This window comes from Prunus avium, chromosome 4, assembly GCF_965620075.1.
Source record: "Prunus avium chromosome 4, drPruAviu1.hap1.1, whole genome shotgun sequence".
Taxonomy (NCBI): Eukaryota; Viridiplantae; Streptophyta; class Magnoliopsida; order Rosales; family Rosaceae; genus Prunus; species Prunus avium.
The window spans coordinates 11,676,851-11,748,939 of record NC_142287.1 but is presented as its reverse complement, the minus strand read 5'-3'; the positions used below and the strand labels follow the sequence as shown (position 1 = coordinate 11,748,939).

At 37.5% G+C, this 72,089-nt stretch overlaps 1 protein-coding gene and 1 pseudogene across 2 annotated transcripts; one reads left to right on the top strand and one right to left on the bottom strand.

Annotated features, from left to right (window-relative positions):
- The first annotated feature begins 15,722 nt into the window (after positions 1-15,722).
- On the top strand, positions 15,723-24,462 carry HDA14 (histone deacetylase 14). Its single transcript, XM_021951626.2, has 10 exons — positions 15,723-15,862; positions 16,364-16,523; positions 17,107-17,363; positions 17,986-18,060; positions 19,873-19,974; positions 20,826-20,897; positions 20,981-21,037; positions 21,220-21,471; positions 23,609-23,790; positions 23,873-24,462. Exons 2-10 carry the CDS (start codon positions 16,484-16,486, stop codon positions 24,171-24,173), a joined length of 1,338 nt encoding a protein of 445 aa, XP_021807318.2. The 5' UTR covers positions 15,723-15,862; positions 16,364-16,483; the 3' UTR covers positions 24,174-24,462.
- A 20,499-nt stretch (positions 24,463-44,961) lies between these two features.
- On the bottom strand, positions 44,962-52,216 carry LOC110751176 (putative pentatricopeptide repeat-containing protein At3g08820 pseudogene; annotated as a pseudogene). The gene is made up of 8 exons (XR_015835258.1): positions 52,064-52,216; positions 51,377-51,967; positions 47,673-50,336; positions 47,405-47,537; positions 45,869-46,278; positions 45,742-45,786; positions 45,604-45,660; positions 44,962-45,440 (listed from the first exon to the last, which is right to left on the bottom strand). The product of XR_015835258.1 is annotated as a putative pentatricopeptide repeat-containing protein At3g08820 pseudogene (transcript).
- Positions 52,217-72,089: the final 19,873 nt, after the last annotated feature.

Here is a 72,089-nt window from a genome sequence, read left to right as displayed (position 1 = left end):
ATGGTACAAACAAACATAATCAGACTAACTCAACTATCGGTCAAGACTCGTTTACATAGTCGTTCTATTACTTCTCGAAGGGTAAAACTACCTCAGGAGACTCACGGTCAACTAAAGGTCAAACATTTCAATTTTGGTCATGCTCAGGACGACATGAGGATTATTTTAGGACTCAACGACGGGCCAAAAAGTGGCCTACGCGTCGCCATAAGCGCCGGCATCATGTGAGTGTCCAAAGCGATTCTGGCGATCAGAAAATCTTCAAACCGCTGGTCAATACTTATACCTACATGATCACCACATAGAGTGGAACATTTTTTGTTCGACCTACCCCAAAAAGTCGACGGAGGTGGCCAGAATCGGAGGCCGAAAACCGGCCAAACTTCCATTGCTTATTTACGTCTCAAAACTCAAAAAATTTTACTAAATACCACAACTAGCAACTAGAACACCTCGAGAGGATGAGAAAGCATACCTGGATCGCAAGATTTGGTGCCCGAAATCATTCGAACGAAGCTTGAGAAAATATGTAAAAAAACTAGCTGTTTTTGTGGCGGTTTCCGGCAATCTCCGGCGGTTTCAGGGGCTGAGATTGGTCAAGAAGGGAAGAGGGGGGGGGGGTGGTGGCCGTTCGTTTGGGTCCGATCTCGTGGCCAGTGGCGGCTTGTAGTGGTGACGATGGCTCAAAGAGCCAACCGGCTATAGCAGAACCGTCGGGGGATGGGGTTGTGCGACTCGAAGAGAGAGAGAGAGAGAGAGAGAGAGAGAGAGAGAGAGAAATTCTGATTTATTTAAAAATCAACTTCGAGAAAATTACGGTTATGCCATTGAGTTTTTTTAATCATAATTTCTTCGTTACAACTCCGATTTGAGCCCACTACATGTCTATGGACTCATCTCGACATGCTCTACGCAATGATACAATTGAAATCCCCAGATTCCTTCCCAAACAAAAAGTCAACTTTTAAACCATTAAAATATTTCCAAGGTAAAATTATCTTTTACTTGAATAAATTAATAATTAAATATTATTTTAGAATCGGGTTATTACACAAGTATTCATGAAACACGTTAAACCCTTTTGTTAGTTAAAATAGGTTGGATTAGAGTTTTATCGGCCTCGGAAATTAAAACAAAAACTTTCAAAATAAACGTTTACATTATACCAACCTCGAGTTTACAAAACTTATAATACATTAACCTCTTAGATAGTTTGCAAGCAAAATAAAAGTTCAAAACCACAACCCTAGAGAAGGAACACAAGTGAGCAATACAAAAGAGTTTACAAAATAGATTTCCAATCGTTCAGAACAGTACAAAAGAAAAGTTGTCTTGACATGCAAGGAAGGTTCATCAAATACTCTCTTAACAAGATATTGTCCACACTTTGGGCCCTGCCCACACGGATTTGTTCTTGGGCCCTCAAGCCCAAAATGCGTCTTGTTAGGGGGGATGAAATCTACCAATATAAGGAATTTCATTGTTCCTCTCCCAAGCGATGTGGGGTTGTGGCACCATTCATGGTCTCACAATCCACCACACTTTAGAACTGATGTCTATGTCAGCATTGGCGGACCCAATGAAGGACAACTGTGGGCACTTGCCCACACTTACAAAAAAGTTGCAGCTGTATAATCCCACCCAAACTCATATTTTTTTAATTTTTTTTAGGTCTTTCTTAGGTGGAGCCCCCCACATGGCCCATCCAATACATACACTTTAAACTTAAAGTTTATATTAAAAAAGAAAAACCTTATGTTATAAAAGAAGAATAAAGATCCCACCAAGTACACATCATTATCCACATGATTGCTGATTTTTTTTGGAATAATATGCATGTGGTTAATATAAGAATAATATCGGTGGCTGATTTTTTAAAAGTCCTCTTTTATGGTTCACTGTATTTGAATAATCCACACGATTGTGACCATAGACGATTGAATGTCTTTGTAGTAATAGAAAGAAAAGGAGAGACCCTTCCCGTCCGTCAACCACGTTACATATCCAACCAAACTATATCGATGTACACATCATTATCTAAGAAAGTTCTCTTTATTTGAATAATCCACACAATTGTGACCACAGACGACTGAAAGTCTTTGAAGTAATACTCGTCCATCAACCACGTCACATTTTTTTTATTTTTGCAAAATTGAATATTTGAGCATGTATAAAAACAATTGTGTTAACCACATTTTTAATAGAGATGAGCCCTACATATGTAAGTCCTATCTCTATGCATTGGCAGACCCAATGAAGGACAACTGTGGGCACTTGCCCACACTTACAAAAAAGTTGCAGTTGTATAATCCCACCCATACTCATATTTTTTTTAATCTTTTTTAGGTCTTTCTTAGGTGGAGCCCTCACATGGCCTATCCAATACATACACTTTAAACTTAAAGTTTATATTAAAAAAGAAAAACCCTATGTTATAAAAGAAGAATAAAGATCTCACCAAGTACACTCATTCTGTAATTTTGTGGAGAACTTAGTCATCAAGTTCACTTTAAACCCAAATATTTTTTGTTTGACTATATATCGGTTGGATTTTTTTTTAAGCCCCCAGATGAACGGAAGTCTAGGTCCGCCGCTGTATGTCAGCACACTTTTGACTGGGTCCACCTCTAATATCAAATTGTTATAGCCAACTCTCTTAGCAACATAAGGTTCAAGCATTTGAAATTTTTTCTAAAATAGGAATATATATTGTAATGGTATTTATTTAAGTTTCAATTCAGTTTTCAACTTCGATTTTTCTTTATGCCTCTAAGAGCACCTCCACCCCAAAGGGCAAGGGCAAGGGCAAGACAAAGGCAAGGCAAAGTTTGTCACTATTCACATGAATAGTGGCAGCCTTGCCTTTTTTGGTTCCACCCCAAAAGGCAAGGGCAATTACTATTCACTTTAATTTATTTTCTATTTTTAATAATTAAACCATTAATTTTGATAAGCTTTTCGGATAAGATTTTCGGTTGCCACGTGTCAATATTTCTTATAAAATTCTCACCTAAAATTTAGAGAACATTTTCGGATAAAATTTTCAAATTAATTTTTCAAATAAGATTTTCGGTTGCCACATGTCCATATTTATTATAAAATTCACATCTCACTCATCATACAATTGAAATACCTACTCACTCATCATACAATTGAAATACTCTCGGTCCTCATAGTCCAACACAATCGAGTACAAGGACGACTGAATTATTGGTGGAGGCGGTTCCATCGGATCACAACATGGGGGAGTATTTTCCTTCGGATAACGTAATAGTGCCATTATTTCCGACACGAAACGCATCACTGGAACCGACTGCGGGCATTGTTCACTTGAGGAGCCATGTGTAATGGTTTTCCTCTTTTCTGTTTTGCCTTGAATAATCTATTAAAAAAAATGAAATGGGAAATGCAAGAAATATATATATATATAACGGCAATTAATTTTTTTTACCTCGTCACCAAGATTTTGACCTCTTCGAACATTTGCCCATGACCCTCCGGCTTCAATGGAAGATGCCATTTGTATTTTTTGCACAAATTGAATTTTGTAGTAGAAAATTTGGTGTGGAAAGTGAAAAATATTGGAAGGAGATAAATTTGTATGAAGATTTGGTGTGAAAAGTGAATAATATTGGTAGGTATTTATAGAAAAATTTCCATATTTTTTTGATTTTTTTTGTTGATATTTTTAAATATTTTTTAAAGCCAAAAATTGGACAGCCGTTGGATTTTGCAAGAAATTCGGTATTTGAAAAATAATGTTCATTTAAAACAACAAATGTCCACTTACAACAAGTCCAATGTTGCTCAACCCTGAAAGGGCTCTTCCTCTAGAGTACGCGAAGCGTGGGTACCTAGATCGAGGGAATAAGTGGATTTAATTCATAACCAAACCCAACAACGAACTTAACTCAACACCAGAGTTCCCTAGTCTTAGTGTGTTCATGACCTTTAAGAAGTTCCTAGGGCCGTTAGAGTACTTTTCTAAAGATGAGACGGCCTCGGAAGACTCGTGGTCAACTGAGCGGTCAAACCTCCCACATTGGTCAATCTAGCCCGCAGGGCCCATGACCTCTGATTTCCAATCCGAATGTTCCTGTAGATCCAACAAAGTCTACTAAACATGTCCCGAGGGTTCGGTCTCATTCAAGCGGTTGGATATAAGCCAATCACATGATCGAACCTATTAAACTCGGATATCGCTTAATAGGCGCAATATTCGTTCGATAGTCAAATAGTAACCAAATTCAAATCCAAGTATATCGTTGGGCTCAGAACAACGTGGGGAACATTTTAGGACGAAATGGGCCGACACCCACCGCCGGCAGTGGTGGGTGTCTTGAGAAATTTTCAGCGACAAAAATCTCCAAATCACCAGCCAACCTCCATACCAATAGAACAAGCACAACAAGGGAGTGCTTTTGGTTCTTGGACCTCGACCAAAAAGTGGCAGAAGCAACCCCGAACACGGCCAAAACTGTCAGCCAAACTTGAGTGTTTTGATTGACTTCTAAAACTTCAAAATCGATCCAAACCACTCACATAAACAGCTAGAGCACAGAAAAAAGGATGAAGAACCATACCTCACTCGATGCAAATGGTGGCTGGAGTCGCAGCAGAAAGCTCCAAAGCCGCCGACTGTAATTTGTTGAAAATTGGAGAATCTCTGAGTTGTTGACATCGGAGAAGGGCTAGGTTAGGACGAGGAGGAAGAGAGGAACATTTTTCGTGAAGGTGGCGCAGCCAACCGGTGCATGACGGTGTCGATTGGTGGCCGGGAAGTCAAACAGTCACTGTCAAAAGGTCTTAGAGCATCTACAATCTTGCTCTCTATTTTTGAGTTAAAATTTTGCTAAAAATATACAAAAGCTATTTTAGGAGCTCTCTATAAAATTTTAACTTCAATCATACTCTCTAGTTTAGGGACTCAGAAATGCTATAACTCTTTTTTAATTGGTCGGCTATATAAAAAATAGTTAGCATTAATTAAAGGATTGAAATACTCATAAAATAAAGTAGCATTAAATAATAGGGAGCTACTAAGAGTCATTTCTCTCTCCTCAAATTTAGAAGCTCCTAAAGGTCTCTCTATTTTAGGAGGTGGATATGGAGTATAGTTGGAGTTGTATTTTTCCAAATCCTCCCTAAAATTTGTTTAAGAGGTAGTTTAGGGAGCCCATTATGGATGCTCTCAGAGGAAGAAGAAGAAGAAGAAATCGGGGGAAAAATAAATAGAAGAAGAAGAAGAAGGCCCGGGTATTGTAGCATTGTTACTGTAGCAGTACTGTAGTGGTTTTGTAGTACATAAGATATTTTGTTTCGAAAATTACCAATGTGTCAATTTGGTTTTCAGACCTTTACGTGTTCGTTACATCTTGGAATTGAGCGTGTCACCCGTCTATGGACTCGTATTGAGGAGCTCTAAGCAACAGTGCCGCTCCTTTCCCCAAATTCCTTTTCGAACAAAAAGTGACTAAAGTGCCCCTACCCCCAAGGGCAAAAATGTAATTTCACAATTCAATAATTAAATAATTAAATAAATTACTTAATTGGGTCGAGGTGTTACAATGAGGTCTTGTGAGCAACTCTTTAATAAAGGCCCTTCGATTAATCTAAGGGCACATATAATTAGTAATTTAAACAATCACTCATATTCCTTGTTGTAACAAAACAAATGGTGATACATTTTCAATCATGTTCTGCATTTCCCAGCCATCTCTCTCTCCCTTATCCTCTTACTATGTCGCTCTTTGTTAGTTTGATCGAACAGGTAGGCATAACTAGATTTTCCAAGAATCTATTTTCTAGTATTCTAATAAATTGGTATTTAAAAAAATGAAAAAAAGATGACTCAATTTCTTCTCAACCACAATCCACTAAGTACCAAAATTTCCCCCATTTTTAATGAGTTTCCTAGAACATAATAAGATAGAAATCCAAAAGAAAAAACAAAACGAGGCCATGTGAGGGTGGCGTTGAGAACAAAGGGTAGAGTCTCCAAATGACGTTCTTAGGATGAACCCATCACCATTGTCAATCATGGTTAGAGAACATGTCTGATGAGAGCAGAGTATTAAGCTTATATAGGGCTAGGTCAAGTCGTCTCTACTTATCACCAAGGGCTGACTTGACTAACACTCTAAGCCAATCAAGCAACGGTTCACACAAAAGGAAATAAATAGGACTCCTTTACTTGGCTTCAAAACTTTCTTTAATTTAAAAGGTTTTGGACCTCAAGGTATAACCTAATTTAAACTCTTATCAAACTTGATATAACTTAGTATCTAGTGCTTTGATCAAACCTGATATAACAAATTTTGGATGAAGAATCAATGAAAAATGGTTTCATGAAAACAAATTGAAACATCAAAGGGTTTTGTGTAATTTTTGAAACCTTAGGAGGTTTTGTGTAAACACCGAAAACTTCAGGGGGTGTTAGTGTAAATAATTCTTCTCTCATTTAATAATTCTCTGTAATTTTCAATTCATTCATCCAAACAAAGAGTTAAGGTATCTATATTAGCCCTACTAAACTGGCCCAATCCGCATTGTTTTATATCAAGACAGCAAGCCCACGCCATTAATTGGCCCAATTCCTTTATTGATTTTCAGGGTCTGGATCTAGTGAGAACAGCTATATAAGAACATTATATGAGAACACCATTGGATCTAATCTAACGGCTCCGCGAAAAACAATTGTAAGTGAAACAATTGTACTAGAATGAGGCCCTCACCTCAACTTGTTCTCTCTCTTACCTCCAAAACTTTTTCGCGAAATTTTTCTTTCCCTGGCGCCATTTTTTCCCTCATTGTCTCTTGTCCTGCCCTTGAATTAAATGTAGATATTTTTGCCCCAAAATTATATTAAAATACTGAAAGCAATCAGCTTTACCCATCCCAGTTACCCTTCCAGTGGACTTTTCGATCTCCATGAAGTACATCCCTCTTTTCTCATCTATCTTTCCATCTACACCCCATTTCCTTGCTTCCATTTCTATACAAAGCATCACTCCTCTCATCTTCAGAAATTTTTCCGCCATGGCCTCCTGGCCCTCATTGTCCAATCCCTCTAATCAGTAAGTTCCGCGAAACCCACAACATAGATTTTGCCTTTCAATTCATAGAAATTTATTCTCTTTATTAGTAATTGATATCAAATTGTGTACATGAATATGTTGGAAGAGAAGCTGCTATTAGAAAGAGAAGCACGGGCTCCCAATTTAAGTTCTTGGTTGCTCCTATATATGCCTATGTTCTTCCGCGCAGTAAGTTTTGCAATTTTCTCAATTTTTTTTTTTTTCACTTAATTGATTTTATCGATATTTCCCATCTGGGTCTTGTGCCCCTTCAACAATTTTGTCTGTGGATATTTGATTTTGCAGGTCGACTCTTGCTGGGTAAGAACTCAGTTGTACGGTTACCGTTTGTTTACTTATGTGTTGGTGGGAGCATTTGCTCTTGGTCTTTTATTTGGTATATCCTTTTTTTATGGTGCTATGCTGTTGAAAATTCACCATGCTAGAAGAAACGAAAGTTTTGATCATTGCATATAGCTTGTGAACTGAGGTTTATAGTTGGTAATAATTAGTACCTTGCTTAGAAACTGGAACTAAAGTTGATAGATCTTAGTATTTTCTGCCACAAGTTTGGATCTTTAGGGATATGCTTTTGCAATGAGTGGCTATGGAATATGAAATGATATAGGATGTGTGTGTAAATTACATGGGGCAATTTTTTGGATCGTTTTTTGTTCCTGGATCTTTTAGAGTGCCTATAAATGAGTGTAAAATATGTACTATAATGATGGAGCAGAAGGAATTTCTTCCTCATTAAAGTAGCCAACTTTGTTCTTTATCTGTATATGTACAAAACAAAATTTAGGCATGGTCTTTGTCTATATTTTTTAATGCCACTTTTTTCTTTTGTATTTGGTTCTTTGTATGTATTTCTTTTTTCTTTCTTACTTTTGATAATAGTGTGAGTAGTATGATATGGGTATCATTTCTGTATCTTAATGTGTTGATAATAATGTGAGTTGGTACCATTTGTGTACCTTAATGTGTTGATAATAGTGTGAGTGTGTATCATTTCTGTATCTTAATGTGTTCACAATAGTGTTAGTATGTATCATTTATGTACTTTAATGTGTTGATAATAGTGTGAGTAGGTATCACTTATGTATCTTAATGTGTTATTAATAGTTTGAGTAGGTATCATTTGTGTACCTTAATGTGGTGATAATAGTGTAAGTTGGTATCATTTTTGTACCTTAATGTGTTGATAATAATGTAAGTAGGTATCATTTATGTATCATAATGTATTGACAATAGTGTTAGTAGGTATCATTTATGTATCTTAATGTGTTGACAATAATGTTAGTAGATATCATTTATGTATATTAATGTGTTGACAATAGTGTTAGTAGATATCATTTATATATCTTAATGTGTTGATGATAGTATCAGTAGTATGGATATGGGTATTAGGTTTGTATCTTCATGTTTTCGTAATAGTTTCAGTATATCTTATGTAAACGGTGTATGTTGCAGGTATAAAATGGAATATGGGTTTGAACTATGTTTCACAAAGGCGAGTACAGTCATGTAATCAAGCAATTTCTATGTATAAACGTCAGTATTAAAATTCATAATAAAATATGGGTCATAAACGATTCAAAGGATTCACTAGAGCTTCAACATCATATTTTTATAATTTTTAAAAATGATAAATTTTACAAATAATAGAGAAATGACACAAGTCAGAATTGCAATGCAGCATCATTACTTGTTTGCCATCAAAATATTTTTCGTAAACACTTCAAAAGGATTCACCAGAGCTTCAACATCACTTCATTTATTGTTCACTAAAGCTTCATAATATTATTTTTATTTTTTGACTAAGAAGTCTTCATTAGCACTTTTATGAATGCTTTAAGATGAACTCAAAAGGTGTAGAAAGTTTTGACATTGAGTTTGTAGAATTTTTTGGTGTGTATTTTTTTGCTATTTAATGAAATACTATGGTTTTTGGTGTGTCATCAGTGCTTCTAACGAGCATCATTTTGCGTAGCGCCACATGTCATCAGAGTTTCAATTTATGTATGTTTATCTTTAAAAATTCACAAACAATTAATTAAAAAATCGAAAAAATCCATCCTTAATTTCTACAAATTTCATGCGACATTATCTTCGATTATGATGCGCTACATGTTTGATTTTAAATAAATTCCAAATAATTAATTCAAGTTTGCTTCATTACTAACAATAACACTAAGTTAAGATCACTCTTCATCACTATAACTCTTCCCCCAATTATTACTTCAAATTTCCCAATGTTAAATTTTGATTTTCTTGCATCAGAGTCAAAGATAATGTTACAAGGAATTTTTAGAAACTTTCGGTGTATTTTTTTGATTTTTGTAATGAATTTTCTTCAATTTTTTAAGATAAACTCAAAAAAATGAAAAAATAATAATACATGGCGCTACGAGATACTGACACCCATTGAAAAAGCTGACGATGCACACATCGGGCACTGCCATGTGTCATTCTCTATTATTTATTACTATTTTTCAATATTTTGAATTCCAAAAATCATAATAAATTTGAAAAATTCACTAAAAAAGACTCCAGACTTCTTGTGACATTTCCAACATTTTTTGAGACTTAAAATATAATTTTGATTAGGGAAAAATTCAAATAATTTCACAAAGTCAAGTTTGCTTCCATACTAACAATGACACTAAGTTAAAGATCACTAGTCTTTATAACTGTAACTCTTCCTCCAACTATTACTTCGAATTTAACAAATTCGAGTTCTTATTTTCATGCATTAGAGTTGAAGATCATGTCGCAAGGAATTCGTAGAATTTTTTGGTGTATTTTTCTGATTTTTTGTGAATTTTTTAAGATAAACTCACAAAAATGAAACATTAATGACACGTGGCGCTACGAGATATTGACACCCGTTGGAAAAGCTGAGGACCCAGCCATCAAACACTGCCATGTGTCATTCTCTTCCATTTATTACTATTTTACAATGTTTTGACTTTCAAAAATCATAATTAATTCGTAAAAAATTTGAAAAATTCACCGAAAAATGCCACAAACTCCTTGCGACATTTTCTTCATCTTTTCAGTTGTAAAATATAAATTTGAAACATAAATAATTTAAATAATTTCTCGAACATAAATTTTTTCATATACTACCTATAACACTAAGTTGAAGATCATTACTCTTCCTCACTATAACACTTCTTCCAATTATTACTTCAAATTTCCCAAAGTCAAATTTTGATTTTCACACATTAGAGTCGAAGATAATGTTGCAAGGAATTCATAGAAATTTTTGGTGTATTTTTCTGATTTTTTAATGATTTTTCTTGAATTTTTTAAGATAAACTCACAAAAATGAAACATGGATGACACATGGAGCTATGAGATACTGACACCCGCTGGAAAAGCTGACGACGCACCCATCAGTCGCTGCCATGTGTCATTATCTTCCATTTATTTCTATTTTTCAATATTTTGACTTCCAAAAATCATAATATATTCATAATATATCTGAAAAATTCACCAAAAAATACCCCAGACTCCTTGCGACATTTCCAACATCTTTTGAGATTTAAAATATAATTTTGACAAAGAGAAAAATTCAAATAATTTTACAAAGTTAAGTTTGCTTCCATACTAACAATAACACTAAGTTAAAGATCACTAGTCTTCATAACTATTAACTCTTCCTCCAATTATTACTTCAAATTTCCCAAAGTCAATTTTTGATTTTCACACATTAGAGTCGAAGATAATGTCGCAAGGAATTCGTAGAAATTTTCGGTGTATTTTTCTGATTTTTTAATGATTTTTCGTGAATTTTTTAAGATAAACTCACAAAAATGAAACATGGATAACACATGGAGCTATGAGATACTGACACCTGCTGGAAAAGCTGACGACGCACCCATCAGTCGCTGCCATGTGTCATTATCTTCCATTTATTTCTATTTTTCAATATTTTGACTTCCAAAAATCATAATATATTCATAATAAATCTAAAAAATTCACCAAAAAATACCCCGGACTCCTTGCATCATTTCCAACATCTTTTGAGACTTAAAATATAATTTTGACAAAGAGAAAAATTCAAATAATTCTACAAAGTTAAGTTTGCTTCAATACTAACAATAACACTAAGTTAAAGATCACTAGTCTTCATAACTATAACTCTTCCTCCAATTATTACTTCAAATTTCCCAAAGTCAAAATTTTATTTTCACACATTAGATTCGAAGATAATGTCGCAAGGAATTCGTAGAAATTTTCAGTGTATTTTTCTGATTTTTTAATGATTTTTCGTGAATTTTTTAAGATAAACTCACAAAAATGAAACATTAATGACACATGGCATTCCAAGATATTGACACCCGTTGGAAAAGCTGGGGAGCCAGCCACCAGACACTGCCATGTGTCATTCTCTTCAATTTATTACTATTTTACAATGTTTTGACTTCCAAAAATCATAATTAATTAGTAAAAAAATCTGAAAAATTCACTGAAAAATGCAACAAACTCCTTGTGACATTTTCATCATCTTTTCAGTTGTAAAATACAAATTGGACACATAAAAAATTTAAATAATTTCTTAAACTCAAGTTTTTTCATATACTACCTATACCACTTAGTTGAAGATAATTACTCTTCCTCACTACAACTCTTCCTCCAATTATTACTGCAAATTTTTAGAGTTTCACATATTATAGTTTAAGATCATGTCACAAGGAGTTTTTAGAAAATTTTGGTTCTTTTTTTCTGATTTTTAATTAATTTTTGTGATTTTTGAAAGTCAAATAAACAAAAATGAAACTTTAATGACACATGGCGCTACGGGATAGTGACATCCGTTAGAAACTCTGACGATGCAGTCATCAAATGCTGCCACGTGTCATTCTCTTCCATTTTTTTTTTATTATTTTCAAATTCTTTAACTTCCAAAAATCATAAAAAATTAATAAAACTTAGAAAAATACACCAAATATTTTAACAAACTCCTTGCAACATTATGTTCGACTATAATGCGCAAAAATTAGAATTTGACTTTGGAAAATTTGTATTATTAATTGGAGGAAGAGTTGTAGTGAGGAAGAGTAAAGATCTTCAACTTAATGTTACAGTTATTGTAGCAACAAACTTGAGTTTGAGAAACTATTTGAAGTTTTTTTATAGGTAAATTATATTTTAAAGCTTAAAAGATGAAGAAAAACTTCACATGGTAGCGTCTGATGGCCGGGTCCTTAGCTTTTCCAACGGATGTCAGTATCTCATAGCGCCATGTGTCATTAATGTTTCATTTTTGTGAGTTTATGTTAAAAAATTCCAGAAAAATTATTTTAAAAATCAGAAAAATACACCGCAAATTTTTACGAATTCCTTGCTACATTATCCTCGATTCTAATGTGTGAAAATCAAAATTTGACGTTCAGAAATTTAAAGTAATAATTGGAGGAAGAGTTGAAGTAATGAACACTAATGATTTTCAACTTAGTGTTCTTGTTAGTTTGGAAGCAAACTTGATTTTGTGAAATTATTTGAATTTTTCCCTTAGTCAAAATTATATTTTAAGTCTGAAAAGATGTTGGAAATGTCACAAGGAGTCCAGAGTCTTTTTTAGTGAATTTTTCAAATTTATTATGATTTTTGGAATTCAAAATATTGAAAAATAGTAATAAATAATAGAGAATGACACATGGCAATGCCCGATGGGTGCATCGTCAGCTTTTTCGATGGGTGTCAGTATCTCGTAGCGCCATGTGTTATTATTTTTTCATTTTTTGTGAGTTTATCTTAAAAAGTTGAAGAATATTCATTACAAAAATCAGAAAAATGCACCGAAAAGTTTCTAAAAATTCCTTGTAACATTGTCTTCGACTTTGGTGCATGAAAATCAAAATTTAACATTGGGAAATTTGAAGTAATAATTGGGGGAGAGTTATAGTGATGAAAAGTGATCTTAACTTAGTGTTATTGTTAATAATGAAGCAAACTTGAATTAATTGTTTGGAATTTGTTTAAAATCAAACATTTAGCGCATTATAATCGAAGATAATGTCGCATGGAATTTGTAGAAATTAAGGATGGATTTTTTCGATTTTATAATTAATTTTTTGTGAATTTTTAAAGATAAACACACACAAAATGAAACTCTGATGACATGTGGCGCTACGCAAAATGATGCTTGTTAGAAGCATTGATGACGCACTCTTCCAAAAACCATAGTATTTCATTAAATAGCTTAAAAATACACCCCGAAAAATTTTACAAACTCAATGTGAAACTTTCCACGTCTTTTGAGTTCATCTTAAAACATTCATAAAAGTGCTAATGAAGACTTCTTAGTCAAAAAATAAAAATAATATTATGAAGCTTTAGTGAATAATAAATGAAGATATGTGGAAGCTCTAGTGAATCCTTTTTAAGTGTTTACGAAAGATATTTTGGTGGAAAACAAGTAATGATGCAGCATTGCAATTTTGACATGTGTCATTTCTCTATTATTTTTAAAATTTATAGTTTTTAAAAATTATAAAAATATGATGTTGAAGCTCTAGTGAATCCTTTGAATCGTTTACGACCCATATTTTATTGTGAATTTTAATACTGGTGTTTATCCATAGAAATTGCTTGATTACAGGACTGTACTCGCCTATGTGAAACATAGTTCAAATCCAGATTCCATTTTATCCCTGCAACATACAAAGTTTACATAAGATATACTGAAACTATTACGAAAACATGAAGATACAGCCCTGATACCCATATCCATACTACTCACACTATCATCAACACATTAAGATACAGAAATGATATATACTAACACTATTGTCAACACATTAAAATACATAAATGATATCTACTCACATTATTGTCAACACATTAAGATACAAATGATACCTACTAACGCTATTGTCAATACATTAAGATACAGAAATGATGCCAAATTTGAGGGGAAAAACAAGTTGCATAGAGAAGGTAGTAGAATATTAGAGAGCCAAATAGTAGATAAAAATCCACAATCATGGGGTTATTATAACTTTGAACTCTAGAAACTGCCCTTTTATTTTCATTATCAAACAAAAATAAAAAGGTGTCAAATTTTCTTTTATATGTTTTCCTATCGTCACAACAATCTCAATCTGTCACAAACCTCAACACCAGCAACTACCACCTATAATTAGTCAAACCATGGACCGCATTTTCGACTGAGGAGAACGACCACATCTTTTAAAAGGCTGAAGGTACTACTTGATTATTTATAAACAGATAACCAATGAGTCTTATCTCCATGTTCTGCACTTATTATCACATAAAATATGATATCCTTATGTTTATTCCTCATCAAGTGGCTCTGCACATGGTCTTTTACTATTCTGTATAGCTTTATAGCTGTGTTTACGTTTTAGATTAATACAACAACCAACAGATCAAAATGATGTATTAATCCCAACTTTAACCGTACATATCATGTATTAATCCTTGTACAAATAGGACTCCTTTAGCTCAATTTTTTAATTTGCCCTTACACTCTGTATGAGCAACAAGGAGTTGTAAAAGGACTCTACTTTTGCATTTGAGTTTATTCCACTAGGATGAGTGTAAAGCCCTCATTTATGCTTACAAATCAATCCCAAAGTGGCAGTCTTTAAACTAGATTATAAAGAAGAATCAAAGAAAAACCCTTTTAAGCCAATACCAAATTGAATTCATATACAGAGCAATTTTACATATAACCCATCAAACTATAAATTAGAGAAATGTACCTCGTCATTCCCATTTGGTTGCTTATGAAACCAATTCATGTTCAGCACCTAAACGGACCCAACAAGCAAAATCAAACATGAAATCGAACTGGGTATTCTAATTCAAACTTTTTAAATCCTAGATCTACCAAAGAAAAGAGAAAGGACTTGGACTTGGGAAGTGGGAGTGGGGTGGTTGAGATTATCAGAGATAGAGGCCATGGCACGCTTGAGGGCTAAAATTATGACTGCGAAGGTTAGCAAAGCATTGGCTCTGTACCCATATTTTCAAGTGGGGCTGGAGGAGAGGAACTTGTAGTTGATTAAGTTGTCATGATGTGAGGAAGGAGGTGAGTATAATTGACCTATAAAAAATAAAAAATACTTACCATGACTCAAATAAAAAATATAAAAAATTCCAAGACTTGAGAAAGATCAATACAAACCAGAAGGGATGGAGAATGAGTGGGAAGAGGCTTGAATCTATGAAGCCATAAATATAAAAATATAAAATATAAAATTAGCCATGTCTTCTACATAAAACCCCTCAAAACTACACCTACAACACCAAATTGTTCACATACCCGCACACCCAATACCCCTTTCCCAAAAAGGAAAGCGATAGATCCAGATTCGTAGCCACTTATGACAGTTTTCATGTCAGAAAAATTTCTGAAGGGGAGAAGAGTAATGCTTTGTTAGAAATGGAAGCAAGGAAATGGGCAGTAGATTGAAAGATAGATGAGAAGAGAGGGATGTAGTTCATGGAGATTGAAAAGTCCATTGGAAGAGTAAGGTGGGAATTGACGTGAAGAAGGTGATGGGAATGAGGATGATGAAGGGGTGAGAATCTGGGAGTTTTTGGTTTGTAAGATTTTGAGGTGGAAATTTCAAGAAAGAATTGATAGAAGGAATAAAGATACAGACATGTGGGAGAAGGGGAAATATAAGGGGTTTGATATTTCCCCCATTTCTACTGAAGATTTTAAGGTTTCTTTGGTAAAAGAGTAGGAAGGAAGGAAAAAAGGCGCGATTGGAAAAGGCACCGCAGGACATGTGGCCTAAGGGGTAAGTGCAGCGTACCCATTTCTACGTTAAGCTTGCTTTTTCTCTTTAGCCGTTCAGATGACTTTGAATGGCTGAGATTGATCCTCATATAGTGTTCTCATTTTAGTGTTCTCACCTGATCCGAGTTGTTGATTTTCATGGGTCCCAAATATTAGTTTAGACATTTCTTCGAAGATGTTGGGCGCAGCAATGGATGCAAGCAATTAATTTAACATTAGATAATAACTACAGCTAGCTTAGCTTACAAAGAGGAGAAATTATATAGCAAATCAAATTGGTTTTATTTTTTTGTCTTCATTACAAAGCAGACCACATTTGTACAACAAAATACATACAAATACCCATAGATTGGAAATGGCACCAAAAAAAATCAATCAAGCAGTGCACCGGAGGTTCAAGTCCCGGGGGTCGGAGTTCAACGTTCGGCGACTGGACTGAAGAGTTAAAATTGGTTAAAGAGTTGGGACAAAAATTTTAAAAAGCACATGTGTTGTTTTGTAGGTGAGCCACGTCATCCTTTAAGACGATTTTTTTGGGGTCAGAAATTGGTCCTGATATATCAGCAGCCAAGCAAGCATAGCCTTTAGCGGCGGCAAGTTGTTGCGGCAGTCCAATCCGTTAATGGAGCTCCTTACAGTCTCTTTCTCGTCATCTCTGGCTGGTACCTCTCTCTCTCTCTCTCTCTCTCTCTCTCTCATACACAGAGTCATGCAGCAACATAATCTAGAACTTGTTGGATTATCTGGGTATTAATTATTTTGGCTTAAAATTCATTATTTTTTTTGAATTTATGAGCTTTTCCATTTGGTATTTTATAATAGTTTTCATTCCTTGTGGATTGATGTCATCTATGACATTTAAGTCTGCTTTGATTCTTGGTTTAAGCTGTAATTTCAGTTTGACTATCCTTAAAACTTCAATTTATACTTGGTAAATTATTATCTGTTGTATTGTTATGATTCTTTTCATCATATGTAGTTTCTCATTGCTACAATTACATGTGCCCTGTGATATATACAATAGTGTGTATACACACACACACACACACACACACACACATGTACATGTTTCAATATATATTCTTTTAAATAATAGAATCACCAATTTTATGCTGTCTTAAACGCAATGTTTAGTATTTATTGTCATAGTTGTGATTTGCTATGTATATTTTATTATATGCATCGTAATAATTTTATATTACTGCAAAAATATATCCTGAAAGCATAGAATTCTTCTTGTCTTAGGGAATGCCTTGTTTTTGGCGCGGCAGCATTTGTGCAAGTGGAAGAACCATAGTAGATTTGACTTAGAAGCCAAATTTGTGAGAAATAGAATTTTGAATAAGAGTTTGAGAAGAGGAAGGAGGTGTTTGTCTGAAAAAACAGAAGCTTCTACTTCTTGTTCAACTGGTACAGGGGAGGATCCCCTTATACCTGTTAATAAGAAATTAAGTGATGCACGCGTCATTTACGCTGTAGCTCCCGCCATGGGTCATAACCAGGTACATTCAGCTGGCCAGTTGTACAATGCGCACCTTTTTATACTGATTTATTTCCATGGTTCTTCATTAGTTTACTTGATAGTTTTTCTGTTTATTTTTATTGAAAAATTTATTGGTCTTCTTCAGTTTTGCATTTCTGGGGTTTATTGTAATTGTTTCAATTTCAATTAATAGCATACTTATATACCACGCAATCAATGTTTCTAAACATACTAACATTGCAATTTTTCTCCTCTGAGTTATGTGTGGGTCACACAGCTATATGTGTAGTTGGAGGTCAGCCTGAGCTAAACTTTAGTTTAGATGCGCATCTGCTCGAATTTGGTTTCACATGGCAACATTTTTCATAAAATTTTGAAGTTTATATATTCATCCATATAAATACATAACATATACATATATACACACACACACACACACACAGAGTAATACGTATCATATGAGTCCGTTGACTGATTAGCCTCATTCTTAATAATTCTGAGTAGATGCAAATTTATCCATTTGTTTTTTGTTTTCTCTTCATTTAATGGTTGTAACAATTCTGTACTTATTTCTTTCTATGATGGTGTTACTGTTATAGTTTTTTCTACTTCTAATATTCTGAATTTACTGTTGCTAGCAGGAGTCTCATCCAGAATCCCATTTTAGAGTTCCTGCAATAGTGAATGCTCTTGAAACATGGGAGCTCTCGCCAAAGGTATCAATATATGTCTTAAACTGCACAGACCCTCAACTTTTCTGCCATTGTTCGCTTGACTTTCCATTTTTGTCTGTTAATTAATTATTTATTATTCAGTAGTTTGACAAGCTGATCCAGGAATGCCTTACAGTTTTATCTAAGCAAGTTAATGATAATTTTGATACGTAGGCTTGATGCCACCTCCCTACAGTGATAATTTGATGTGCAAGCTTGATCTGCTAGAAGGTTCAGGAGTGGTCCGCATTGCAGACATCAATGCACTCGAGCAGATTGAGCAGCTGGTCGAGCAGTTGCTTGATGTCTTTCTCATTTTGCTCAGGGCTTAAGGTTAAACCCAAGAGCTAGACCTTAAATTCTAGGCCTTGAATGACAAGTCTACATCCTAAAATAATCAGATCAACCCTCTCTAAACCAGAATATAAAATGTAAAAAAAGAAAAAACTAGTGAAACTCTAAAAGCCTAAGCTTGAAACAGAGATTCTAAACCCTAAATTAATAGACCTGGTTCAAACTTAAAATTGGAAAAAAACTGAAAAATGGAAGGCAGTTTGAACAACCTTGGTGGCAATTCAAATGGCAAAGGATCCTGCAAACAGAAATTTCACCAGTCAAAATCAATCCAAGATGTTTTCTTGTGTGTAAACACAAATTTTTCTATTGTTTGCATGTGTAGGCAATTTTCTTACCTTTCCTTCATGTACGAAACAAGACTTTCGATTTTTATTTTTTGTTGATTATTTGTTCTATAATGAGGATGGGAAAAAAAGTGACAGGTGAGAAGTCAGAGCAACTATTTGGTATCTTTTTGTCCTGTACAACCCAAAATTAGACAAGGAATAGGCAGGCTTGGCTGCTGTACTCTAGTATGAATAGGCTCTTAAGAGGCCCTTGCATTCAATTTTTTATGAATTTAATTCCACGATTCAGTTTTTAGAGTTTCTTTTGGGATTCTTGCCCTAGAACTCAATTATCTTCGTTCCAACTTCAATTCTATGGCTTTATCTCGCTATTTTCTGTTGTTTATCGTCTGGAATCCGTTTCTTATTTTACCCACTGGGCAGCAGCTTATTGCTACTGTTCTGCACCAATTTCACACACTAGCTTATCTTCAATAAGTATTCAAGTAGCTGACATGTGGATATCCTATTTTCTTGAGTGCTTAAAAAACAAAGGCCCAGATCTCATTGGGAGCAACACTACTTCACAAACTTGTAGAGGCAGGCATTAAGTACCCCTGTAACCATGCCTATTAGCAGCCATAACTCAATCTCCCCAATAGATTAGAGGTACTGGGAACTTTTACCTTGGAATAGAGATGATAATGACTCTATACTTCTTTCAATCACTAGATATGATGTACGTTACTCATTGTAATTAGAGGACTTGATCGATGTTTTAACTGTTAAGTATTGAAATGGAATTTAGCCTCATCCCCACCTTTTTTTTTTCCACACCAAATCCCTTGCAAGTCATTTTGTTAATGTAGCTGCCAATTTTTGACACGGCCTCACAAAATCGTTGGTAATATTACCACCACTTCTGTTGTATACTTTATTTTTGCCTCACAAAACTAAATGTCAAGCCAATATTCCATGAATTTCCATTGTCCACTTGGAAATAAGCTCCTGATAGGGTTGCTTGACTACCACAGTGGATAGATAAAGTAGGCATTGGCATTGGCAGTGGATAAATAAGCAAGTTCTCTATTGAAAAAGTCCATTAGCCCTCCAATTCAAGTTCTATTTTCTGATTTACAAATGAAGCAATAAAATTCCCATTTGTTTAATCATCTTTTGTCTTATAACTCAGTTCCGTGGCTTGGAGGTTATTGAACTTGAAAATTTCAACGCAGCATCATCGAATGACATTGCAAGTGTTCATACAAGAGCCTATGTATCAGGCCTTGAGAAGGTAGCAAAAGTAACCATCACAATTTTTTTTTTGTTTGGTTTTGTTTTCAATACTCTTCTTGTTTTTGGCTTTTGTTTGGTTTTGTTTTCAATACTCTTCTTGTTTTTGGCCCTCCTTTTCACCACCCCACCGACTTGTTCCTCTCTTGGATTGGATTATGTGTTAAACAACTGGTACAATTAAGGGTGAAAAGAAGTTTTTTGTTTACTGCTGCTAGTGGTTATTTTATGTTTTGGAGGAGGGAGGGGTCATTGCAAAGATTCATTTTCATGTTCCATCCATAATTTTTTAAAACACACTGTACCCTGCACATTCCTTGAAGTTTTGCAATCTATGAAGGTGTTTCCTGTTCTGTTATGCGATTGTCTATTTTGTCCTGGAAGTTGTAGTTGCGCTGCACTTTGGCATTATTTTTGTAAACTACCATGCTTTTATGTTGAGCGTATGCACTCGTCATATTCTTGAGGAGCACTAAAAAGCTATAATCCTCCCTGTTAACTGCTAGAACTTAATATTACATCAAATGATTGGACCCATTTAGAACTCTATAAAATCATGGTAAAGTTCTTTGCATGCTGGCTTAGATTCCTCAATTGACTCAACACAAGTTACTCTACTGAAAAATTTGTTGGAGGCAGGACGACATCCCTTAGTTCAGGTCTTTACATTATCTCACCCTTCCCTCACACATGGTGTTGTTTTGTCTAATTGTTATTAGTGAAATGCAGTACTGAGATGGCAAGCATTGGAAATCTGTTGGTGCTGGAATATTTCTCTTTCTTTGTGGCCAGGTCCATATATTTATCATATTTCTCTCTGCCTCTCTCTAACACCCCCAATCCAATTTATAGGCTATGGATCAAGCCTCAAAACAGGGAATTATTTTGATTGAAGGCTCTGGGCCAACATACGCAACTGTTGATGTAAGTGGTAGTTAAGACATTTCAATGTCCTTTTTCTTGTGTCTTTCCATTCTGATTTTCTAACAATGGTGTTAATAATGTAGACGTTCCAGGAGTCACTAGTTGCAGCTGGAGCAGGAATTGCCTTAATTGATGCAGTGGTGATTTCTCAATCATGTCTTGGTGATAATCTATGTTAGTTATGTGTGCTGAAGTGTATAGGTGATACTTTTGCATTGCCGTCCAACTGATCCTCAGTCTACTTCAAAAAGGATAAAGTTTTCATATGGTATAGATCTTGTTTGAAGTATCCTTCTTCAATACATCTGAATTCATTGCTCAGGTTGCAGAATCAAAGATCAGGAAGAGTCCACCTGTAGGTTTTGCTTTAATAAGACCTCCTGGACATCATGCTATTCCAAAGGGTCCAATGGGGTTTTGTGTTTTTGGAAATGTTGCAGTTGCAGCTCGTTATGCTCAGCGTTCACATGGGTTAAAGCGTGTGTTTATCATTGATTTTGATGTTCACCATGGGAATGGGACAAATGATGCTTTCTATGATGATCCTGATATATTTTTCCTGTCAACTCACCAAGTAAGTATGGATTGGATTTGGACTAGTTTGATACATTTTGTCTTGATATCTAGTCATGAATTCTTGTGATGCTCATCTAAGTAGCTTATTTTTGGTCAGCAATTAGTAAACTTTATCTTTTCTCCATAGCTAAAGACTGTTACTGATTCTTGATGGTGGGAGCATATAACCTGAAGTATAAACACTGAGATGTCACTATTTACATACTGTTTTTTCTTATTTTATTTTGTTTTATTTCTTTTCTTTTTTCTCTCTCAGTGATGTGACTTTAACATGTTTTATAAATCTAGTAATTTAAATCCAGTCAAGTTTGAAACAGACTTTCTTTGGTGCCAACGGCATGCATACCTTTTTGGGAATGAAAGAGTACTTTCGGAAACTATAGCAGTAATAAACTTGTATCTTTTGTAAATATTTTGTATTCATATCTAGTCGTAAATTCTTGTTATGCTCGTCTAAGTACCTTATTTTTGGTAACCAATTAGTAAATTTATCTTTTCTCAATAGCTCAAGACTGTTAACACCACTTATGGTGTGAACATAAGGATAAAAATTAAGATGTCATTATTTACATATCATTTTTTGTTGTTTTATTTTGTGCCAACCTCATACATGCCTTTTGTGAATTGAGGAGTACTTTTGGAAACTATAGCAGTAAAAAATTCATATTTTTCATAAATGTTTTGTATTGTAGTTAATATATATTATTTGAAATCCTGTTCCTGCAGTTCAAGAATGTTCTGTAGAATTCTGTGTTTCTTTTTCTTTGGAATAGTTCTTCATAATATACTGTCTTGTCAACATGCCAACTTTAATGACTTTCCAAATTTATAAGATTTCATACTAGCATATAATAATCTTCACGTAGTGTGATTCCTTATCTATATACTGATAAGATGAAAAGAGAATACACCACCTTGTGTCTGAATGTTATCCTCAATTTTTTTTTATATTAAAAAAATCTGATGTTGACAAGATTGACTTATAGATCATCAAATGTCCCAAGTTGGAAAGCAGAAGCAACAAGATTGACATATAGATCACATTTAGGGTTATTAGTTTGTGTGTTGTGTGTCTGCTTGTGGCAAGTCGAATTACCTGCCAAAAATAACTAAAATCAGCACAACTTTTTATGTCACGTTGCAGCTGTGCAATTCCCATAAGATGTTTTTGTTTCAAGGGTTCATACACACACAGTATGGAATTTGCATTGAATACAAACACAGTTCGATGTCTTGATGTGGATCTATACTCTAGTAGGGAAGGCTGAACCCGTGGATCTAAGGGCTACAGCTGCGTTCACATGCAATCTGAGTTCACATTGTAGAAAAATCCATCTTTCAATATCTGGATCTCTCCGTTTGAATTAAGTAAAGAGGATCCATATCCAACTTTACGCATTGTCCCATGCAGAAATTCTGCTACTTTCCCCTTAGAGGCATAATGCGGCTTGAACTTGTTCTCTTGCATTAAATACTTTGGATGCTACTGTTAGACCATTGAACTGAAAATCAGAAAATTATTCACCAAAAAAAAGTACTCGGTCGTAGTAAGCAGCTCTACAAGAAAACAGAAGATTGAAAAGAATTACCAATGGAAATAATGACTGAACCAGAACCCAAAGACCATACAGAGTCAGCCGCAAATTAATTACAGATTAAATGCCATAGAATAATAGAACTAGGGAGCTCCAATTGCTTGCAGTTCTCCTGTGTAATGAAGAAACAGAAACTTTCTTCCAAGAAGCCACCTTGAATCTGATAGCTTCATGGGTGGACATGGCATTTGATATTGTAAACTTTGTTGGTCTACCACTACTCTCAAATGCTTAAACCATTTGGATGTGGCCAACAATTATGTTACATAGAGCACACATGCAGACAACTCTTCACAATTAAAGCCCAACATGTGGAATTCAACTTACTTCCAGAGGGTCTGCAATTGCAGGGATTTGAAAGTTAAGGAACTCCTGCTGTGATATCATGTTGAGTTTTCTGGGCCAACCATTATTTGGTCTTCTAACAGATTTTATTTTATTTTTTCCTTCAATTTGTTTACTGCCACCTTGAAATAATGTACATTTTAGGTATTCTTTATAGAATTCCAAATTTATTCCTGTGTTAATTCATTGATTCAGGATGGAAGCTACCCTGGTACTGGTAAATTTGAGGAGGTAGGCCATGGAGATGGGGAAGGAACAACACTAAATCTTCCTCTACCTGGAGGCTCAGGTGATACTGCCATGAGAACTGTGTTTGATGAAATAATTGTACCATGTGCTCAGAGGTTTAAGCCAGATATTATACTTGTCTCTGCCGGGTGAGTTTCGCATTCCATGTAAACTACTGTATCATTGCCAATCTTCATTACCCATTTGCATTTGAATAACCAAATTGTTTAGGTATGATGCTCATGTATTGGATCCACTAGCGAGTCTGCAATTCACGACAGGAACATACTACATGCTTGCATCCTATATTCAACAACTTGCGAATGATCTATGTGGGGGTCGATGTGTATTTTTCTTGGAAGGAGGATACAACCTCAAGTCCCTTTCATATTCCGTGGCAGATTCATTCCGTGCCTTTCTGGGAGAGCCAAGTTTGGCTTCCGAGTTCGACAACCCTGCCATCTTGCATGAAGAGCCGTCAACCAGGGTTAGGCAGGCAATTGAGAGGGTGAAACATATACATTCCTTATGAAGATCCCATAGACTTAGCATGCATACAACTTTATATATTATTCTGTACTATAAAGATCAGATGCAAGCATATTCTGTGCTGCAAATCCTTACCTACAAAGCTCATAGTTCTCACTTATAGTAAGTTTGTTTTAGTGATTGACAATGACAAATAGTTACCTGTACATTCTTCACTGTTGAATTTCTGTCCAGTGTTGCAATTGTGTATGTATCTGGTGGTTGGGAAAAACCTAGGGATCCATTTGGATCAAAGGCTTTGAATTTGAGTTTAAATTCAAATTTTTTATTTATTTCGGAGTCTAGAAATGGTAAAGAAGTTAATGTGGTCTCCCTAGCATGACCCTAATCTTAAGGAAAATGCTTAGGAGACCACATTTATAGACACAATGATAGCTAGGGTCATGCTAAGGCCAAATTGACATTTATGAAAAGCTTGTTTCGGTCTGCATATGTGATCGAATTTGTACAGCTGCGATTTAACTAAGTTCCACTTTGGACCATGGCCTAGTGCTCTCAACACTTTAGAGCAGTTCCAGCAGGTCAGGCTTGGGGGGGGGGGGGTGTTGGGCCAAAAACATGTTTCCAGCAGCAAAATGCAGCCCGGGCAGGAGGTGGGACCCAGCGAACTGGGCTGGCCCGAGGGCAAGTCCAGCCCCAAGTCCAAAATGAGGGCGAGTTGACGTCAGTGCTACAGTACTGCTACAGTGCATCGCTACAGTACTATTCTGCCATGTGTCGCGTTCTGGGCTATCTGATCAGAATTTTTCCTCAAATCCAACGGCAGCCAATTTTTGTGCAATAAAAAAATGAAAAAAAATCAAAATTTTTTAAAAAAAATACTGAATTTTTTTTCTTCTATAAATACCAACCAATACTCTTCACTTTTAACACCAAATCCTTGTACATTTTATTCTTCTTTCTACTATTATTCAAGTTTTGAAATGTATCTGAAATTTAAAATTTGAAATTTATCTGAAATTTGATTTTTGAAATTTATCTTAAATTTGAAACCGAAAATCTTATCCAATATGAATAGTATTGACACGTAGGAACCCAAAAATCTTACCCGAAAATATTATCCAAAATAATTGTTTAAGTAAAAAAAGTTGTGAAAAAAATAAAAAAATGAATAGTAGTTGGCATGACAAGAGTTTGACTGCTGGAAACACACATAGCTTAATATGGCAAGGGCAGCCACTATTCATGTGAATAGTGTCAGCCCTAGCCCCCCCCTTGCCATGGCAAGGGTTTGACCGCTAGAAATGCTCTTACACGCTGGTGGTAACTTATTACGAAAGCAAACATATGATATATCTAGTCAAAAGATTAATCATTTTGTTAATCTTATCTTCAAATATACCATCTGTTGGATGAAGTTTTGAGTTCCAATTCACGAAAAATAATATTGAATAAATATATAATGTATATAATATTATACATAATTAATACGTACATTTTAATAATAACACTTATTAATAAGATGATTATGTGCGCATGGCAGGACAAGTTTCGAAAATTTCTGTCGACAAGCTCAGCAGCGCGCACGCTGCCGACATGGTATGCGCACGCTGCGCACAGGCTGCCGGCATGCTGCGCGCACGCTGCCGGTATGCTGCGCGCAAGCTGCGCGCGGGACCCTAGGCGAAAAACCTAAATGTGGCCTTTTAGACCCTCTGTGTATATTTATCTCATTATTTCTTTCTCGATAAGTAAAGAAAATATTATGACTCAAATTCATAATTGTAACATGAAAGGAATAACTAATATGTAATTTACACAGTAAATTTATAAAATGCATCAAAATGTCACTTAAATGTCACTCATTTCACATTTTCTGATGCAAAAGTATCAATAGAAAATATAAATAATTAGTAGGTGTTGAGGCCCAAAAAAGTCATGAGAAGCCCAAAGACATTTAAGGCCCGATATAAAATATAATGTTGGTCATGCATTAATCCAAGCTTTATTTTGGGAATTAATTCATTAAATAAATAATAGTGTCCATGCCATGCGAAGCCAATAATACATTTTTCAGATATCAATCACTTATCAAGCTCACATGAACCTAAGTCATGTGGTTTACGGGGCTTGCATGAGGGATTGTGGTGTGGAAGGTTACGGAGGTCCACAAGGCCCACGGAAGCTCTTGGATAATGGAGACTTTGGGCTAACTCCTTGGGAGCACTAAAGTCCAAGCCCATTACTTAGAGTTCTCCAATGTGGGTAAGCAAATGAGATATTTTCCAAGCATTTCCTTTTATCCATAGAAAATAATCATTTTCCAAATACCTAGCTTTACCCATTGGAAACAAGCCTTTTCCAGCACTCCCTATTATTCGCTGGAAACAAGCCAATTTCAACACTCCCTTTTACCCATAGGAAATAGTCATTTTCCAATGCCTAGTTTTACCTACTAGAAAATAGCATGCCCCAGTACTCCTTTTCAACCATTGGAAATAAGCTGGTTCCAGCACCTCCCTTTACCTATTGGAGATAAAAGAAAACCCTCACTCTCTATAAATTGGGAGGCATTTGCCCAGCCAGAATCAACCTCTCTTGGTTGTTGCAAGCTTCTCAACAACCATGAGAACTCATCTTCTTTTCTCTTTTTGGCTGCTGCAAGCATCCCAGCAGCCATCCCAGCCATCAACCTCCATCTTTTGACTGTTGCAAGCATCCCAGCAACTGTCAACCAACATCTTTTGGTTGCTCAAGCCCCCAGCAACTATCGAACCACTTTTCTTTCTCCCTTTGGTTGCTGCAAGCATTCCAGCAGTCATCCCAGCTATTCCTCAACCATCACAACCAAGATTTTCCTTCCTCCTCATACCCTTCTAAGCTATAAATACCATAGCCTTCAAGCCTCAAGCTTTTCCTCCCATCCTCCTTTTGAAACTCTTAAATCCCCATAGCCATAGCCATAGCCATAGCCATAGCCACAAATAACAAATCATCAACACCCCAAACTCAAGCATATCCAACACCAAGCCAAGCACATGCATTCTCATTTGCTAAACTTGTGAATCTTTAGCTTCCACACTCCAAGCTCTCATGCCAAGCTAATATAAACTCAGATCTACATCAGCAAGTCATCTTCAACTTTTCGTCAAGCTGCCGGAAACGTCAACATCAAACACGTAGTCGCTGGAAGAAGAACATAGTACTCCCTTGGGACATGCTTTTCCCTCGGGATGCTTAGGGCCTAGTCCTCGCTAACTCAGAAGAAGGGGCAACGAAGGCTTGATATACCGCTCTATGGCGGTCCGAGAATCAACAAGCCCGAACGAGCCTTTCGACGGAAAAAGACCCCAACAGTAGGAAAGTGATGTATTTGCTAATACTTACAATGAAAGTATTTGCTCTCATGACATCAAGCCAAACTCCTAAAAGTTGCTTTGAATATTGGGTTGTAAATGCTAGCTTTCTTGAAAACCTCAATTGCTTTTTTCTTTTTTCTTTTTTGTCAAAATCTCAACTGCTATACGCTATGTTATAGGAATGGGTAAATTACTCAAATGATTCTCAAATTTGTTCATGATTTACATTTTGGTCCCTAAATTAAATTATTTGTTCAAATGGTCCACCAACTCTTTATTAATCCGCGCTTTGGTCCTACTGTTACATTTTATGTTAAATTTAGTCATGTGAGCAGCACATGCTACATTTGTGGGGGGTAAATAAGACTTTTGACCTATGTATCACCCCTGTATCACCACTTTATCACCTATTTGGGGAACATAGGACAGTTATGGATGGTTTTACCCTTACATTTGACGGCAACATTAACATAATTTAATGGTAGGATCAATGGAGCAATTAATATAGAGTTGATGGACCATTAGAATGAATAATTTAATTGGGGGACCAAAATGTAAATCGAGTATAAGTTTGAGGACTATATGAGTAATTTACCCCTATAGGAATTGTAGAGTTCAATTCCATGGATTGTTGATCAAGTTGACAATTGCCTTGGGTCTTAATATGTTAATTAATTTAAGCTATAAGTTTAAATAATAATGCATCAAAACATCACTTAAATGTCACTCCTCTTACATTTTCCGATGCAAAAGTATCAATAGAAAATATAAATAAGGGGAATGATAGCAACCTTCTCTTTTGGACCTTCTCCCTTTAACTCATGACATGTGTCACTTTCTTTATACTTAAAACAATGTCATTAATGTATCACATAAACTAATTTTTATTTTCCAAGTTTACCCTTATTAAATATATTGAATTTTTTTATACAATAAATTAGTCTTTTCAAAACTTTATTTCTTATCACCTTTTTACTTTAAATGTCAGCTTTTGTTTAATGTCCGTTTTTTTCTTCTAGAAAACAGATGTTGCTAATAAACTAGTTGTAGGGGTCTTTTTCTTCCAGCAGCCAGACGAATGGGCTTGGGCTGCTGTAAAGGATGAACAGATGAGATTGCCCATGTTTCTGAGTTCAAAGACCGGACTCCAAGGGAGTTTTGAAAGGAGTAGTGACAACCTTAGAAAACACCTTGGATTCTTTCACCAATCAAACCAAATAAACGTGACAGATTAGCAATGGAATGGCTTGGCTTGAGGAGCTTGTGGCATGGGAGCTAAGCCTTCACAAGTTTAGCAATCTGAGAGAGAGACAAAAGCTTGAATTTCTTATGGAAACAAATATTCAGGGCAAAGGGAGAGAAATCTGAAGAGATTTTTTACTAAGGAAGAGAGGTAGAGATGGAAATAAAGAATGGGGTGTCTTGAGTAAATTCCCAGTTGCTTGACAAAGCTTGGATGATCGTGTCTTTGCTGTGTAGAAGGTGGCTCCTTTTATAGGCACTGGAACCCTCAATTTTATCAAGCCTCTCTCTCCCTTTCCCTTCACTTTCTTCCATTTCAACCCCATTTGGTGAAACTTCCCTAGCTTGCGCACCTAGGCATGAAGCCTTTTTGGGGTTCCAAGATCTTCATACGGCTGGATTTCTTTATGTGGGTGAGGCGCTACCCTCTTTTTACTCTGGTTTTCCAATTAAAGCTTGCAGAAGAAAGAAATAGGGGTAAATGCGTTAGTCTAATGGGTATTCCTATGCATCTCCGCTGGTTTTTGCAATGGCTTGCTATTTGACTTGGTTCTGAGGCTTTTGACAATGCTAGATATTTTTTAAGGTATTGAGCTGGGCTTTTTCTAAGATATTGGGTCATTGGCATTTTATTTCCAGCAGCCAGCTAAGGCTTCATAGTTTCGTCAAGTTGCTGGAAGTAGCTTGTTTGCTTCGTTTGTTGACAAGGCGCTGGGTGTTTTAGCTGGTGCGGGATTTTTCTAAGTATCGCAGGCTATTGGACATTCTCCTAAGGTGTTGGGTCATTTTTCTCTCTCTTTTGCTTACCCATATGTTTGGGCTCAAGAAATGGGCTTGAGTTTTGGTGCTCCTTAGTAGCCCAAAACTTCCACTTCTTGGCTCATCAATGGGCCTCGTGAATGCTCGTAACCATCCATACCACAACCCGCTCAGTAAGCCCCAGGCATTTGCGTGGCTTGGGCCCACTTAAGCTTGTAGCATGGCGTGTTGCTTGTTTGCTTGGTGTGGCACGTGTGCAAGCGCATATGACGAACTTTCATGTGCTTCAATCGGGTTTTTTCTCAATAAGGTATCGCACTAGGCCAGGAATATTTTTGGGCCCAACCTTGGATTTTTTGGGCCTCAACATTAGCCCCCTTAATTATTAGGGCCATGAATGAGTGCTGGAATGGGCCGAATAATTAAACTTGACCCAAAAATCAAATTTATAATTGCAGGGTGCCCCTTCTCTTTTCGCGTGCATGATGACAGCATGTCATGATGGGCTTTCAGCAATTATTTGCAATTTCCCAGGTACAAACTTCTTCCTCCCTTCTTTTCATTTATTATTTTCTTCTTCTTTTCCTTCCTCTTTACGCGCACGAGAGTGAACTTCTCTCCATCACCTTTTTCTACTTTCATTTTATTTTCTTCTTCCTATAACGAACTCAGAGCAAGAGAGAGTGAGATCAAGAAGAGCCGCTCGTCTTCAGCCACTGGAAGGGAGCTGGAGTTGAACTTGACTCCGTCATCCCCCATCGTACAAAGAAAACCCACTTGTTGATGGAAGAGATCTCTTCATGCAGACTTTTCTTCTAAGAATCCATGATTTCCCCCTTTCTTGGTGCATCTGAGGCTATCCTTTGAGGGGGATTAACAAGGTATGTCCTTTTTCTCTTGCAATTTCTTGAATCTATTAAGGGGGTTTGTTGGGTTCCTCACACCCATGGATTTTGCTCTTCGTTTTGGCAGCTAATCACCAAACCCCTTTGACCCATTTTGTCACCATCGCAACGAGGGTACTCACAATGTGGGTGCTAGAAAGGAAGGGCTCGCGTCAGTTTTTTGGGGTTCTCTTCTTTTCGATTTATTTCTTTTGCAAGCTGCTAGAGGGGTGCCAAAGAATTGAGAGAAGAAATCGCTAGTATGGACTACATCCTTTCCTCTTCTCCGTTTTTTTTCCCCTTTTTATCATGTGTTGGCTCTCTTTGTGCTGGTGAAAATGCTGAACTTTGCATGATGTGCTTTTTCTATGTAGGTGTATACATCTCTGGCACAGGTAGGAGAAGGTGCCGAAAGCCTGCGTCGTATTCCCTGCTGCTGGAAGCTTTGAGTGTACCAATTTCACAACTTGGCAATTTGGATTTCTATCTCGATTTCTCAGTAAATAGTTATGTTCCTTTGCTGGAATCGTGAGTCTTTCTCTTGGCTTTGTAGGAATAGACATAGACTGGTGTTTTGCCTAGGCTCATCTTTCTTGTGAACACATGCTTGATTAATCTTGGACCCTCATTTATGTTGTGGGAAGTAGAAATTGACAGAATGCATGTTTTGCACTGCTTGAATTTTTTGCATCTTTGAGAGAGAATTTTGCTCGCCATGAGAATTGCTTGTCGATCATGGAACGAGAATTTTGCTTGCCATGGGAATTGCTTGAGAATTTTGCTTGCCAAAGGCTTGAGTAATAAATTGCATGCTTCTTGGACATTTACTTAACCGTTCCCTTTGGTGTGAGCTTGGCTTGTCGTGCTTGGCGCATATTTCGCATGTGCTACGTTTTTTGATTGTTGTTGAACTATATGCATCACGAGCGCATGCTTGTAATCGCATGATTAATACATAGGATTAGAGGCTGTTGAAAGCTTGAGGAAAGCACCATTGGTTTCTTTTTATGAGCTTGGAACTTGGACACAGATAACTATTTATTTTTTTGGCTTTATAGGGATAGATATAAACATGTGTATGATGGGTCTGCAAGAATGCCGTGTAACTCGTTGGGTTTTTGTTTTTGTTTTTGTTCTTTTTGTTCTTTTTATTTTTATTTTTAAAAAAAAGGGTACTAGGAGGTAAATAGTGTTCAGTTTGTAACACTGGCTTTGTGAAAAAGGGTCTGCTGGAATGATTGATTGAGCATGGAATGAGAACTTTGCTTGTCATGAGCTCGAGTAATAGATTGCATGATGCTTCAAAAATATTTTTTGTTTATGCATTTCGCTTGGCATGAGATAGCTTACTTTGCTTGGCCTGTGAAGTTCATATTGCTTGCATGCTAGTGTGGAGATTGCTTGGCTTTAACACAGAGAACTAGCTTTATACTTTGCCATTTTGCAGCATATTTCTTGTTGGCAATTCTTGTAGGGATTCATGTAATAAGTCATAATGACCGCTGTGATGAGTGATGGCCTATTTCCCCTTGCACGATGGGTTGAAGAAGAGACAACTACCTTCTTCGCTTAGAAACACTTGCCAAAACTTGATCATAGGCACTCGGTAAGCTTTGGAGGCTACTCTCATTTCCAAGTGTTGTATAGAAGAAATGCATGTTTCTGGCGGCCTCTTGATTTTTTTTTTAATACCCTTCCAGCATCACTAAGGGCTGGCCATAGTGGTTTGATCGTGAGTGGGCTGACTCAACTACCGAAGATGTTTTGCGAATGATTGAAGGTTGCAAAGGAAACATCGTTTTCGACCTTACAGTAGTGTGCTGAGAGGGTTTGAGCATGTGTCTTATTAGGACCTTGTGTGGACTTCCCGCTTAATACTTAGAAGAAGTTATCGCACACGCTGTTTTTAGAGCATAAGCTGCTTGTAGCATAAAGATGTATGCCCAATCCCCTTAAGCAAGAGTTGTTGTTAATGCGTTGAGCCTTAAGGAACATGAATTGGAGAGCCAATGCCGTAAGCTACGAGACCTCCTCCTTGACAAATGAGCTACTGATAACGGCGCTTGGTGCGTGGTGGAAACATCGAAAGGATCATCTCTCTGTGCTTCTTCTGTTCTGTTTTTGTCACGCACTGTGATTTGGTTGAGGTACCCAATTCTCCTTCTTTGCACCATGATATACATAATTTTTTTTTTTAGCAAGCCTATATCTTCCAGCACCATCTTTCTCTAACATCTGTCCTTATTTCGCCTTGCAGGTCGCATTTCTTTGTTCTGGCTGGCTCGGTGCATAGTAGCTTTTCCTTTTGAAGCTACAGGGCATATCGATCTTTACCACAGTTGATTGCACTTGGGCTTGAGTGTTAAGCTCATAATTTCATACATATACATGCCCTATTTACTTACTTCTTTTGCTTAGTTTCTTAGATTTCTAAGTTATTTGCCTCCCTTTGTGTGTTTTGTAGGCAAATAGAGCAAGAGAGCATAATTCATGCAATTCAAGCATGTTAAGGCCTAATTTGGATGAATGGATGAAGAGCTTAAAAGACAAACTCATTTTGGCTACAGCCCCCTGCCAGTCCAGTTCCGTAGGTCATATTGCAAGCTTTGTTTCAGCAACCTACATAGCTCGAATGAGGCCACATTCTTCATGAAGGTTGTTCCAATTGGTGTGTACTACAACATATCCAAAATTCAGCCCCATTGGATAAATCTGGAGTCCGTTACCTAGCAAACACAGAACCATGCTCAGGATGGATCTTATCAGCGCGGAAAATGAGTTAGCAATTTGTTTCGGCCTTAACTTCTTCCTCCGACCTTGGATTGGCCCAAATAACATATGGCTGGAAAGAAGACATTCTGAACTTCAATTTCGAGTGCTTGAAGTCCTAATTTGATTAAGAGAAGCCCAAGTTGTAAGCCCTTGAAGTTGCTGGTCATGCTGACCTCAGCATGTGCTGGTTGGATGCTTGGTCATGGTGAGCTAGGTATGAGCTATCATTTCTGGTTGGAAGCTTGGTCATGGTGACATGAAGATGAGCTAGGGGTGCTGGTGGGATCTATTGGTGAAGTGCATCAACCAATTCAAGATTTTCTAATACAAGTGCATCACCCAATTTAGATTTTCTAATACAAGTGCATCAACCATTTCAGATTTTATAAAACAAGTGTTGTATGCATTAGCCATATTGAATTCAGATTTTCACTTCCCCTAGGCCTATAAATAGGGAAGTTCTCTAAGCTTGTAAACACACCCCAAGGGGGGGAGCTCTCAAACACTTCTCTAGAGCTCCCTTCCCTTCTCTCCCTCAAATTCTCTTAGTTTCTCTTTCTAGTTTTCAATTGTTATAATGAGATCTTTGTGCTGAAATTTTCCATTAAGTCTTTCCAAGTTCTACTTTAATTTTCATTGTTATGTAAATTCTTTTCTTTAGTTTCAAGTTTGATTAGTTTCCAAGTTTCAATTATGATTTTTGTTCTTATTCATTATGCTTATAAGTTAATATGCTAGTTTGAATGATTGATCACCATTTAGGCTTGCATGTTAGCTATCTTGGTTTGAATTAAGAGTAGACACCATACTTTAATTCGAATTGAACTATGAATAGGAAGAGTATGTATGGACATTCGACAACAGGGATTAGATACATGCTTGGTTGTTTAAATTGTTCTTCTATGCTTAATGGGTTCCTAATGCTTAATTTTAGGTTAGACAACAAATGATCAAATTAGGGAATTAGGAACACAAGGTTATGACCACACACCATGGCTTAATCATACATTAGCTAGAATCAATCCGTTAATCTAATTGAACTTGGGAACTTATCTGCTTGAGTTAGTTATTTTCTTTCTTCCTTGTTTTATTTATTTCCCTTCTTTTTCATTTCTGTTTTGTGTAGGGAAAATGAATTGAATCATTCAATCACCAATCCTCGTGGGATCGACCTCGCACTTACATACGCTATAATACCGAATGGCTCGTGCACTTGCGAGTATCACAAGTTGAGGATGCAGCTGAATCCATTTTGGTGCAGCTGTATCTACGCAACATTGAGTTGTACCCCCCCTTTTTTTCTTCTTTTTTTCTTTTTTTTTTTGTTGGCGAGCTGCCGGAAGAGAAACGTGAGAGAGAGCTGTGGTAAGCGTCGCTCCCTTTTCCTCTTACGTTTGTAAGGAGCTCCATAAAGAAGGAAATTGAAGTTTCATGGTTCTTCTTTTCGGTTCCTTGCATGGTAGCCTTGCTTAAGTGTTTTGACTGCAATGATTTGGCATGCGTTTAGGCATATGTCCAAATGGCTTGAAACATTTTATTATGGCTTGGACCTATTTGAATGATCTTGATAATTCTTGGATTGCTTTCCCAACATATTGTAATTTGCTTGGCATGTGGCTTGGGTTAGCGATTCTGCTTGGCATGATGCAATAGCTCGTAAGTTTTCCTACTACACAAGATGGGCTTAAATAAGGAAGGCTGGATAAGAAGTTTGAACAAAAGTGTTTTGTGTTTTTCGGCCGTTAAAGTTTGATTCTTGTCTTAATTGCAGGTTTGCTGGTTTAGCAAAGGACATAGGGAATTTGGTTTTTGGTGGTTTGTACTTTGGAAATAAAGAAGAGCCATAACAAGATGAGGACAATAGCACGTTGTTAGTGCTTGAAGCATGGTTTGTTTGATTTGTCAAGTCTCTTTTTGTAGGGCATGATACTTGTCTTTCTGTAGTTGCATGTAGTACTTGTACTAATGCAGAGAGTTAAGTAGATAGGTTTCGCAATGAGCTCGTGGCATTTTAGCTTGTCACTTGTTGCTTGGTTTTCTTTCTTTTCTTAAATTTTGCTTCACTTTGCATGAAGTAACTTGGCTAGCATGTCTATTGTAGCTTGATGCTTGAGGCTTTACAATGCTTGGATGAAGTTAGCATGAAATTCGTAGAGGCCTAAAGTAAACCGAAAAAGTCTTCAGCAACCTCCAGCGGCATGGTATGAAGTTGTATCCTCCTTTCATGTCTTGAGAGCTATTGAAATTGCTCCTTGATTTTCCATAACTTGGGCTCAATGTCATGTGGCATGCTTTACTGGTATGGCACGTTCTTGATATGGCAGTGACAAACATGGGCATCTTATGGTTGTCAAATGAGTGTCTATGGTGCTCGAAGAAGTTATGTACACTCCTGCTTGCTCAACAACTCTAATTCGTGCAAGGGCTTGGATGCTTGTTTTCTTCATAATTGCATAGTTGGATACCTTCACAATTGAAGCTTCATTTCCTCTTTATTACGTGAGCCCCAGTGGGTGGATATTGCTAGTGTACAAAGTCCCCCCACAAGAACTTTATTGCAGAACCTCCTTAAGCTCTTTTGTAGTGAAAGCATACCAACTTGGATAGTAATGCTTTGATGATGAGGCTTAGTAAATGATGGAGGCATTAAAGCCAGATTTAGTAATATATCCTTATAAGATTATTTGCATAACAACTTGGGTGCTAGCTATAGTTGTTGGGGTGTAACAGCTACAGCAGCCTGGGGTTGTAACAACTACAGTAGCATGGGTTGTACCATTTACAGCAGCTCGAGTATTGTCTCTGGCTGCTATTATGAGCATGTTTTGGGGACAAAAGCTTGAGTTTGGTTGTGGAAGTATAATGACTCGAAAATTTGATTTCTTTCAAAAATGGCTAGGTATGCGGATTATTGTTTGATGGTTTGCTTGGGCCAAAACAAATAAAAGAGAAAATCCATTTGCTTGGCATGGATTTGATGGGTTAGGATGAAGCCCCCTTGTGGCTTGTACTTGGCAAGAGCCCCCAAGTCATCATCAGAAAGTTTTATGCTTGCTTGCAAGAAGTAGGAGGCAATTAAAAGAGAAGCCCCCTTGTTCATTGCATCCTACAGTGTTTCACTAATTGCCTCAGTCTCTCCTCGTGCCTGACCCTTATCAAAGCTTGAGCATGAGCATCTACAGAGTCTTCCAGCAACAAGGCATGGCTGAATTGCATATTGGTATCTCTGCATACATTTGGAAAACATAGGTTGCACTAATCTTTGGTGTGTACCAATTTGTTTGGCTGGGATTGTATTTCTTTTGGATAATCTAAAGCTCATGTTGTTGGAACCTTGAAACATGGTATGGTTATGCATGAACTGTTGGGATTTGGAATGTATTGAGACAATAAGTTTCAGCTTGTTTTGTACACTTTGCTTGGTTGGAAATAATGAAATGCATAAATTGCTTGAGATTTTAATAGGTTGGATTGTGGTAGGTGCAAGGTACATGTTGCCAAAATTTTAGCAGAATCCTTAAACAAAGCCCTGATGCACTGCTTTAATGCTTTTGCAAGACTTCCTTAGTTATTTAATCCTCATTCCTCCATGAGCAGTGAGAGGCGCCGGAAAGAGAAAGAAGATGTCTTTCATTTTTACGTCCTGACCAGAGTGTGGCGTGATGTCTCAAAATCACATGACACATGCTACATGCGACCTATGAAAAATTGTAATATTAGGCAACAACCTTTTAATATTTCGATATATCAATACTATAGTAGCCAAAATAATAATTTTGACGATGCTATGGGATGATAGCTTTGGCATTTAAAATGAAATAAAGCCATGATTTATTAGAGTGGTAGACATTAACCAGACATTAAAGAGTATAATGCATAGAGTGGTAGCATATGGTACAATTATAATGCATCATACTATAAGAATAATATAAGAGTTAAAAATGATCATCATGGAGTGGCATATGTCTCTTTTAATCTAAAAGCCATCATGCTTGTTATCTAGTTCATGCACAGAGATAATAATCATGTAAGCAAAAAGGTGATAACAAGGTGGTGTCGTATGAAAGCATGTTTGCCCTTAGCATAGAGATGATGAACAAATAACCAATCAAAGATACTTGAAGTACTAAACTATTGACATAGTAAAGGCATTATGTCATATTAATTTAGTAAATGCACTTGAAAACTGTTAGATATGAGGATAAATTATCATCCTGTATCAAGATATGATGGTATATTTGGCATGACGAGATGTAATATTTTAATATAAAACCATTTAAGGAAAAATATATCTTATCTCTTTGTAGATTCTAGTCGAAATGGGTGTGCTGAGACGATGAGCTGCGCAACAGCGTGGGCGTAGTGCGAAGAACGGAGGATAGGCAATGGCAGCTTCTTGACCTCCTAGTTTCTTTTGTAGTGGTGATTTCATTAGGTGGTGCTTGGCTATTTGACCATAGGCAATGGTAGATTTACATGGCCGGCAACATCGAGTTTGCCAAACTTTTGGCAATGAGCAGTGGTCGGTGGTGTCAATGAGATTTTCCTTGATTGCATGACCTCACTTTTTTTTCTTCAAGATTGACACATGATATTGCTTGTGCATGATGCTTGTTAACAGCTTGGGATCCCATCTAGGTGGCTTTTCTTGGTATTATTACTACTGAGAGGCTTAGCTTTTTAAAGGAAAGTTTGCTTGTCTATTTTTTTTTTTTTTTCAAAGAACATATTTTGTAAAAGTTGCAAAATACTATAGGCTTTGCAAGGAAAAAATTCTACAGGCTTTTTTTTTATTTTTCCAAAATACTCCATTCTCATTGCAAATATCATCTTACACCTTGGCATGCCATAATGGTGGTGTATTCTACAAAAGTTGTGAAAGCATAGGGTGAAAACACATAAGGAGTTCATTTTTTAAATAAATTTGAAAAAGCCAAAAGCAAAAGGATAGGTGCAAAAGCAACTCAGTAGTAGTAAGGCTTTGAGCCATTTTGCATTGATGAATACTCCAATCAAATTAAGCCCCCAAGTATGAAAGAGCCAAGGAGTGTGCATGACTTGCAATAGCATGAAAGCTTGTGGCTTAGGTTGGCATGTATTTGGCATGTGTTGCACCAGGATGCCATGCTCTGCAGAGATATTTAACAGAGTCACAGCTACTGCTTTACTTGCCTGCGACTCATAACCCAACTAATCAAAAAGTGATTTGCGGCTCATAACCCATCACACTTTCTTCAACTTCTGTGAGGTTATGAGAGGTTACGGCAACTATCTCTTGATAATCTTGCCGACCAAATGAAGCCCCCAAGTGGCATTCTTCCAGCATGTCTGATGTGAATACTTTGCTGCTGGAATCATCCTCCCATCCATCAGCAAGTGGTCATAGGGTGTTATAACTTGAAGTTTTTGAATATTTACACCAGTAAGCTTTGTCTATGTTTCCACAAGGCTCCCAAATAGCCTCCGATGGCTTTGGGTCATTCTTCAACGGGTGGCACACAACGTCGTCGTCGAGCAAGTCATCAAAGCATGTAATGACAACAGTCGTCTCCTTTCCCCTTCGTTTTGGCAAGGGGTCTTTGTCAATAGCTTGCCTCTTAAAGAGTAGCTCAAGAGTTCCGTTATGTATCTCGGCTTGCAAGATCTTCCTCAAAGTTTGACAAGCAGTGGTTGGATGTCCCACAAACTGGTGATAATGACAATATCTCAAATCGCCCTTTTCTTCCCCGATTGGGACTTTGTAGGGTCTGAGGGGGTTGATTGCACCATGAACAAACATTGTATCAAGAATGGCATGGAATTCTTCATCTTTGCACGGTAGTGGCAAGGACATCTCCTTGTCTTTTCTTTTGTGTGAATTGTAGTCACTAGATGATTTGTCATCCTCATCTAATGTTTGGTGTGCTTCTGGCAACGGCTCTTCCAGTAGTGGTGTTTGGATTTCTATGACAAGCTTGGCTTTGTTCTTCTTCCAGCCACTCCTCCGACTGCTCTTCTAGCGGTTTTTTGAATTTCTATGACATGGCTGCATGAGTTGATACATAGACTATATGAGCTTGGCATAGGGAATCAGAGCTTGGCTTATGGTGTGTGAGCTAAGTGCCCACAAGTTCAGCATTAGAGAGAGATTTGTCTGATGGGTACAGGAACATAGGGTTCCATGCTCCTTGAGGCTTGAGGTGTAGAGGAATGTACTCATCGTCTTGGGAAGAACAGAGTGCTTGACAGATATATAATTTCTGCATGACCAAAGGAGATGGTGGTTAAAATAATGTATGTGTTGCAGCTTGCAAATTAATATTTGTCGATTTTAAATGGATGTCATCCAACGTCATTAAACAACGAATGAATCACACATCAATATTAAAACCAACATAGGTAGCTTTCAGTAATATGCAAGCATGGGATGCTTTGGCAATAATTAAAGCATGTATTGATGCTCGTGCTTTTGGTAGTGTGTAAATGCCTAGGGTTTGTATTCCTATCAAAGTGAAAGACAAGAAATAAAGGAAGCTGAATAGTCCAACTTTACCATGTTGGTATTGGCCTAAAACATAATATATATATATAATGAAGGAAATTTATCAATACATGTTTACATTTGAATAGATGATATGCTCGTGCTATTTTTGCAAGTATAAATGTAATGGCATATAGCACAATAATATATATTTTATTGTGAAATCTAAAACGGTAGGAAAAAAAAGGGATTTTCTTATCTTTTTTGTTGGCCTCCAATAGATGGCATGTGGATTGTGGAACCGACATTGGCATAGAGAGTCGGGGCATCCTGTGGGTAGTGCCAAAGATGGAGGCAATGCAAGCAGTGTTTCGGAGAGGACTTGTTCAATTTAAGTTGAAGAGCGTGCGTAGTTTTGTGCAAGATATGGCTATATTGTTCTAGAGTTAACCAAGTCTCCTCTGTTGGTAAGAGAAGATGGCTTCTCTTTATCAGATGCTTGGCCTGCGTTTGGCTCTTTTTTTTTTGAAAAAATTTACTTGGCACGAAGCCCCTAAGTATTTTGGGGTTTGCATGTGTAGCTTGCTCAATGGCATGAATAATGGATTTGCCAAAGCCCTCGGCCTTCTTACAAGGTCTTTTTTTTGCTTGGGAATGGAGATCTAAGACACAAACAAAGGGAGCATGTGAGTAATCTATATTATGTTTGTTTTGCAAAGTAGATAGCCAACAAAAGGAAAAAACAAAGAAAGAAAGAGGGAATGTTCTTATCTCTTTATTTTCTCTGATTTATTACTTCTGGTCTTCTTCTTTGGAGGCATTGGTGAAGATGGCAGCTTGGTCCCCAGCAGAGTCGCCAATTTATGTAGGGGTCTTTTTCTTCCAGCAGCCAGACGAATGGGCTTGGGTTGCTGTAAAGGATGAACAGATGAGATTGCCCATGTTTCTGAGTTCAAAGACCGGGCTCCAAGGGAGTTTTGAAAGGAGTAGTGACAACCTTAGAAAACACCTTGGATTCTTTCACCAATCAAACCAAATAAACATGACAGATTAGCAATGGAATGGCTTGGCTTGAGGAGTTTGTGGCATGGGAACTAAGCCTTCACAAGTTTAGCAATCTGAGAGAGAGACAAAAGCGTGAATTTCTTATGGAAACAAATATTCAGGGCAAAGGGAAGAAATTTGAAGAGATTTTTGACTAAGGAAGAGAGGTAGAGATGGAAATAAAGAATGGGGTGTCTTGAGTAAATTCCCAGTCGCTTGACAAAGCTTGGTCGCGCTTTGGATGATCGTGTCTTTGCTGGGTAGAAGGTGCCTCCTTTTATAGGCGCTGGAACCCTCAATTTTATCAGGCCTCTCTCTCCCTTTCCCTTCACTTTCTTCCATTTCAACCCCATTTGGTGAAACTTCCCTAGCCTGCGCACCTAGGCATGAAGCCTTTTTGGGGTTCCAAGATCTTCACACGGCTGGATTTCTTTATGTGGGTGAGGCGCTACCCTCTTTTTACTCTGGTTTTCCTATTAAAGCTTGCAGAAGAAAGAAACAGGGGTAAAGGCGTTAGTCTAATGGGTATTCTTATGCATCTCCGTTGGGTTTTGCAATGGCTTGCTATTTGACTTGGTTCTGAGGCTTTTGACAATGCTAGATATTTTATAAGGTACTGGGTTGGGCTTTTTCTAAGATATTGGGTCATTGGCATTTTATTTCCAGCAACCAGCTAAGGCTTCATAGTTTCGTCAAGTTGCTGGAAGTAGCTTGTTTGCTTCATTTTTTGACAAGGCGCTGGGTGTTTTAGCTGGTGCGGGATTTTCTTAAGCATCGCAGGCTATTGGACATTCTCCTAAGGCGTTGGGTCATTTTTCTCTCTCTTTTGCTTACCCATATGTTTGGGCTCAAGAAATGGACTTGAGTTTTGGTGCTCCCAGGTAGCCCAAAACTTCCACTTCTTGGCTCATCAATGGGCCTCGTGAATGCTCGTAACCATCCATACCACAACCCGCTCAGTAATCCCTAGGCATTTGCGTGGCTTGGGCCCACTTAAGCTTGTAGCATGGCGTGTTGCTTGTTTGCTTGGCATGGCACGTGTGCAAACGCATATGACGAACTTTCATGTGCTTCAATCGGGTTCTGTCTCAATAAGGTATCGCACTGGGCCAGGAATATTTTTGGGCCCAACCTTGGATTTTTTGGGCCTCAACACTAGTTTCTTTTACTGATATGTTTATTGTTATTAATATTTATGTTTTACTGTTATGTTTTTTTTCTTCTTATAGCTACCTGAAAATAATATCTTTAAAACATCTTTTTCGTCAAATGACTATTCATGGAAGTGATATCATTTTTGTTGCGGAAAAAAAAAAGGTTCTCTTTGAAAAAAAGAAGAAGACACTTTTTAAAATAAATAAATAAAATTGTCATTGTTCTTATTTATATATATTTTTAATAAGGTGGTAATAAAGTTGTAAAAATACCAATACATTTAATAAGGATAAATTTGAAAAACAAAAATTAGCTTGTGTGATGCATTAATTACATTGTTTTAAGTATAAGGATAATGACACATGTCATAAGAAAAAAGGAGAAGGTTAGAGAGAAGATTGCTAGCATTCCCTAACTCGTAAAAGTTGCTTTGAATATTGGGTTGTAAATGCTAGCTTTCTTGAAAACCGCAATTGCTTTTTTCTTTTTCTTTTTTGTCAAAATCTCAATTGCTATATGCTATGTTATAGGAATTGTAGAATTCAATTCCATGGATTGTTGATCATGTTGACAATTGCCTTGGGTAATTAATTTAAGCTATAAGTTTAAATAATAATGGCCTTTTTTGAGTTTTCTCCTTTTAATTTTGAATTGAATAATTGGACAAGTTCCAAGCTTAACTTATGTATTGTATTTTTTTGTAATTTTCTTTATCATTTCATTTCAATATTTTTTTAATAATTATGTATATACTAACAAAATTCTTATTTGTTAAGAAAAGAAATCATGGCTCTTGTTTAAAGAGAAGGGGTACATTCTTGTTTGCATTTAAAACATTGAAACTTAAAGAATAAAAACATTAGTTTATTTATAAGGAAAGCATTGATTTTTAAAACTTATTATTAGAAAAAGCAAATAGACTTATATTTAATATATAAATATCCTAATATTGTGTATTATTTATTTATTTTCTTAAAGTAATTATAGTATATTAAATAGGCTTTAAACATGTTGGTCTATAAGGCCATCCCCAATGGTTGGGGCTCTAAAAAGGGTTTATAGAGCCCCATTTAGAGCTCTGATGGAATTTTTGGGGCTCTAAAGGAATCTCTCCCACAATGGGAGGCTCTATATTTTTTTATGATGTAATTTGATTTACGTGGTTTTTTTTTTTTTTGATTAACTATTTTACTTTAATGTTTGTTCATGTTATGTTAGTTTTTTTTTTTTTTTTTTTTTTTTGTGAACATTTCAACCAAAAAAAATCAAAATTTGGACAAGATTTGGAAATCAACAATTTATTTCATAGATACGATGGTCATCCCAAAAAATTAAATAATTTAGTGAGTGAAAAAATTTGACAAATTGAGCAAGAGTGATAAAGATGTTGTGGTGTGTAAAAATTATGAGAGATATGATGGATATTTATAGGGAGAATTGAGTTGCAAATCTATTTATTAAAGAAAAAAAAAAAAAGACACAATGTCCGTTTATATCCATTGGAATATAGTCGTTGGACATAAATTTGCCCGTTTATTTCTGTTGGAATAGAGATGTTGACACAGCTTTGTAAATTTGGTTAATGTGGGCCAACATGCAAATGAAAAACCAAATTTAAGGCAAGTATGCCTTGTACAGTTGCAGTCAAGTGAGAAATAGCACAAAAGTGGGCTGCAGCTTTTTCAATTGGTGGGTCCCACTCGTTTTCAAGGGCTTCAACCAAGCTCATACATTTAGCTACTACTCCGGTTGGGCTTTAAGTTTTAGAGCCCCAAATTTGCATCATTGGGGATGCCTTTTTAAAGAGAGTTTGTATATATTGGAGCCTTGTGGTGGTTGAGCCCCAAATAGAGCCCTCATTGGGGATGGCCAAAGGCCTTGGGCCGAATTTATGACATTCGTGACATGCCCTCAAGTAGAGGTGTCAAATGGGATGACACATCCAAAGATACGAGTTTGACTTGCTAGGGCCGACTTTAACCATCACAACTAAATTATTATTGTAAGTTGATGAAATTATAATCGCAACAATTTTTTTTTTTTATAAACTGCTGATACAGTCTTTCGGAGTCGAGGTTTGTGGAGAAGTCTAACAATATATAAATAAATATTAAAATTATATATTTTTTAGGCTTAATATCATAAAACATTCCTAAGGTTTACGAAACTATCAGATTGCATCCTTAATTTTTTTTTTTGTCATTCATGGTCCTCAAGGTTAGTATGTATGATCACAAATAGTCCATACCGTTATGTTTTGTCAAAAACTGTGTTAGTTTGCTGACGTGACATATGTATATATCACAAAACATCCATGAGGTTCATTCACCTATCACAAATGGTCCCTGTGAAATTTTTAAATTTTTTAATGAAAAATATATATTGTATTTTAAATACACGTGACACTATATTATTGGAGAAGTGGGCTCCACATATATGCAACATCAACAAACTAATAGAGTTCTATAAAAAAAAAATTAATGAAAAAACCAAGGGTTTAGGGTTCATAAAACTTAAAAATGAAAAAACCAAGGGTTTAAAGTTCATAAATGGTCCTCAAGGTTAAAATCCTTATATAAATGATTTTTTCATTTTTAAAATTTAAATTATTTTAAATTATTTATAAAAAAACTTCATTAGTTTGTTGATGCGGCATATATGTAGAGCCCACATCTTCGAAAATATATTGTCATGTGTATTTAAAATACAATATATATTTTTAAATAAATTTAAAAAGAAAACCAAATTTTATGAATTTTAAATTAAAAAATTTCACAGGGACCATTTGTGATAGATGCATGAATCTCAGGGATGTTTTGTGATATATACATGTCACGTCAGCAAACTAACGGAGAGCGGGGACCATGAATGACACAAAAAAAACATTAAGGATGCAATTTGATAGTTTCATATACCTTGGGAACGTTTTGTGATATGAAGCGTATTTTTTAATTTGGTCAGGCCGATTTTTTGGGGTATAGAACCAAAACTAGAACAGATTCGATTTTTTGAATCGAGTTTGACTTTTTGATCAACACGGTTTTTTTCAGTTTTTTCCAACCCGTTTTGGTTCGGTTGATTGGTTCTTCAGTTCCGATGCCCACCCCACTTGCGAGGTATAACTTTTGTTCATCAACCAACAAACTGAAGGAGGGCTTAGATTTTGAAGATATCATCCAACATGAAGTTTGTAGCAGTTTGTCTCAACAACCGGCGACCAAAGTCAAAACAGCTGTGTGAAAAAAAAAATTTGGTCGAAAACAGCCGTCTGAAATGAGGGGTGACTATTCTCAGATTTCCATGCTTGGGTTTCATGTAAACAAGGCCCATATCATGACTTACTCATGTTCTTTGCCTTCCAACTTTACAATAGCTGGATGAAAAGGTTTTCCAATTGAAGCAGCCTCAGGATTTTGAGACCAACGCTTAACAGTCATCATCGCCTAACAATTCAACCAAATGCAGTCAAAGGAGTCAATCTCCTAAATCAATACACCTCAAGGAACCGAAAAGCCAGGTAAGAAAATCATCGAAAATAAATATTTAAATGAAAGCTGTAATTGGAGCAGCACCACAACGCCACTTATTCACAGGATTCCTCTAGTTGTAGTTTTCCATGTAACCATTCAAACCAGCTGCAAGAACATGGTACCCGGTGACAGAGACAGATGGAAAATACAAATGAAAAATAAAATAAATTTGGACATGCAGATTAAAAAAATATATCATCAGGAATAAAATAAATGAAATCAAGGTCCAGTTGGTTCTCTCGGAGACAGAGACAGAGAGAGATCATACCAGACGCGTATTCATCTCCACCTCTACAAGATGTGCAATGATTTTCTCTGTCTCAATCTGTACAAGAGAACAAAAGGATCAAGGTTCTATCGATGAGTAGTTCCATTAACAAGAATAGATATATCTGCAGCCAATTACCTGGGATAGCTGCGCAGAGTCAACTGATTCAGGCAAAAGGAGCACCTGTAACAAAAAATAGACCCTATTATTCATCAAGATTGACCACATGACATATGATCATTAAAGTATAAAGGCAAATTGGAACCTGTTTCTTGATGAAGGGTGGCAAGAATTCAAACAACGCAGATGCCCGAGGAGAAAGTTGAGAAGAAATCTTATCAGCAGAAACTTGACTATGCAAACCACGAATCTCCTGTAAGGAATAAGACTCCAGTATTAACATATGCATAAAGATAAACCAGAAATATAAAGAATAAAAAATTAAAAAAAAACAATGGTTTCCCATGGAAAGAAATTCCATCGCATCGCCTAATGCTTCTTGATTAAAGCAAAAACAAATGGAAACTTCATTGGAAACTTATCACTTGCGGGTGTGGGAGAGATGCAGAAAAAAGCTGAATCCGCATGAGTTACCCTCGAGAGGGCATACACTTCAGGAATGCTTTCAATAAGTCCTTCTGGTAATAGGATGACACCATAAACCTTCAGAACCACCTGTTAACAGATGAGAGGGTCGTCATAAGTAATGTCAACTTCCCTGATGAGTGAGATATACAAGATTCCACAAAAACTCCACAGTAACCAATGTAATAATTTCACACATACATGACAATAACCCATGCAAACAACAGAAATCTAGATACAAAGAACCAAAGGAAAGAATAGAATGCACCCAAAAACCCAAGGTACTGTTGGTTTTTTTTTTTACTTTTCTCCCTATGCATTTAGATGCCATGTGAAGGTTTATTTCTTTGTAAACATCTATAAGATGTGTGCTTATTTATGGGTTTACAGATCCCAGCTACATTGTGGGAGAGACTAAGTTGGAGCTTACAGATTTCAAGTATGCTTGCGTAGATTACTTGGTGTTCTTAGACAGAAAAGATTCTCCTAGTGATTCGCAGAAAAGATTCTTAGACATGCTCAGACTTATGCTCCTACTCATAAAATTGAAGTTATTGTACCAAATTCTGAACTCACCAAATCAAACCCCAAAAAAAGAAAAAAAAACCCAGCAGAAGCAAACCAAATCAATCACCCAAATACAAAACATTCTGAAAAACCAAGCATATATTATATAGTAATGGATAGAAGGTTGGATGATGCCAGTATTAAACGACGCCATCAATGATTTATTAAAAAAAGAAAAAAGAAAAGGAAAGATAACAATGTTGGGGCAGATTTACTCTTCCTTGAAATCTCACCTTTCAAACTGTGTAACAAGTTAATAATCAATTTTGGAACCTTTACATTATCTACCTGAGGTCTAGAACTACTAAACAAAACTATAAAATAAAAAATAAATAAATAAACGAGCAAAATGGTTTTAGCCAGAATAATTGGAAAATGATTAGATTTCTTCTCTGTAAGAATGGAATTTTCAATGAAGATAACTGGCTATGCAAACTCATTATAGTTATTATCCTACTCTTCAAAAAAAGTAATAAATTACCCAAACATTTTGAAATGCTTGAATTGCTCGTGTTAGTGAACATAGATACAATTCCAATTTTCTTTCCAGGAACTTAAATAAAACAAGTAGAGCAGGACAAGACCGATTAGCGAAGATTATGGTACACCACTAATTTGAAGATAACCAAGAATTGATAGTGATAATCACCCATTCTCAGTCTTCCCTGCGGATATAGTTCTGACTCAAAGCTTCCCAAACTTTGGTCTCAAACAGTTGCATCGAAAAATCTTTCCATCTCCTAATAATAGTCTGCGGAGTCAGAACATTTTCTAACTTGAGTCTGAAAAAATAAATAAATAAATAAATAGACATCCAAAAGCAGGTAAACAATGTAATCTAAGAGGAGCTGCAGAAGTAGAACCAAATAAATCACAGAAGGAGAGAGGAAATAAAAAAGGAACAAACTTTCTCATACCCTCCAGTGTAATTTAATATTAGAAATTGTCTCCTGAATTCAAGTTTGCCCAGAATGAGTTTTTGGACCAGTAATCCAGCGCTGCAACTATGGCTACCTGGAGAGAGACAGAGACAGAGATTGGCAGCTTAAGATGAATTTGGGGCCTCTTGGGTTCGTCAGAGAAGAGAGGAGAAGTGAGAGATGAGAGATAGGGCTCCATTTCAAAGCATAAAAAATGACAGTGAAAAAAAAGTTACAGGTGCAGTATTTCTAGAGGCCATTTAACCAAAAGTTTTAGAGGGAGGGTCATTTTTCAAAAAAGTATACAAGCTAAGGTCAAAGTCACCAATTTCCCTACAATTAAAATTGTTGATCATCTTTGGGATTAGTGGCACCAAAGGGTTGGTATCAAAATTGTGTTATTTTAATCAAATTTTACCAATAATTTTTACATGAACATGAACCATCAACGAAACAATGGAATCTGTTATTATCCCGAAGAATTATCTGTCTCTCTGTAATCTTGGAGATGAGCTTGATGGCCTCATGGCAATCGCCGCATACACAAAGGTTCTTCACAACTCGAATTGTATCTTTAGGAGCAGTGCTGATGAGACCAAATGCAATAGCCAGCTTCTCACTATGACAACCAAGGAAATGCTCCTTCTCCTCCTCTTCTATGTCAAACAACACAAAGTCTGTGGTTGGAACATAACCTGCTAGTTTCAGTTCCTTAGCCAACTCATCGAGCTTTGTGTATATCTTCTCAGACAATGTGTGGGACTTGTCTCCAACAAGGAATTCGTGAACAACCCCGTTCACTTCGATCCAACTGCAACCGGGGATTTTCTTCATCCCTTGCTTATTCATTCTTGACCTAGTGTATGCTGCCTCATCCCATTTTTGACTTGCAGAGTAAATGTTTGACAGGAGAACATAATGTGCTGAGTTCCATGGTTCTAACTCAATGAGTTGTTTCAGTACGAGTTCAGCAAATTGGATATGCGCGTGTAGCCTACATCCACCCAACAACGCTCCCCAAACGACGGAATTAGCCTTCATTGGCATAGTTTTGATTAAGTTATAAGCTTCATCCAACAAGCCAGCACGGCCAAGAAGATCCACCATGCATCCATAATGCTCAATTGTAGGAGTCAAGGAAAAGACACTACTCATGTTGTTGAAATACCTTCGGCCTTCATCAACGAGACCAGCATGAGAACACCCACAAAGTAGGCCCATGAATGTGTTCCCATCAGCTCGAATCCCCTTCTTCTCAACTTGTCCGAAGAGTCCGAAAACAGCTTTGACATGTCCATTCATAGCAAGCCCAGACATTGCTGCATTCCAAACCACATGGTCTCTTTTCTTCATCCCTTGAAAGACTTCCCAAGCTTGAACCATGCTCCCACATTTGGCATACATATCAATCAAAGCTGTACCAAGAACAGGGTTCATAAAAAATTCATGTCTATCTATCAAACTGCTAGCCCAGTCCCCGAGTTCCAATGCTCCTAATCTTGCACAAGCAGAAAGAAACCCAACCATCGCATAACAATCTGGTTTCAAATTTTCTTTCTGCATTTGAAAGAATAGGTCTATGGCTTCTTTTGGAAGCCCATTTGATGCATACCCCAGAATCATGCTACTCCAAGATACTATATCCTTCTCATGCATTCCATCGAAGACACCCCGCGCTTTCATCATTTGTCCACACTTGGCATACAAATCAACTAGTGAGGTGGCCACAAACACATTCTTTCCCATGCCAATCTCGGTTATGTATCTATCTATCCACTCCCCACTGCTTAAATCTCCTAACTTACCACACGCTGATAGAACCCGAACAATGCTAAAACTATCAGGAGTCAAACCCATCTCCAACAACCTTTGAAATGTATCAATAGCTTCTTTATACTGACCAGCTCCAATGTACCCAGAAATGATGGCAGTCCAAGAAACCATATTTTTGTCAGGAATATCATTGAAAACTTTATGGGCATGTTCCAAATACCCACACTTTGCATACAAGCACAGTAAACTGGTCTTAACATAAACATCAAAATCAAACCCCGTTTTCACCACAAGGGTATGTATGTTCAAGCCGAAATAAAAATCTGAACGCCTGGCACAAGCTTTTAAAACAAAAGGGAAGGTGAAACTATTGGGCAAGAACCCCTTTGTCCGCATAGAACTATAGAATTGGATAGCCCGTCAAAGCAGTCGGCAGAAACTAGGCCACGGATCATGGTGTTCCAAAGAAAAATATTGGGTTGTGTGGTTTGGTGAAAGATGAGGCAAGAGTAGTTCACGTGCCCAAAATCGAAGCCGGAGCGCAAAACCATGTTGAGAAGATAGTGGTCTTGGTCGAGACCAAGGCTGAGGAGACAAGCGTGGGCATGCTTGAGGTGCTTGAAGGAGTTGAAGCCTTGAAGTAGGCATTGCTTGGTCTCCAAAGCTTTTGAAAGTACAGGGGAGACTCTGCTGGGCAAGATTGTCATAACCTATCTTCAACTGTTGAGAAGTTTGGATGTCAACAACTCAACGGTCATCTTATATGTGCAATTTTGGTCATGTTCATGAATTACCTCTAGATCCAACAGTCAGAAAAGAGTTGTTCCAAACTAGAGCACCAGAATTTGTGGTCCATAATGGGGAATTAAAAGCACTTGAGGGGTGGTGCTGCATCATATACAACAAAAATGAAACAAGACCATGATGAGCTAAAAGAAAAACAAAGACAAAATTTACAGCTACGCTAAATGACCAATCTAATTGAACACAACAATAAGAATCTGCTAGCTTGCTAAGAAACTAAGGATAAACTTATCAAGAAGTCAAAACTTAAATCAATCAAATTAAAGGCATCATAAGATAAACAAATACAAGGAAATGAGAACCTTGTAAGGATCCATGGGGAGAGAGAGAGAGAGAGAGAGAAGAAGAAGTGATTTTTTTCTAGAAGAGACGAAATTTTATTGCATAAGACAATTAAAGCAGGGGTGGTCAACATGGCCATAACAGACAAACAGAAAACATAAAAACTAACATTGTGAGCAAAGCAGACCCCTAAGACGCCTAGGGTTTACCAGAGAAGAGAGATAAAAGATGAGAGATAGTGCTCCATTTCAGAACATAAAACATGAAAGTGAAAAAAAGTTATAGGTGGGCAATAGGAAGTATTTATAGAGGCCATTTAACCAGAGCTTTAAAGGGAGGGTCTTTTTTTCCAAAAATTATACAAGCGAAGGTCAAAGCCACCAATTTCCCAAGAATTAGAGTGAGAGAATACTGAAAGGCAAAGTGAGAGAGAGAGAGAGAGAGAAGAAAAGAGATAAGAGTGCTTCCTTGTTTTCTTCTTCTTTCTAATTGTTCAACAATTTTTGAATCTAGATAAGATAATTCGTTCTACCCATTATTGATATATATATAGTGGAGATAAGAGTTTTAGAGTGTTAACAATAGAGTTGCATCAAAGTTACAAGGTAATTAAAAAACATGAGATCAACACCAACTAGAGGAGAGGAGAGCATGACTTGAGAGTAATGACATTGTGAATAAATTTCCGTTTTTCTTCCTATATGTTGGCGATCTATAGGAAGAAAAACATAAATTCATTTGGGAAACAGCTCTTTTGAGTAACATAAAAAAAATGAATACCATAAAACAGGTAAGTCACTTAATTATTTTATTCCAGAAATAAGTATTGAAAAGAACTGAACCTGGATAACAGGATCATGGGTAGGCTCAGGAAAATGACCTTTACGGCCAGCACACTCAATGTCAAAGCTCAATACGCAAAATGGAACCATCTTCAAAAATTCCCCTTCTGAAGCATGGCCATGGCTGATCCAGTCTGAATATCTAAGAAAATGGTCTGTCGAGGAAAGATTTGCCAACTGTGTTGCAAATTGCAATCAATCATGAAACAAAGAAAGAGGAAAAAGTACATTTCTTTGATATGAAGCACTTCATACTACCAAGACTATCAATTTGTATGCCCCTATCAAGAATACCTGGCAGTTTATGAATAAACCATTATCAGCAAGCCACAATGGAAACATAGCACAGCAGAACACCATGACCATTGGCCAGGAGATGCAAGACACACGAAAAGCTTCAGAGTTTTGTGGAGTTACTAGTGATTCAATCTCTATCTCTCTCTCTCTATCTCAATACAAAAGCTAACCTTCCTTTGTAGCCCCAAGAATTCGGATAATTGCAGCGACCCAGACCAATTAGGCAAACAAATCTCTAAGTCTCTCTCCAACAACATAATCAATCTTCAAATTCAATTGCTGAAAAGCTACAGCCTAGAAGGAAAAACACAATTAATTATTAAAAAACATCAACATAAAAAATCAAACAGAAGGCTAGGAATTATTTTGTTTATAATGGTAACCCATTACAGAAAAAAGCCATTCGAGCAAAATTTGAAGACTGAGCGTTTTCTGCTCATGCCTTTGTTCATCATGGCTTCGGGTTTTTCAGGGTTTTTCAGGGTTTTGGGGTCTGCTGGTGGAGGAAGAAGGAGAGCAGAAGAGGTACGAGAAATGAGATTCCCTCGAATTGAATGGGGTGTTTTTCTTTGGTTTTTATTACCAAACGCTGCGTTTAGGTACCTATACTATACTGTTTTTTCTTCTTTTTTTCGTTTTTGAACATCAGTCCCTTTTTTTGAGTATGCGGTTTTGAAAACACCCTTCCTATATTTTAGATGACTAATTGGGGATTGCCACATGGCCAAAGTGATGCTGCTCCTGCTGGAACTATTTGGGAGCTCATGTCATCTCCAGTCATGGGCCATAGGCCAAATATAGCCCTAAATTAATACAAAACTCATCTCCAACCATGGGTTAAAAAATTTTATGGCCAAATTTGGAGAGCCACATTTGGCCCTTTAGCTCTCCAACTATGCCAAATGTAGCCAAGCTTTGGCTTAGGCCAAATTTTTTTGTGGGCCTAGAGCATGTGCTTTCCAAAAAGAAAAAGTATCATGCGTGGACAAGAGCATGAAACATCTCGTGCAATTGCATATCCAACAACCAATATTAAAAACGCGTTGACATCATCGATTACGTCAATTAGCTATTAGGTTTTTATTTTTATTTTTAATAACCTTTTTAAATATTTTTACATTCATTTTGTTATATATATATCTATATATAATTGGTTTCTGATCGTTGGAAGTCAAAACCATTGATTGAAAAGTTATTTTTTATTTATTTATTTAAAACCTTTTAAAATGTTTTAAATTCATTTTGTTTAAAATATATATATATTAAAAAATATTGTCTATAAATCGTAGTTTAATTAAATTAAACAATACATAGTTGTGGAATATATAAGTGTTGTACCATAGTTTTTCTCAAAATAATAAAATAGGAAGGGCCCTAAAATATAGTCATGCATGGCTGGAGATGGAAAAATTTAGTCGTGCACTATTCTTTAAAAAATTAATATTTTGGAGGGCTAAATTTTTAGCCATGGACTACATTTAGCCCTATGACTGGAGATGGCCTTAAAGATGAACTTTGGGGTCGTTTACTTATCAAGAATGGAGGAAGTAATGAATCGGTATGGGAAGAATCATTCCCATTAAGATGTTTACTAACCATACGAAATCAGAACAGGAATGGAGTTTATTCCCATTGTTATTGTTTACTAATTCTCATGAATCAGAACCAAAACTAATTTGGTTTATTGGGAGCATGTGAATTAGCACTCAAACTCAAAGGAGTAAGTTAAGGCTAAGGCCTTTTTCGGGTTATTTGGGGAAATGGAGGTTACAGAAAAATATTAAAGGTGAATACGAGAGCTTTTTGGGTTATTTGGCCTTTTTCAGGAACTTTTCAAAGCTCGCATGTATTTTTTGTGAATTTTAGAATTTCATAAAATTATAAATTATACTTTAAATTACTAAAGCACTCACCTTCGCCCTCATCTTTGGACGAACTTTCTTTTCACCAACTAGAATTCTTATCTTTTCAATTTCCACAAGTAAAAGCTTTGCTCTTTTGTTAACCACTTGAAAGTTTGATCAATCATTTAGTTGGTTGTGGTTGTATATGGGTAGAAGAACTCATTTTGTTATTCTTGTTCTATAAATTTGGCAAAAATTTCATCTGGGTACTCGTTGAATTTATAGGGTAGTTTTTGCTTCCATAAAGATTCTTAAGAGTGACATTCTCGGTTAGTGTGGGATGGGATGTTGGCAGCCTCACAGCCTACAAAATACGATTAGTTTAGGGTAGCTTAGGTCCTATAATTTATGGAAAATATCAGGTACTTTTTTTTGGGATCTAATTTTCCCACTCCCATTTTCTCCACTTACACTCTCTTTTGCTTTTTAATATTTTTAATCAATCTTTTTCTTTTTTGTTCTTTCTCTTTCCTATTATACCCTTGTCATACATTAATTTCTTTTCACTTCAATTTTATATTATTTATTTGGCTGTAATGTCAAAATGGTCCCTGTGTTTTATCACTTTGGCCAATTTAGTCCATGTATTTTTAATTTGGTCGATTTGATCCCTGTGTTTAAGACCATTAATCAATTTGGTTTGTTCCGTTAACGTTGCCGTTAAATGAACATGATAATCTTTTTTCATTTTATTTTGAAAACCTATATAGCTTTTTGAAGTTAATAAAATACATTAAAAGTTCAATTAAACTAAAATATATCATTAGAGAAAATAAAATAAAAACTTGAAAAGAAAAAGAAAAAAAAGGGCGTAGTCTAATCGAGAAGGGGAGGAAGCAGGTGGAGAAGTGGGAAGGACCATGGTGGAGTGCTAAGCAAGGGCGGAGCTATTCATAAACCTGAGATGGCCTGGCCCCCCCACCATCTTCTCACCTCTTTGAATATATAAAAAGTATAGTATAGATTGCACAAAAAATCCCATAATTTTAAACTTGTGGCCCCTCTAAATATTAAGCTCTACCTTCGCCACTGGTGCTAAGGCTGCATGGGCTTCAATTATACATATTAGAGGTGGGTGCATTGGAGTTGGTGACGTACGTGTGGCTTGGAGAGTTGGGGGCCTTGGGTGTCGGTGGGGAAAATGGTTGGGGATAGAGATTGACATGGTTGTTGGGTTGCTCCCACTTCAACAATCGATGTGCAGCTCCTCCCCTCCCCGACTATGCCCTTCTTTTCTTTTTTCTAATGTTTAATTCAACTTTTTATTAACTTCATTAAGCATTATAGGTCTTCTAAAAATAAAATAACAATATTATCATGTTCATTTAACGGCATAAAGAAAAAGAAATAATATAAAAGTATAAAGAAAAAGAAAATAGAATGCAAGTTGGAAAATTAAGTATAAAGAAAAAGAAATAATCTAAAAGTGAAGTAAAAAGAAATTAATGTAGGATAGAGGTAGATTAGAAAAGAGAAAGAACAAAAAAAAAAACAAAATTAATTAAAAAGTATTAAAAAGCATAAGGGAGTGTAAGTGGAGAAAAGGGGAGTGGGAAAATCAGCTTCCAAAAAAAATTGATCGAAATTCCATTAAACTTAACAGAAAGTTTAACGGCGTTAAACGTATGTGGTAAATTGCAATACTATATAAACTGCAAGTGGTTAATAGTAGAAATTAAAAGTTCCTGTGGTAATTTCGCACATGCCTAAAAGTTCAGGTCATATTTATGCAAATTTTCCTAATTTATTTTAATAAAAACTACATAAAACTCCCCAAACTATAGGGTCATTTTCAAGTTCATACCCACCTTTAAGAACATTTATGAGTACATACTCAAACTCCCGGGAAACCTACAATTTACCCCCTCCGTTACACAAACCGTTAGTTAATCTGTTAAATGCTTACTTGTCAATTATTGGATTCAATTTTTAATGACATGGACTTCCACATGAACAAAAAAAATTAATAAAGAATTCTTTTATTGTTTAACATTAATTAAAACTTTTAATATTAAATATATATATATATATATATTAAATATTTTTTGAATATTCAGTATGATGTCCCCAACGAAGACGAAGCCTAGCCGCAAACCCACCGACCCCCCACCTCAACACCTAGCTACCTCCTCCCCTAGCGACAACACACTAGCGACCTCTGATTTGAAATTATTTGTTGATTGGCTGGGGAGAAGAATTGGGTTTGTTGGGTGGTTGGGCAAGGCTGTCGGTGTTGTGGGGAGGGTGGGTTGCTGGGGTTGGGTTGTGTCGGAGAGATCGGCTGACATGGTGATCGGACTAAGGGGGTTGGGAGGTGAGACATGGGCCCACATTTAGAAGTGGATGGGTTTTGATTTTAAATTTTAATGATTTTAGCATTTTTAAAATTATTTTTAAATAATAGATAATTATTTATTTATCCACTTGGAAGTCCACGTTATTAAAAAATAAAGCCTAGGTTTGCCACATCATTATTTAACAGACCTACTAACAGTTTGACTAACAATTGGGGCAATTTGTAGGATTTCCCAGGGTTTGAGTATGTACTCGTAAATATCCTTAAAGGTAGGTATGAACTTGAAATGACCATATAATTTGGGGGGTTTTATGTAATTTTTTCTTTATTTTAGGCTTAATTGCACTAATGCCTCCTGAAACTTCAGTCAAATCTCACTTTGCCCCCCCAAACTCAAAATGGCCCACTTTCATCCCTTGACCGAGGTTTGGTGACTCACTTCGCACCCTGCTATCAACTCCATCCAAACTTATGTTAACTTTGATAACGTGGCAAGGGTATTTTTGTAATTTCGTACCCACTCAAGTTCTCCTCAAGTAGAGCCTACTCCACATAGATAAAAACATAATTAAATAATTATTAATTATTAATAATTAAAAACATTAAAAAAACTACATATAAACAAAATAAAATTTAAAAAGTAACAAAAATAAAATTAAAAACAAACAAATGCATTCCAGCGTACGCTGCATACCACCACCCCCATCCCAGCTTACACCGCATACCACCACCCCCATCTCGACCTCTCCTTCTCTCCCACTCTCTCCATCCTTCTCTTCTTCTCTCTACCCCTCTGTTTCTTTCTCGGAATCGAGCCAATCCCGCAAAACGCACCATCTCAATAACTTTCTCCTAATTCCATGGCCACGGTGGCGGCGGCTCTACAATCTGAGATCGTATGGCTTAGATCTAGGGGACTGGGATGAGACAGAGGGAGATAGTGGGTTGAAGGCCAAATCTATTGAGGTTCAACTCAAAACCTAGAAATTGGAAAGCGAAAATGGCAACCCCGCTAGCAAATATCCACAAAATATCAAAATATATATATATATCCACAAAATATGAAGAACTCAAAACCTAGAAAATAAAAGCTGAGGGCGCCGTAGAACTCATACAAACCCTGTCTACACTAGCAAAGATTTTAAATTTTCTTGTTTTCTAAAATTTAAGAAAGAAAAAAAAAGAGTGCTGCTAAACGAACCCTAAAATTAACTGAGTATACCCTACTATAAAAGTGTATATTGAATTACTGATTTACCCTAATATAAAATGACCAAAAAGGATATATGAAATTGTGAAACAAATATAATTTTAATAAGTACACTCTACTAACCATATTCAACCCTAATCAAGAGATTACTTGGTGCCCATCTTTGTGATCCGCGAGTCAGAATGGCTTGGAGCAGATGAAGCCTTCCTTCTCATAACTATTTCTCTGCATATTGATTGGAGAGCTTCTTGATGTTTCTTGATGTGAGTAACAGGTTTCAATCTATTATGTACACTTTAGAATCCAATTAGTCTTTAATTTTGCATATAAGCTTGTATACATGGTGAAACTACGTGCTCCTGCGTGCTTCTGACCTCCACTCAAACTTGAGCCTCTTGGTCCTATGTTGGTTTTGTATCCATCTGGGAGATTTCTGATAAATTCATCTGCATTTGCAGTTCGTGCTGCATCCTCTACCATTTCCATGTTAATTTTTGCCAACAGATCCCTGTACCCAATATTTTCAGCAACTGTTCCTGAAAAAAGTGTCTAATACATACAAAGTTACCAACATAATATTATGATTTGGACAACAAATAAAATATTATAAAAGATTTATTAAAAATAAAGAAGAAAGAAACTGTATTTCGGTGACACATCTACCAGACAACTTTTAGAAGGGTGCTGAAAATCATATGAAAAGTCAAAGATTTATAAACACTATTAAAAAAATCAAGCTGAAAATCAACTATAAAATAATGCTACAAGTATTAGGGTGTAACAGGGGTATTTTTGGTAGTTCTATAGGGTGTACTTAGTTAATTTTACATTTTAATTAAAATATTAGGGTGTACTTAGATCATATGGTGCACTCAGTTAATTTTAGGGTTCGTTTAGCAGCACTAAAAAAAAACTACCTAAAAGAAGGAAATAAATGGGTATTTCATTCCTGCGGTTTTTTGGAGGTACATCATTGTATCATGCTTATTTTCTCGTCAGATGATATGGTTCTATAATCTATTTGTTTGGTCTGGTTGGTTTGATGAGCATGACCTGTGCTGAAAAGTGGTATAAAAAACTTCAAATGCAGAGCAATAGGCTCCTTAAATACACAACTATATGATGCAAAAGAGACGAACATATGGAGAAATGGGTAAAGGTTGTTTTCTTTTTGGTTGATTTCTGTGTAAATTGGAATTGGCGTTAACAGGGGTGGTGGGTTTTGAGCTTTTGACGATTTGGATTGTATTGACTTTTTTAGAGAGAAGGAATTTGGAAGAAAGTGTCTCCTTTCTTTCCTTCTCTACAAAGTGGTTGGTCTACCATTTCCAAACTTTTCCAGAATTACTCAAGCCACTGTACCTAGCCTCAGACCCAAGCCCCGATTTGCATGTCCCAAGCCACTGTACCTCTTTGTCTATCTACCTCCCCCAAAATTTATCAAGTTTTATTTTGAATTTAGGCTTGATGAAGAGATGAAATTTGAGGAAATAGCATGAGAATACGAGCAGAAGGAGAGGGTGTGTATCGGGGAAGGGAGAAAGAGAGAATAGGGGTGGCTGGGGATGAGCGCAGGGAAGGTTGAGATGGGGGTGGTGGTGTACGCTGGGATGGGTTTGTTTGTTTTTTTTATTTTTTTTGTTACTTTCTAAATTTTATTTTGTATGTATGTTTTTAATTTTTAATTATTAAAATTATTTAATTATATTTTTATTTACGTAGAAGTGGGCTCAAGTTGCCATGTCAACCACTTAATTGGTGAGTAATGGTCCATATATACGAAATTACAAAAACACCCCTGCCACGTCATCAGATTTAACAAAGTTTTGGATGGAGTTGATGGCATGGGGCAAAGTGGGTTATCAAACTTCGGTCAAGGAATGAAAGTGGGCCACTTTAACTTTGGGGGGTAAAGTGAGATTTGACTGAAGTTTCAGGGGGCACTACAGTAAATAAGCCTTTATTTTATGTATACTAGCCCCTTGTCACACGCGTGTGCCAATTGGTTTTTTAATTTTCTTTATTTTTAAATTTAAATTTTATTTTAGAATTATAAAAAGAGTATGAGTAGTTGTGTTCCCTAAGAGCAGCTCCAGCGCTCTACACAAACCCGGGCAACAGGCCCCCCAAGCCAAGGTTTGGCCCTCCAGCGCACAGCCTCAAGCCCGGGCAAGCCCTGGGTCCCACCAGCCCGGGCAAGCCCAAGGGCAGGTTTCGCCTGTGCTTCAGCCCAAGGGTGGTGACGTCACGCTGACGTCATCGCGCGGTAATTTCATGAGCCAACGGTAAAAAAATTTGACTTCCGCGCGCTGACGTCTCCCCTGACAGACTCCAACGGTCATGTGACATGTGTCGCAACCGGGACTCTATGATCGGTTTTTTTCCAGAAATCCGACGGTCCTCGTTTTTTTGGCTAAAAAAATTGCAAAAATAATCGGAAAAATTCTGAATTTTTTAAAAAAAAAATACTAAAAAAATCTATATTTTTTCCCTATAAATACCTAACCATTTTATTTACTTTCCACACCAAATCTTCATACAATTTCTTCTCCATCCAATATTTTTTACTCTCCACTCACATTATTCACTTTCCACACCAATTCTCCATACAAACTCTTCTCCTTCCAATATTTTTTACTCTCCACTCACATTTTTCTACTACTTTTCATTTGTATAAAAAAAAAAAAACAAATGACATCTTCTGTCGAAGCCTGAGGCTCGTGGGCAACTCATGAAGATATTGCGTTGTGTTAGTCTTGGGTGAATGTTAGTCATGACCCTATCACGGGCAATGAGATGAAGTTCCATCATATGTGGAGCAAAATTCATGGAGAATTTTGTCAAAGATCGGGTTCCATTCGGACCGAAATGGCCTTGTCTAGTAGATGGAAAATTCTGAATAAAGAGTTAGGGAAATTGAGAAATGCATTGACAAAAGCAAGGGAGAACATTCGAAGTGGTCAAAATCTATCCAATGAGGTAAAATATTTATAATTGCCATTTTAATCAATTTAATGTAACTTTTTTTTTTATTGCATATTCTATTTCTTTTTCTTGCATAATCTTTTTTTTTTTTTGCTTTTTGCATTTCCAATTTGTCTATATTTTCTTGCATAATCAATTTTATTCTTGTATTTCAAAATAATTTATATTTTCTTGCTTAATAATTTTTTTTTTCTTGCACTTCCAATTATTTATTTTTAATAGATCATACAAGCACAAATGTGATTCAGTGCCATGGGGCAAGGCAAAAAAAGTTTCATGCATTTCCAATGTTGGGAAGTTGTGAAGGATTGTTCGAGATTCAAAATTATTCCCACCGGTCCGCCGGTTGTGTTGAATGAGACGCCGCTCCACGATTCGCCATCAACCGATTCGCCATTGGACTCCCCAATGGAAACGGAGTCACCACTCCCACGTCCGCCGAGACCTATTGGGAGAAAGGCGGCAAAGGCCAAGAGAGGTGGCACTTCGAACAATGAATGTGTACAATTATTGGAGCAAATAGCTAAGAACACCTCACTAAGAATTGAGAGAGACTTGAAAAGAGATGAATTGGACATGGCACGAGAGGAAGCATTTGCAATTCAACAGCAGCAGGCACAAGAAAAAGACATGGAGGATAGAGAGATGAAAATCATGGCCATGGATACGAGCCATATGTCTCCTGAAACAAAGGCCTATTGGAAGCTAAGACGAAGAGATGTGATAAGAAGAAAACTTTTCCAAGACGATGGACCTAGCAATACGGATTGGTTAAATGATGAAACCCATTAGGTTGTATTGAAACACCTTTGCCATATGTTGTATTGTTGTATTGTTGTATTATCCTTTAATTTGTTGTATTGTTTCCTTTTTATTCAATAAAAAAGCATTAAATATTATGACTATTTATTAAAAACATTTGAGCATCAAAACAAAGATTAATTAAAAACAAACCTTAATTTATTGCAAACAACACACAAAACAAACCATACATAAAAGCATAATAATAAAAACAAGCATAATTCCAAAAAACACCACACACAAAATAAAGCATAATTAAAAACAAAGCATAATTCCAAACAAAGCACTAATCTTGACTTCATCCATTGTGATTGCCTTTCATCTCCCACAAGTGCTCGATCAAGTCAACTTGACGTCTCTCGTGAACATATGAAGATTGCATTTCTTGATAATGATCAATCATGGGGTTGTTGAATCGACCATCCCGAAGTAACGGTTCGGGCTCCATTGGTAGTCCATTTGGTCCCATTAGCCTTTCATATATTCTTGTCAACGCCATGTTCATGGGATCGGGTTCAATCACCTCTGGAGCATCGTAGTCATACTCATCCTCCACAATCATGTTGTGGAGGATGATGCAAGTCATCATAATACTCTGCAGCACCTCCTCATCTAGCATCCGAGCAGCACCCCTAATAATTGCCCAATGAGCTTGCAAGATACCGAAACACCTCTCCACGTCTTTCCTGTAACCTTCTTGAAAGGAAGCAAAGCTTCTCTCCTTCTTGCAAGGTAGTACGCACCAAAGTATACGATATTGTTGATTTGGTACGTGACCTGGGGGGAATGACCTCACAATACCTCATCGAACACCGGGGATTGACCAAGGACATTGAGGTCATTCTGAGATCCGGCAACCCCGAAGAAGGCATGCCAAACCCAACAGTCGAATGAAGCTACGGCCTCCAAAATTATACTTTTTTGGCCCTTCCGATTCCCGTACTCTCCTTGCCAAGCAGTAGGACAATTCTTCCACTGCCAGTACATGCAATCGATGCTTCCAATCATTCCTGGGAAACCTCGATCCTCGCCTTTTTGTAGAAGCCTTTGTAGGTCCCTCGGTGTGGGTTTGCGAAGGTACTCCCTAGTGTACAAATTTTCCACTGCATCATAGAATCTCACCAAGTACTCTAGGATAGTAGATTTTCCCATCCTTGCAATCTCATCCACCTGCTCTGCAGATGCCCCATAAGCAAACATCCGCAAAGCAGCTGTAAGTTTTTGCTTCGGGATAAGACCCAAAACTCCAACAGCATCATGCTTTTGAATGAAGTATATGTCGTAATTACAAATATCATGCATGATTTTTTTGGAACAAATGTGGCTGCATTCTATATCTCTCTCGAAACTTATATTCAGGATATAACGAATTTGGGATAAAGTAATCCTCCAAGAGATTCTTACCTCGAGACTCCCTACGTCTGTCCACATTCGGGGCACGACGACAGTGTTGCCTTGATTGATTAAGCATACACACCGCTGCTGCAAGCATTTGTTCCTCTTCTTCATCCACGTCCCGATCTTCTTCAGCACGTCTACGCCGGATTTCTTCCCTTTGTTTCTGTTGCCTCTCCAACACCCTCCTCAAGTTTGACATTGAGAGTAGAAAGTGTTTTGTAAAATCTGAGAAATGAAGGAATAGATAAGAGATGGTGTGAGAGGTATGAGTTGATGGTGTAGTTTTATAGAGGGATTCAGAAGATAGTGATGACACGTGGCACAAATTTAGAGGGTGAAAATCTTATCTGAAATCTGAGATTATAATTTTTTAAACATATCTGAAAATCTTATCTGACATGGGACACGTGGCACAATTTTAGAGGGTGAAAATCTTATCTGAAATCTGAGATTATAATTTTTAAAAAATTATCTGAAAATCTTATCTGACATGGGACACGTGACACAATTTTAGAGGGTGAAAATCTTATCTGAAATATGAGATTATAATTTTGTTTTTAATGAATATCCGAAACTTTTATCTGGAATAAGACACGTGGCAACCGAGATTCTCATCCGAAAATATTTTCTGAAAAATAATGGACACGTGACAACCAAAAATATTATCCGAAAATTTAATTACAAAAGATTATCAAAATTACTGGTTTAAAGTATAAAAAAAATAGGAAATAAAGTACAATGAATAGTATTTGCCTTAGACTTGCCCTAGACTTAGCCCTCATGGGTGGAACCACAAATGGCAAGGCTGACACTATTCACATGAATAGTGGCAGCCCTTGCTTGCCCTTGCCCTAGACTTAGCCCTTATGGGTGGAGATGCTCTAAAAATAGGATCCATTATTTTATTTTTTTTAATATAAAAAAGTGTGAATTTACCATATCATCCTTATTTAATTAATAATTTCAATTCTAAATATTTGCATTAACCAATGGCATTTTCTGGTATTTTGAATATTTCACTATTCTCTGCATTTTTGTTTATATATAGAAAAAAAAAATCATTGGAGATAGATCGAAGAAAAATATTTTATGTATATAAGACATGATTGAGGGAAAAAGAAACACCAAAGGCTGAAGTAAAATAAACATGCACAACGATGGGATTTGAACCTCGCTTCGATGTGAATAAGAAAACAATTTTTTCCACTGCTGTTGGAGGCAGGGTAAGCAAATATTGTTGCAGTTATATATATATATATATATATAACCTGTTACGACAACATGACCACATTTATAAATATATATATATATATATATATATATATGAAATTATTAATTAAATGAGGATAATATGGTGAATTTAAATTTTTCATATTTAAAAACATAAAAATAAAAGCAGATAATCTATCTTATTTTTATGAAACATAACTACCTATTTTATCTTTTGTTAATTCTAAAAATAACAAAAATTAAAACAAAAAATAAAAAAGAAAAGCAATTGGCACACGCTCACATTAAAAAAAATTAATAAAAATTGGGGCCCTCCTTTGAGCCGGGATTCGGGGTAGTCACACCTCTTGCCCAGGACGGAACCATTTTTACTCACCATTTTACTTGGACAATATATGTATGTTTCTGAATTGTGACTCTTTTTGGTCATAAGAACTACGTGTAGCTTGATCCCTTACTAATGGGTACGTAGGTAGCCTGGGGTTTAACTTAGGTGTAGCCGCGAAATAAACTGTTTGAGTTGTGCTTGTATTGTTCTAAGTGTGGATTTGAATTTTGGAAGGAGAAAGGTCTTCTCTTATTGCTGTTACAATATTTGTTACGGGTGTAAAGTTTTGCAAAGGAGTTCAAAAGCAATAACGTTTTAGAAAATGTTTGGTTATGAGGCCGGAGGCTTGTTTGTTTGTTGGTGATTTTAAACTGTGTTTTTGATAGGTTGAAAATTTTGGTAAAGTCCATTTTTCAAGGGAGACTCTGCCGAAATTTCGGTAGAAGTGTCGGCCTTATTTTCTTTTGTTTTAAGGGAAGAGGATGTTTGAAATTAGTAAGTGGACCTGTTGGCTGCGCAAATCTCATGGCCTGGTGCTCCGAGCCGAGGGGATATGCATCAACACGTGACGTCCTTCTTTTGGATGCGGTGCGGTTGTGCGCGGGCGTGGCAGCACGGTCTACCGTGCGTCGAGGGGGTGATGTGTTTGGATAAAATGGTTTAATGGTGCGCCTGTTTGAGTTCGACTTCTAATCAAACGATTGTGGCCGAGAGAGGAACTGATCTCGGCCGTCAGGTTCACGACCTGAGCTACAAGGCCGTTTGGTGGTGGCGTTGGTGGTGGGTTTTGAGCGGTGCTCCGGCGTGTTGCTTAGAGAGCGACGGTCGTATGATATATGGGGTGGATGTGTGAGTAACAGAGATGGCGCTCCGGCGCCTCGAAAAATCGAGGGTCGTATGATATATTGATGAATGAATTTTCCTTACAATCTATCGCTACTCCTAGGAAAGCAAGTAAAGGTATTGAAAGTGCATTACAGGAAAATATAATTCGCTCCGTGGGAGGCTTTTGGTTTGGTGTTTAAACCCTTTGAATATAGTTCGAGTTTGGTATTTATAGGAAGAGCTCTGGAGGAGTAATCGAGGCTGAAAATCCGCATGGTGGAGCCTGATGAGAGCAAGTGGGTAGTCCAATCGACATTTGGGATCGTGAAGCATGGTGGTGTGACCCCATAAATCCCGGTAAATCTCGGCTGCCGCCCTGATCGTGGGTTCTACACCCCTGGCCGTGGAGACGCACTTAATGCTCTGATAGCTGGTGACCTAATCTCTCAAGCTGTAAGAATGTTTGCGCCTAACCACTCTGATTTCCTTCACCAAACCCTGACTTTAGTCACTTCCCTTCTTCCCTCGTGCATTAAATGCCTTTTCGCGACTAGTGGGTTTGCTGCAACAGTCAGAGGCGTTACTTCATTAAATGAAGTGTGGGACCTTGTTGCCACGTGGCGATTTAACCTTGATATCTTCGGCCGTGTCTCTTACACCATTCGGCCTCGGCCGTTGCGAGGCCGAGAGGATTCCGCCTTCGCAGCTTTTCTTTTGTTTTTAAGGAAGGAAAAATGCCTAATGAACCGCCACGTTTCAGTTCAAGAGTAGGTGCTAGGGACGAGAAGAAGTCCCTTCGGCCAGTTTATGACCGTGATTTATTAGGCACAAACATTGCCCCCACATCCCCGGATTCTTCGGTCGCGGCATGGGTAGAGGCCGAATGGACTCTAGGGGATGGACCCTTTGCATTCCTTCTGAAGTGATTGACAGTTGGTGCCTTAAATGTGTAGGTCGGTTGGCACATTTAATGCGCAGGCACGTCGTTTAGGCCATCATTGCCCAATTCGCGCGAGCCGTCACTTTATCTCGTCAAATGAAACGACGGCCTCTGGGCTTCCGACACGTCATCGCGCATTCGAGCACGCTGTCAGACCGTTTCGTCTCCCGAGAGAGCCATGCCCTTTCGTTTCGAATTCTAGCGCCAATATAAAAACCCAAACTTCTTCATTCTTTCCTTACGCTTTCAGAATTTTCAGACACCCAAACTCTGCCAAACTCTTCTCTCGATCCTCCAACCCTTTTGAACTCTAAATCTCAACACTCCTCTTTCTGCCCAGTTATTTCCTCATTAGTAACCAACGATTTTAGTCGTTCCTTTCGCATTTTTTAGAAAGCTCAAGAAACTCTTTGCCCCTTTTTCTGAGTTTTCGGCTACCTGGTGTTCTTCGTGTTCATCCTTCTCTTTCCAAACCCCCTTTTTCAAAACACTTGACTTCAATCTCCCTCAATGGCATCCAGCACCTCTTCCTCTGTTGTAGCTCGGTCCCAGGCCTTCCAAACCGAATTCGAGGACATCTACCGAGAGGTCCAAGGCTCGGTTTTGCCTAATATCATTATGCCCTGGACCGATGATGACGGCACCGCTACTGATTCCTGCGTTCCCCAACCTTCCTTGGAGGGTGGCATGCCAGAGAGGCTGGCAGTCCATCTTAGGGACAACCTGGTGGATCTCTCGGCCTTCGACCAAGGAGACTACCAGGACTGGAGCGCCATTCGGCCGCAGCAGCAGTGGCCAACTTCGACCCCAGACTGGGGGAATTGGCTGCCGAGGATGGAGCATTTCTTCGGCCAGCAGTGGAAGGATCAGGGGATCTACCACCTGATTAAGCTGTTTGACCGGCCGATTGTCATGGATCGGTCGCTGTTGGCCGTGGCTCTGTGTTTCTGATCATCGGCCACGAACACCATGAACCTTCGGTTTGGTATGATGACGCCGACCGTTCTGGACATGGCCACCCTATTCGGCCTCTCCCCGCTCGGCGTGGAAGTAAAAGCCGCTCTGGTCACCCCTGAGGCTGAAGGGAGCTTTAAGGCCGCGGGGCCTACGGTCGCCAAGCTTGCTGGGAGTAAGGCGAAGAACATGCTCAACTACTCTAGCTTCTACAGCAACTTCGGCGTGGAGGACAACGCCGATGATGATTCCATCGCCCCCCTGGGTGAGGTTGAGCATGCCGCGTTCTTGCTATACTGGCTATGCAAGTTCGTGTTCTGTGATCGGTGCATATTTACATATCATTTTGTACCCTTCTAGCTTATGATTTGGTTATGTTTTTGAGTTAAACTTGTGCTTTTAATCCTTTTTGTGTTTATCTTTCAGTTCATTGAGCTTTAGGTAATAATGATGGCTTTAGAGAGCATAATTCATGCAATTCAAGCATGTTAGGGCCTAATTTGGATGAATGGATGAAGAGCTTAAAGACAAACTCAATTTTGGCTACAGTCCCCTGCCAGCCCAGTTTCGTAGGTCATATTGCAAGCTTTGTTTCAGCAACCTACATAGCTCGGATGAGGCCACATTCTTCATGAAAGTTGTTCCAATGGGTGTGTAATATAACATATCCAAAATTCAGCCCCATTGGATAAATATGGAGTCTGTTACCTAGCAAACACAGAGCCATGCTCAGGATGGATTTTATCAGCGCGCAAAATGAGTTAGCAATTTGTTTTGGCCTTAACTTCCTCCTCCGACCTTGGATTGGCCCAAATGATATATGGCTGGAAAGAAGACATTCTGAACTTCAAGTTTGAGTGCTTAAAATCTTAATTTGCTTAAGGGAAGCCCAATTCGTAAGCCCTTGAAGTTGCTGGTCATGCTGACCTCAGGATGAGCTATTATTTCTGGTTGGAAGCTTGGTCATGGTGACATGAAGATGAGCTAGGGCTGCTGGTGGGATTTATTAGTGAAGTGCATCAACCATTTCAGATTTTATAAAACAAGTGTTGTATGCATTAGCCATACTTAATTCAGATTTTCAGCTTCCTTAGGCCTATATATAGTGAGGTTTCCCAAGCTTGTAAACACACCCCAAGGGGGGGAGCTCTCAAACACTTCTCTAGAGCTCCCTTCCCTTCTCTCCCTCAAATTCTCTTAATTTTGCTTTCTAGTTCTCAATTCTAGCTTTCCTTTTGCTTCTTAGTTGTAATTTATTTTTCTTTGTAATGTAAATTCTTTTCTTAAGTTTTCAAGTTGAATTAGTTTCCAAGTTTCAATTATGGTTTTTGTTCTTATTCATTATGCTTATAAGTTAATATGCTAGTTTGAATGATTGATCACCATTTAGGCTTGCATGTTAGCTATCTTGGTTTGAATTAAGAGTATACACCATGCTTTAATTCGAATTGAACTATGAATAGGAAGAGTATGTATGGACATTCGACAACAGGGATTAGATACATACTTGGTTGTTTAAAATGTTCTTCTATGCTTAATGGGTTCCTAATGCTTAGTTTTAGGTTAGACAACAAATGATCAAATTAGGGAATTAGGAACACAAGGTTATGACCACACACCATGGCTTAATCATACTTTAGCTAGAATCAATCCATTAATCTAAATTGAACTTGGGAACTTATCTGCTTGAGTTAGTTATTTCTTTCTTCCTTGTTTTATTTATTTCCTTTTGTTTTCATTTATGTTTTGTGTAGGGAAATGAATTGGATCATTCAATCACCAATCCTCGTGGGATCGACCTCGCACTTACATATGCTATACTACCTAACGGCTCGTGCACTTGCGAGTATCACAAGTTGAGGATGCAGTTGAACCCATTTTGGTGCAGCTGTATCTACGCAACAAGTTTTTTAAAACTCCATATTTATCCAATGGCTCTGTGTTTGCTAGGTAACAGACTCCATATTTATCCAATGGGGCTGAATTTTGGATATGTTATATTACACACCCATTGGAACAACTTTCATGAAGAATGTGGCCTCATCCGAGCTATGTAGGTTGCTGAAACAAAGCTTGCAATATGACCTACGAAACTGGGCTGGCAGGGGACTGTAGCCAAAATTGAGTTTGTCTTTAAGCTCTTCATCCATTCATCCAAATTAGGCCCTAACATGCTTGAATTGCATGAATTATGCTCTCTAAAGCCATCATTATTACCTAAAGCTCAATGAACTGAAAGATAAACACAAAAAGGATTAAAAGCACAAGTTTAACTCAAAAACATAACCAAATCATAAGCTAGAAGGGTACAAAAACTTGTTGCGTAGATACAGCTGCACCAAAATGGGTTCAACTGCATCCTCAACTTGTGATACTCGCAAGTGCACGAGCCGTTAGGTAGTATAGCATATGTAAGTGCGAGGTCGATCCCACGAGGATTGGTGATTGAATGATCCAATTCATTTCCCTACACAAAACATAAATGAAAACAAAAGGAAATAAATAAAACAAGGAAGAAAGAAATAACTAACTCAAGCAGATAAGTTCCCAAGTTCAATTTAGATTAATGGATTGATTCTAGCTAAAGTATGATTAAGCCATGGTGTGTGGTCATAACCTTGTGTTCCTAATTCCCTAATTTGATCATTTGTTGTCTAACCTAAAACTAAGCATTAGGAACCCATTAAGCATAGAAGAACATTTTAAACAACCAAGTATGTATCTAATCCCTGTTGTCGAATGTCCATACATACTCTTCCTATTCATAGTTCAATTCGAATTAAAGCATGGTGTATACTCTTAATTCAAACCAAGATAGCTAACATGCAAGCCTAAATGGTGATCAATCATTCAAACTAGCATATTAACTTATAAGCATAATGAATAAGAACAAAAACCATAATTGAAACTTGGAAACTAATTCAACTTGAAAACTTAAGAAAAGAATTTACATTACAAAGAAAAATAAATTACAACTAAGAAGCAAAAGGAAAGCTAGAATTGAGAACTAGAAAGCAAAATTAAGAGAATTTGAGGGAGAGAAGGGAAGGGAGCTCTAGAGAAGTGTTTGAGAGCTCCCCCCCTTGGGGTGTGTTTACAAGCTTGGGAAACCTCACTATATATAGGCCTAAGGAAGCTGAAAATCTGAATTAAGTATGGCTAATGCATACAACACTTGTTTTATAAAATCTGAAATGGTTGATGCACTTCACTAATAAATCCCACCAGCAGCCCTAGCTCATCTTCATGTCACCATGACCAAGCTTCCAACCAGAAATAATAGCTCATCCTGAGGTCAGCATGACCAGCAACTTCAAGGGCTTACGAATTGGGCTTCCCTTAAGCAAATTAAGATTTTAAGCACTCAAACTTGAAGTTCAGAATGTCTTCTTTCCAGCCATATATCATTTGGGCCAATCCAAGGTCGGAGGAGGAAGTTAAGGCCAAAACAAATTGCTAACTCATTTTGCGCGCTGATAAAATCCATCCTGAGCATGGCTCTGTGTTTGCTAGGTAACAGACTCCATATTTATCCAATGGGGCTGAATTTTGGATATGTTATATTACACACCCATTGGAACAACTTTCATGAAGAATGTGGCCTCATCCGAGCTATGTAGGTTGCTGAAACAAAGCTTGCAATATGACCTACGAAACTGGGCTGGCAGGGGACTGTAGCCAAAATTGAGTTTGTCTTTAAGCTCTTCATCCATTCATCCAAATTAGGCCCTAACATGCTTGAATTGCATGAATTATGCTCTCTAAAGCCATCATTATTACCTAAAGCTCAATGAACTGAAAGATAAACACAAAAAGGATTAAAAGCACAAGTTTAACTCAAAAACATAACCAAATCATAAGCTAGAAGGGTACAAAATGATATGTAAATATGCACCGATCATTCTGCACCCAAGCGAACAAAGTCACCCTGGAGTTCGCCCATCTGGCCGACTATCTCGCGCAGGGCGGAAGGCTAGCGCTCGGTCCATTCCTCCTCGGCCATATCTACCATACGCTTCATGACGTCGTTACTGACAGGATGAAGCCGAAACACGGCGGCCCACTCTGGGCCTTTCAGTTCTGGCTTCAGGCCTACTTTCCAGAACTGAGGGGGGCTGTCAGAATTGAGAATACCGAACCGCTGGCCAATGCGTTCGCCAGGGCCCCCAGGAAGCACAACGCGACGGCCTTCTGCTATAAGTTCTTCTATGACTTGGCCGAGAGGACTGGGTTAGAATTTCGCGTGTGCCTTACTCGGCCATTTCCTTTGTTCCTGGCGCACGACCTCTCCGTGATTCCTGATGGCGAGACGGAGAATGACTTGAGGGAAATCTGGGGCTCCTTCCTGGTGGCGCGCGATCTTCACTGCAGCCTCTCCAAGGCCGGGGCCGAGGTTTATTTGCCGAATTGCGTGGCTAGGCAATTCGGCCTGATCCAGACTGTTCCCCTCCTCCCTCTGTCAATCAACAGGCTCTCCTCCTGGAGGGCCGACGCCCCAAAACCATGGTGTGGCTGGCATCTCCTTTCAGCTTTAGAAGGGGATGACCTTCCTTACTTTGACGCCGTAGATGCGCCGCAATGGGATGGACGAAGATGGGCGGGTCTGGTACGAGGATTTCCTCTTGGCCAGATATCTTCGGCCAGTTGGTGAGGCCCTGAGGGGGGGGGGGCCTTGAAGAATGCGGATTGGGACCCCCTCCCTCCTAAGACTGGCAGGGGAAAGAAGACCTCCGCCATGCCTTCTAGGCCGAGTGCTCCGGCCGCGGCCATGCCCCGAGTGACGCCCCCTCCTACGGCCAGAGTGACGGCTGCCCCCACGCCCGGAGTGACAGCTGCAGCCGTGTCCAGGGCGACGGCCCCACCCATGTCCAGAGTGACGGCCCCACCCGTGTCCAGGATGACGATCACGACTTCCCCCACGACCCAAACCTCCAGGGCAACAGCTGTTGTGGGGACACCGAGGACTTTGGCGCACAGGACCGTGTCATCTTCCTCACCAATTAGACCGAGCGTTGCTGCTGGTAAGCACTGGCCTTCTCGTACTCTTATTTTTTGATATTTTTGCATCATGCCTGACTTCGTTTTATTTCCGAATTCCTAGGCTGTAAGAGGAGCAGAGAGGTCGACAGTACTGAGGCCGCTGAAGTTGAGGCCGCGCAGGCGGGGAGCGTTGCGGTTGAGGTCGAGGTACCAGAGCGGCCGAGAAAAAGGCTCCTCCTTGTCGCTTCAGATGGTGAGGACGAGGAGGGAGCCCCCCCTGTGGCTGTAAGCAATTCATCCCTTGGCTTCTTTTCTCTTCTTTATTTTTTAGGCCACGCCCCCCTCTTTACATGTTTTAATAATCTGGTCCCTTCCTCAGGGCGAGGTGGTGGTCGAGGAGGCGGCCACTGCCGAGGTGGTGGAAATGCTGGATGTTGGGGCAGCAGCTGCAGAGGTGCTAGCTACTGAGGAGGCTACTGCAAACATATCAGACGGCGAGGCTATCGCCTTGGAACCAGCGCGGGCTGCCCTGGTGGGAGCTCCTTCGGCCGTTTCTGCCGTGCCC

What these genes read in the sequence shown, in the direction of transcription:
- HDA14 (XM_021951626.2), top strand. Translation starts at nt 16,484, where the DNA reads ATGGAGCTCCTTACAGTCTCTTTCTCGTCATCTCTGGCTG. An exon ending in CCGCCATGGGTCATAACCAG is followed by an intron (nt 17,364 to 17,985) that starts GTACATTCAGCT and finishes TGTTGCTAGCAG; the next exon opens with GAGTCTCATCCAGAATCCCA. An exon ending in ATGTATCAGGCCTTGAGAAG is followed by an intron (nt 19,975 to 20,825) that starts GTAGCAAAAGTA and finishes TCCAATTTATAG; the next exon opens with GCTATGGATCAAGCCTCAAA.